At 38.5% G+C, this 60,948-nt stretch overlaps 1 protein-coding gene across 6 annotated transcripts; it reads left to right on the forward strand.

Annotated features, from left to right (window-relative positions):
• Positions 1-23,228: 23,228 nt before the first annotated feature.
• On the forward strand, positions 23,229-60,585 carry tmcc1a (transmembrane and coiled-coil domain family 1a). 6 transcript variants are annotated; one of them, XM_058784997.1, is made up of 7 exons: positions 23,229-23,316; positions 24,778-25,229; positions 26,511-26,677; positions 46,892-47,134; positions 49,975-50,591; positions 57,739-57,874; positions 58,843-60,585. In XM_058784997.1, the coding sequence occupies exons 3-7, from the start codon at positions 26,516-26,518 to the stop codon at positions 59,152-59,154; spliced, it is 1,470 nt and encodes a 489-aa protein (XP_058640980.1). In that variant the 5' UTR covers positions 23,229-23,316; positions 24,778-25,229; positions 26,511-26,515; the 3' UTR covers positions 59,155-60,585. The 6 variants fall into 6 exon arrangements, 5 of the variants coding, with proteins under 5 accessions (XP_058640980.1, XP_058640981.1, XP_058640985.1 ...); XR_009272505.1 differs by lacking the exon at positions 23,229-23,316 and having other exon boundaries at positions 24,779-25,229; positions 58,843-59,233; positions 59,522-60,585; XM_058784998.1 differs by lacking the exon at positions 23,229-23,316 and having other exon boundaries at positions 24,814-24,913; positions 25,187-25,229.
• The last annotated feature ends 363 nt before the right edge of the window (positions 60,586-60,948 follow it).

The raw sequence follows: 60,948 nt of genomic DNA on the forward strand, positions 1-60,948 counted from the left end.
GTGCTTTCTTCTCACAAATAGTGAAAGGAGTTTAGGAGTTCTTGGTACATACATAAAGACATATAAATAAACATACATATATGACACGAGACAATTATAGAAGTGCACAGAGCTGTCTTTTATGGTGTTTTACAATGAGTTTGCTATTTGTATTTTTTTTTAGATCAATTTGTTGCAAAATCGGCGCCACAGACCAACCATTTGGACTTTCAGCCGCACAAGTGAGTGGTGGGATGCGATTGTTCCAGGATTCGCACACACACACAGTGGGTGCACAACTTCAGGATGTCTGAAGAAACATTTCTCTGTCTTTGTGCCAAGCTGCGTCCTGCAATGGACGTCAGTGTTCCCCTGAAGAAAAGAGTTCCTATCGCACTATGGAAGCTGGCAACCAACAGCAGCTATAGAAGTATTGGTGATCTTTTCGGTGTCAGCAAAATAATTGTGTGTCGATGTGTGCAGGAGTTCTGCGAGGCCGCCTGCAAATTATTTGTTCCAGAACAGATTTGTTTCCCTGAACAGCAGAAGCTTAAAGAAATGGCGTCTTACTTTGAGAACCGATGGGGACTTCCACAGTGTGTTGGTGCCATTGATGGGTCACACATACCCATTATAGCCCCAAAGGAGTACCACTGTGATTACTTCAACAGAAAAGGCTGGCATTCCATCATCCTGCAAGGAGTTGTTGATGGAAAAGGACTGTTTTGGAGTGTATATGCGGGAATGGCTGGGAGTATGCATGATGCTCGTGTTCTGAGACTGTCCACATTGTGGGAGTTAGTTGAGCGTGGAAGCCTTTACCCAGCTTACACCAGGAACATCAGTGGTATTAATGCTGGCTATTACAGGTGCATCTCAATAAATTAGAATGTCGTGAAAAAGTTCATTTCATTTTTTTCTTGTAACTTATTTCAAAAAGTAAAAATTTCATATATTTTAGATTCATTACATGTAAAGTAAAACTTAATTTTGAGGTTTAGAGCTTACAGCTCATGAAAAAGTCAAAAATCAGTATCTCAAAATATTAGAATATTTACATTTGAGTTTCAATTAATGACCATCCCTACAGTATAAATTCCGGGTAACTCTTGTTCTTTGAAACCACAATAATGGAGAAGACTGCTGACTTGGCAATGGTCCATAAAGAGGGTAAGTCACAGAGGGTCATTAGTGAAAGGTGTGGCTGTTTACAGAGTGCTGTATCAAAACATATTAAATGCAAAGTTGACTGGAAGGAAGATATTGGTTGGGAAAAGGTGCACAAGCAACAGGGATGACCGCAAGCTTGAGAATACAGTCAAGCAAAGCTGATTCAAACACTTGGGAGAGCTTCACAAAGAGTGGACTGAAGATGGAGTCAGTGCATCAAGAGTCACCACGCTCAGACATCTTCAGGAAAAGGGCTACCAAGCCACTTCTGAACCAGAGACAACGTCAGAAGCATCTTACCTGGGCTGTGGAGAAAAAGAACTGGACTGTTGCTCAGTGGTCCAAAGTCCTCTTTTCAGATGAAAGTAAATTTTACATTTCATTTGGAAATCAAGGTCCCAGAGTCTGGAGGAAGAGTGGAGAGGCACAGAATCCATGTTGCTTGAAGTCCAGTCTGAAGTTTCCACAGTCAGTGATGATTTGGGCTGCCATGTCATCTGCTGGTGTTGGTCCACTGTGTTTTCTGAAGTGCACAGTCAACGCAGCCATCTACCAGGAAATTTTAGAGCACTTCATGCTTTCTTCTGCTGACAAGCTTTATGGAGATGCTGATTTCATTTTCTAGCAGGACTTGGCACCTGCCCACACTGCCAAAGATACCAAAAAGTTGGTTCAATGACCATGGTGTTACTGTGCTTGATTGGCCAGCAAACTCGCCTGACCTGAACCCATAGAGAATCTATGGGGTATTGTCAAGAGGAAGATGAGACACCAGACCCAACAATGCAGATGACCTGAAGGCCACTGTCAAAGAAACCTGGGCTTCCATACCACCTCAACAGTGCCACAAACTGATCACCTCTATGCCACGCCGAATTGAGTCAGTAATTAAAGCAAAAGGAGCCCCTACCAAGTATTGAGGACATATACCGTAAATGAACATACTTTCCAGAAGGCCAACAATTCACTAAAATTGATTTTTATTGGTCTTATGAAGTATTCTAATTAGTTGAGATTGGTGGGTGGGTTCCATTAGCATGGAATTGGTGGGTTTTTGTTAAATGTGAGCCTAAATCACAATTAAAAGAACCAAAGACTTAAATTCAATGCACACAGACTGAAGTAGTTTATTTAATACACGAGTTTCACAATTTGAGTTGAATTACATGAACTTTTCCACGACATTCTAATTTATTGAGATGCACCTGTATGTGCTGGGAGACTCTGCCTATCCTTTGCCGAATTGACTCCTAAAACCATTCCCTGACAATGGCCGGCTGTCAGTTGAACAACAGATGTATAACGAGAAAGTGTGCAGGGCACGGCTGGTGGTAGAAAATGCTTTTGGAAGACTCAAAGGGAGGTGGCGGTGCCTTATGAAGAGGAATGACAGCGACATTGAACAGGTGAAATCCATGGTGTTGACTTGTGCTCTGCACAATCTTTGTGAAAGTCATGTAGATGATTACCAGCACGAACGGAATACACCTGTTTCAGCAGAGCCAGTGGTGTAGGAGAGGAAGAATTGTATAAACTTGTTAAATCATCTAAACCAACAACATGTATGTTAGACCTGATTCCATCTAAACTACTAAAAGAGCTGCTTCCAGAAGTCATAGATCCTCTTTTGGCTATTATTAATTCATCATTGTCATTAGGATATGTCCACAAAACCTTCAAATTGGCTGTTATTAAGCCTTTCGTTAAAAAAACACAACTTGACCCCAAAGATCTAGTTAATTACAGACTGATCTCGAATCTCCCTTTTCTGTCAAAGATACTAGAAAAGGTAGTATCCTCACAATTATATTCCTTCTTAGAGAAAAATGATATCTGTGAGGATTTCCAGTCAGGATTTAGACCGTTTCATAGTACTGAGACTGCTCTCATTGGAGTTACAAATGGCCTGCTCTTATCATCTGATCGTGGTTGTATCTCTCTATTAGTGCTACTGGATCGTAGTGCTGCTTTCGACACTATCGACCACAACATTCTTTTGAATAGACTAGAAAACTTTGTTGGCATTAATGGAAGTACATTAGCATGGTTCAAATCATACTCCTCTGACCGCCATCAATTTGTAGCAGTGAATGAAGAGGTATCATATTAATCACAAGTGCAGTATGGAATACCTCAAGGCTCAGTACTAGGGCCGTTACTTTTCACGCTTTAAATGTTACCCTTGGGAGATATTATCAGGAGACATGGTGTTAGCTTTCACTATTATGCTGATGATACTCAGCTCTATATGTCTTTGCGGCCCGGCGAAACACACCAAATTGAGAATCTAACGGAATGCATAGTCGATATAAGAAACTGGATGACGAGTAATTTCTTACTGCTAAATTCTGAAAAAACAGAGGTGTTAATTATCGGACCTAAAACCCCCAAATGTAATAACTTAGAACACTGTCTAACACTTGATGGCTGCTCTGTAAATTCTACGTCATCAGTTAGGAACCTAGGTGTGCTATCTGATGGCAATCTTCCTTTGACAGCCACGTTTCTAGCATTTGTAAAACTGCATTTTTTTTATCTAAATTTAGACCCATGCTCTCAAAGTCAAATGCAGAAATGTTAATTCGTGCATTTATGACCTCAAGGTTAGACTATTGTAATGCTTTATTGGGTGGTTGTTCTGCACGCTTAATAAACAAACTCCAGTTGGTCCAAAATGCAGCAGCTAGAGTTCTTACTAGAACCAGGAAGTATGACCATATTAGCCCGGTTCTGTCAACACTGCATTGGCTCTCTGTTAAACATCGTATAGATTTTAAAATCATTCAGCTTAAAAGCCCTGAATGGTTTAGCTCCTCAGTATTTGAGCGAGCTCTTATTGCATTATAGTCCTCCACGTCCGCTGCGTTCTCAAAACTCTGGCAATTTGATAATACCTAGAATATCAAAATCAACTGTGGGTGGCAGATCCTTTTCCTATTTAGCACCCAAACTCTGGAACAATCTACCTAACACTGTTCAGGAGGCAGACACACTGTCAGTTTAAATCTAGATTAAAGACCCATCTCTTTAACCTGGCGTACACATAAAACACTAATACGCTTCTAATATTCAAATCAGTTAAAGGATTGTTAGGCTGCATTAATTAGGTCAACCACAACCAAGAACACTTCCCATAACATCCGATGTACTTGTTACATTGTAAGAAGAATGGCATCTATGCTAATATTAGTCTGTTTCTTTCTTATTCCGAGATCACAGTATCCATCCAGTCCAGTCCGTATCCAGATCAGATGGTTACTGCAGTCACCCGGATCCAGTCCGTATCCAGATCAAATGGTGGATCAGCACCTAGAAATGACCTCTGCAGCCCTGTACGTCAGTGGAGGTCAGGACACCTAGATCTCGTCACCTAGACGGCCATCGGCACAAGACCTCGGGAACCAGATGAGTCCTTTACACAATCTGAATTTGCAGCAGTTGTAATTGAACTGCGGGTTTCGTCTGGCCAGAGGAGAACTGGACCCCCGACTGAGCCTGGTTTCTTCCAAGGTTTTTTTCTCCATTCCGTCACCAATGGAGTTTTGGTTCCTCATGGTTTGGTTTACTCATACTAGAAATACTTGCTAAACAAATAAAGCTGAAGGTGATATTTCAGCCAGTTATATTATATACGTATTTATACAAAACCTTTTAGACAATCAAGACCCTAAATTTTACATACCTTTTGGTGCTCTCCACACCTGGTGCCACAATCTTCTTAGTGGCCCTGAATTGTCCGTTTTAGGGTGGTTTGGTGACGTGGTGGGTAAATGGTCTTCTTCTTGTCATACTAACCCAATGCCTACCAAAGGGTGATGATTTTGATGCACTCTTTTCCAGTCAAGGCCAGACGGTGGTCTCTTGAGGCTAACCAAAAACTCTGCCAAGTCCTGCACGGCTCCATACCCCTCAATATTATCAAGTCCAACAGAATCCTAAAATGAAAGATAATTTAGGAACTTTTGATAGCAGCAATGAATACAAATATTCACATGAAAGCACAGCCAACGTAACCCAGATTTTGTTTATACACATGTAAATGTACATTAAAAAAGTAACTCGGCCCTTACCTCATGCAAAGTGTTCTCTTCAGATGTTGGAAGATCAGTTTCTGTTTCTGCAGATAATTGGTCTACTGGGACTACATGAAAAAGGTAAATATTTAGTTTAAATTTGTATTGATGTCTTTCAATATGACAACAAATACAGACATCTCTATGAATACTTTTGGTAAAACTCACAGCTATGTGCTCCAGGAGAGAGTTCTGGCTTTGATTGAGTGTGCGGTAAACAAGAGCTGTAAACAAGAGATGTCACCGATGATGGAGAGATCACAGACAGTGGTGACAAGGGGCTGGTTGCTAGAGGGGTTGGAGATGATGCTGCAGACACTGATTCAATTCAATTCAATTCAAGTTTATTTGTATAGCACTTTTTACGATACAATCGTTGCAAAGCAGCTTTACAGGAAATTAAGTTTCTACTATACATATACACACACATATATACACATACATATGTGAAGAACAAACCCAATATATTTAAGTTATGACAGACTTAACTTGGTAATTGTGAAGAGGCAGCAGGTGTCCGTTCTGTGTCAAAGGTGGGGACAGTGATGTCCTGAAACTCCTCAAGTCCAGCATAACCTTCATTCACCTCTATACCAACATCAGTGGTCTCTGACTCTTCAATGGCCAACTTGTAGTCCTGCAGAGCTTTATCAGTTTGCTGGTAAAGATATTCCACTCCAATAAGCTCACCTTTAAAATATTAAAACTACTGACAATTAGATAATATACCAAGATATTATATTATAACTCAGTGGTTAAATGGGGTGCATACATTTGAATGAAATTGTCACCAAAAACAACAAACTGTTATCTACCAGTGTACTTTCTTGGCCCAACATAAGGGATGATTTTCTTACCCAAAACTGCCTCTGCAAGAGTATTGACATCATGAGGCAGAAGATGATTGTAGGAATGTGGCTGCTGCTTATCAGTTGTTGCTGCCCAGCCTGGTCCTCATTCCACCTTGCAAGTTCATCCAAAAGATACGCCTGGAAGAAGGTGTCACTTGCCAGCGTACCACACAAAAATTTCATAGAAATACACAAATAGCTACTCTTGCAATTATCATAATTATTTCAATATATAATTAAATCAAATCCTATTTTAATAATTCAGTTAAATCACTTATTTACCTGGGATGAATCTATTAAGGTTCAGGTGAAATGACTCAAGCGAAGTGGAACCTCGGTAGGTTGGCAGACGGTGCCCTCTCTACACTACAGTGCCCATCTGCATGTAGAGCTGCACACCTAGAGGATCCTGGATGCAGGCCATATGCTTCTGCTGGGACTTCAAGATCTTTCTCATCCAGGCTGAGTTTATTACTGGGACTCCAAGAGTGTCACGACCAGCATCTCCATCAAAGGCCTGAATATGGCTCTCAATCATCGCCAGCATCTCCTTGGTCCTGTGAGTGGTTCTCCTGCAATGTAGGGCTAGCTTGCTACGATACTGGACTGTCTTTTGCAACCAGACATCAGCATGACACTCCTGCAGCTTGCGCTGGATTTGGCTGCTGCTGTTTCCCAGCCCTCACAGATGCAACAAACTTACTACTTCAAAGTCACATGCAAGTTTTGACGTAAAAATGCAAGGGAACTGCACCCTGTGGCCAATGTCGAGCTGGGAGACGATATCATGGCTCCAGCTGATGACCTTCCTCTTACATCTTCAGCAGGCCAGGTCCTCAGATGCCACAAAGTACATCTTACCCAAGGCAACCACCTGCCTGATCTTTTGATGCAAGCCAGCTGAGGTCAGAAGGTCTTTCTGACAGTCTGGATGCGGACAGATCAGCTTCAGGGGATGGCCAAAGTAGTTCTCCAAGGAAGGGGTCTTGTGTACAGCTTTCCTTTGTTGACTTCCTTCACCTTTGCTACTTCCACTGTATCTGTCAGATTCAGGCTGCCATCAGCCCATCTCCTGAAGCGAGGCTCCATCTAAATAAAAAAATGAAGATATAAAGACTATAGAGAAACAGACAAACACATTTTGTATCACATTAGTTAATGCAGCTGTGTATATTACATTACTATATGAACTCACGATCACCTTGTAATGCTGATTTTATATTATGCTTTTGGCTAACATATCAGAATTATCCCAGGGTAAGAGGTACTTTTTTCAATATTTATTATACCATTAAATACATATTTTGTCCCACCTGAGATAGAGGATTTTTTAAAGTAAGTAATGGGTAGTGGATAAGGGAAAGTTTAGTCTATTCAATGTGATCTCCTTTTGAAGACAATTTTTTTTTTTATTCTATGTGATCTCCTTTTGAAGACTAATTTTTCACTTCCATTCACTGAACCTCCCCTGAAACCATTTCCCCCACTTTGAAACCCTCTGCTCTATTACAAGTAAAGGTCATGCATTCAAAATTGTACTTAGCTAAAACAAGTAAGTTGAGAATCAAAATATGCTTAAAGTATTAAAAGTAGAAGCACAATGTACACTGTATTATCGGATTATAATTAGTGAACGTATAATTAGTTAGAAGTGGTGAACGCCTCACTTCTTTCTGGGACTTTTCCAAACTCCCTGACCACTGCAGTTGTTAAGCCCCTCCTGAATAAGAGCAATCTTGATAATGTCACACCCATGGATGTTCTGTTGCATTTTCATCCCCCATGTGCTCTGTGTGACCTAGTTTTCCATCTATGTCTGATGATTGTCATTTGGTTCAGGTGTGTCTAGTAAATTATCTTAATTTCCCTATGTCTCAGTTCACGTTTCTCCGTCCGGTCTACTTGGTCCCTACGTGTGCATCCTGCCTGTCCGTCCTGTGTTTGCCCTATTGTGGATTATTAAAGATTATTTGCATCTATCTTTGCCTTCTTCATGCGTTGATCTCACCATAGCATGACAGAAGACCAGACCTAGAAGAGAAATTATCTCCAAATGACTACAGCCCCATTGACTCCCTCTGCCAATGCATTGATGAAATTAACAATTTCTGGCACATCCAACTTCTTCAGTTAAACATGGAGAAAACTGAAGTCATTGTATTTGGAAACAAAGATGAAGTTCTCAAGGTGAATGCATACCTTGACTCTAGGGGTCAAACAACTAAAAATCAAGTCAAGAATCTTGGTGTAATTCTGGAGACAGACCTTAGTTTTAGTAGTCATGTCAAAGCAGTAACTAAATCAGCATGCTATCATCTCAAAATATTGCAAGAATTAGACACTTTGTTTCCAGTCAAGACTTGGAGAAACTTGTTCATGCCTTTATCACCAGCAGGGTGGATTATTGTAATGGTCTCCTTCCAAAGAAGAGCATTAGACAGCTGCAGCTCATCCAGAACGCTGCTGCCAGGATTCTGACTAGAACCAGAAAATCTGAGCATATCACACCAGTCCTCAGGTCCTTACACTGGCTTCCAGTTACATTTAGGATTGATTTTAAAGTACTTTTACTCGTTTATAAATCTCTAAATGGCCTAGGACCTAAATACATTGCAGATATGCTCACTAAATATAAACCTAACAGACCACTCAGATCATTAGGATCGAGTCAGTTAGAAATACCAAGGGTTCACACAAAACAAGGGGAGTCTGCTTTTAGCTATTATGCCGCCCGCAGTTGGAACCAGCTTCCAGAAGAGATCAGATGTGCTAAAACATTAGCCACATTTAAATCCAGACTCAAAACTCATCTGTTTAGCTGTGCACTTACTGAATGAGCACTGTGCTACGTCCCAACTGATTGCACTGTATTTTATGTATAATCTTTTTTTTTTTATATATATATATATATTTTAACTGTTTTAAATTCATTTTAAATCCATTTTTAAATCATTTTAAAAGTTTTTAAATTAATTGTTTTATTGTTGTGATAATTTTTTTAATGATTATTTTACTTCCTTTTATGTAAAGCACTTTGAATTATCATTGTGTATGAATTGCACTATATAAATAAACTTGCCTTGCTTGCCTGCCTAATGTTCCAGCTGGTAAAGCAATAGTAAACTGTAACCAGAGCTGGGTAGATTACTTACAAATTGTAATCCATTACTAATTCCGAATTACATCAGTAACATACTCCATTACATTACACATTTTTTGTAATATAATCAGATTACTTTTGACCTAACTCGTTTATCACATTGATTTAAACAGGATAATCTCATACCATAATGATGTAAAAATACAAAGAGTGAGAAAATAGGTAACACTTTAGAATACTGTTCCATCATTAATGAATAACTACACAAGAGTAATGCAATATTAGCACTCTAGTAACTACTAGTAACTAACAAGAAACTCTGATTATTGAATTATTAAGTAATAATGCTTAGTTGAATATGGTAGTTCACTATTAGCTAATCAGTAACTATTATTTTTTTCATACCTCCCCAAGAACTACTAAGAACTATTGTATACAGGTTGATAATTAATATGAATAATACATAATGTTCATTCTAAAGTAAAGGTCATGGTAACCCACTAGTTATGACGCAAATATTACCAAATTCTTCAGAAGGAATTACTAATTATTTGGATCAGTATTCTAAAGTGAAGATCGTGATAACTCCCTAATTACTGAAGTCATTGTAAACTTTTGAGGTTTTTGTAAGGTCCTGGTTAGTAATTCATTTAGCTAGATTTGGTAACACTTAAATCATTACTAGTGGGTTACAGTAGTCTTCACTTTAGAATACTGATCCAAATAATTAGTAGTTTCTTCAGAAGGATGTAGTAACACATGAGTCATTACTGTCCAAAACCTTACATATATCTCAAAAGCTCACAATGATGTCAGTCAATATTAGGAAGTTATGATGATTTTCACTTTAGAATACTGATCCAAGTAATTAGTAGTTCATTTAGAATGATTTGGTAATACTTGAGTCATTACTGGTGGGTTACCATGATCTTCATTTGAGAAATAATTATTCATTATGCGTAATTCACATTAATTATGAACCCGTATAAAGTAGTTCTTAGGAGTTCTCAGGATATATGAAAAAAATAGTAGTTATTGGTTAGCTAATAGTGAACTACCAGTTTCAACTTAGCGCTATTACTTAATAAATTGTTAATCAGAGTTTCTTGTTAGTTAATAGTAGTTACTACAATGTTAACAGTGCATTAGCCATTTGTTCCTGTGTAGTTATTCATTAACGACGGAACAGTACTCTAAAGTGTTACCAGAAAATATATTCCTTTCATTGTAATTAACAACATGAAGTGCATTAAACATATTACATCAAGGTTTCCCCAAACTGGGGTTCGTAAAGGAACTACAGGTGGTTTGTGAGATTAATGAAAGGCAAAAATGTAATTAAATCATGAAAATGTAAAATTAAAATAAATCATTTTAAAATAACAATCAAAATAATTCACTTACTAAAAAAGAAGAAATATTTTATGTTTACCTGCACGCCATATGGCCATTAACCAATGTCAGAGAACCGTGAACACGCAAATGTGAGACTTAATTATTAAAATATTTATTTTAATATCTCAGGGGTACTGATAGGGGTCATTGATTATGATTTCACTTTTTTAACTTTAGTTAGTGTGTAATGTTGCTGTTTGAGCATAAACAACATCTGCAAAGTTATGATGCTCAAAGTTCAATGCAAAGGGAGATATTGTCTTTTACAGAATTGCTGATTGACCACCCCTTTACAGTAAATATATTAGGTGAATGAGGTTCAGATGACTAAAAGTTTGAGAATGTCTGCAAATAAGAAATAATGAGAATTTGTGCATTTGAATGAGTTTGAAAGACAAAAGCCTTTCAATAATACATATTAATACATGGTTAAATAGCCTACTGAGTGATAATTCAAATAAAAATGATTGTGTTCACCAGTAGTTGATGCAATGTTGAAACACTTCTTAAACCTGAAATGATTTTGTAAATCCAGTGGTCAAATGCTGTGTCGCCTCCTGAATAATGACTAGTCTACGTGTGAATGTCCACAAAACTGGACTTTCTGAGTGTAAATAATCGGAAGGCTATTTTAGAAAGGAAAATTTAAAAGATAAAAAACAGGAATTAGAGAGAATCAATAAATGATGAAAAATGTATCGCTATTGTGTGAATAATGTGTAATCATGTAATCAATAAAAAAGTAACTGTAGTCTGATTACGATTACGTAATCCAGATTACATGTAATCAGTTACTACCCAGCTCTGACTGTAACATTATATACTTTATATTCTGATTGGTTGGCTAATCTATAAAAATATAACAATTTATTTTTAAATAATGTTTTGTATTAATTACCTGAATTATCAGCTAGTCTGAGATACAGGTTATTCATTTAAAACAACTATATATATTTCTCATTTTATTGACAAAAGACTGAGTTACTTTGCCTATGTTGGTCAGAAGTTAATCAATGAATGCTATCATCTTCTCCAGCCCGCAAGTCTCCGGGGGCTCTTGACGATTATTGATCAATTCTTTGTTGTTACTAGGGAGAATCAAGAAAGGGATACGAGCACTGATTGGCCATAGCATACAATTCTTGGTTGCAGCCGGGAATGTGATTGGCTGTCATAACGAAAGAATAACAACGATCTACAGGTGGCATGGAGAGCGCTCTATAACACACTCTGGGTTTGATATTTGATATTGCTAGAAAATAACAAACATAACACAATACAAGACACACTTTTTGTTAACAGAAAAAACAATAAACCTCAAATAATTGTTAATTATGTTTATGTAAAAATATAAATAATATATTAAATAAATCAGCTTAAATCTTAATCTTCTGTCACATCATCAATAAACAGTGCTACTGAAGCCATGCAGCTCATGCATCACACTGCTCCATGTTTCACAGATGATGTTGTGTGCTTTGATCATGAGCTGCTCCAAGCCTTCTCCAGACTTTTTTCTTCCCGTCATTCTGGTACAGGTTGATCTTAATTTCAGCTGTCCAAAGAATGCATTTCCAGAAGTGGTCTGTCTTTTTTTTTTTTTTTTAACTTCTTTTGGAAACAGTAGTAAAAAACAAAAAGCAACTGTGCAAATTTAGATCCCACCCCCTGTTATACTTAAAAAAAATGAATGAATGAATAAATAAATAAATATATAAATAAATAAATTATCATAAAATTATTTTTACAAAGATTTTAGAAAGGATGACACAACATTAAAAGCTGAATGCCATAAATTTACAGTTTCCACATTAGATCCATGTATACGAGAAGTTGAGAGTTCCAACGAGATGATGTCCAACAAATACACAGTCCAGGTTTGTCTGTCCATTGTGTGAGGAGCATTCCAACTGTTTTTTTCCCAAAGTCCCAAAAGTCATTCATGAAAAAATGGCGCAGAGTCAAACATATCTCAGTACCCAACAAATATGATAGGTCCTGTCCTGTGAGAGCTGAGTCCAAAAAAAATGCAAAAACGTGTCTAAAGATTCTCGCGAACAGAGATTACACTTAGGAGAAGATTCATATAAAAACTTTTCATTGGAGTCAAGTAAATCTTATGCAGCAATTTCCAATGAATCACTAGGTGATTAGGGTTTTTAGAAGACAATTTACACATACCCCATACCTGATCCGAAGATAAAGCATGCGCATCCTCATTAAGATCCTTAGCCCAAACAGTTGTAATAGGTTTGTATGAATGCTCAAGAAGAAAGAGATAGATGACTGAAGCAGAGGAGGGAGATTCCTCGGAAAGAAGGTTTAGTTTGTGCAAAGGGTGAACAGGCAGTTGAGGGTTCCAAGGCACCCCATACGCCCGTAGGGCCGATCTAATGCGCAAATACGTAAAGAAGGAGGTACTTGGCAGATTATATTGAGTTTTCAGATTCTGAAAGGATTTTAAACCACTATCATCGTAGATATCTCCCAGAGTGTTTACTTTATTATGAGTCCATTGCAGACAATGAAATGGAGTACTGCCTGACAAGAGATTATTATTGTGGAAGATAGGTGAATGCCTATGCCATATTGTAACTAGTTGTGAACGTCTTTCAACATCCCTCCATGTGGAGAGGAGGTGGGTTACAATAGGACCAAACCGAGATTTACACTGCCTGAGCGGAACCTCCGAAAAAACTAGATGCTTCAATTTACACGGATAAACAATAGATTCCTCGATTGCTCTCCAAGACACAGAAGCGTCAGGATCAAACCAAACTGATAAAGGGCGGAGGGAAAAGGCTTGAGCATGCAGTCTAAAATTAGGGAAAGAAAGACCTCAATGTAATCTAAATCATTGTAAGGTAATACGAGGACGTTTCCTATCCCGTATATACCGTGAAACACATGCATCTAGTTTGTTCCAGTAGCCAACCGGTGGAGCGAGAGGAATCATGGAAGAAAATAAATTAATATGTGGGAGAACATTCATTTTAATCACCGATATACGAGCCTGAAAAGAAGTAGGAAGATGAGACCAATTTTCCAAATCTGAGGATACTTTGGCTAGAATACTATTATAGGTTTCTGAGAGGATTTCCTGCAGGGAAGGAAAAACATCTATTCCCAAGTACTTAACGTTTTGAACCAATGGAATAGATATAGAAAGGGACATGGAATCAATTTTAGAATTGAGGGGAAGTAAACATGACTTACTCCAATTAATTTTAAACCCAGAGAGAGATCCAAAATGGTCAAATAAATTCAACACATCTCTTGCCTTTATTTATTTAACCAGGAGAGAACCTCACTGAGATTAAAAATCTCTTTTCCAGGAGTGTCCTGGCCAAGATAGGCGGCCCAGTTATACAAATCCATGTACGACAAAGAACAATACATCACAACAATAAAATATTACAGCATTAGAAGCATTTGCAAATCATTAAATCATTTTCATGAGGAATAGAATGTGACGGCTTCTCCAAGAACAATAAGATATCGTCAGCAAACAAAGAAATATGATGATGAGTATTCCGTATATTTATGGGAGAAACAGTTTCAGATTGTCAGACCGCTTGAGCTAAGGGTTCCAAGGATAGGGCAAATAACAGAGGAGATAGCGGGCAACCCTGACGAGAATGGGTTAGAGCGAACAGCACCTGTGAGAACAGTGGCTGCTGGATTGGCGTACAGAACTTTTATCAGACCCAGATGCTGAAGAACCGCCCATAAATAGTTCCATTCTAGCTGGTCAAAAGCTTTCATAGCATCTAGAGATAATACTGCGCAAGGGGAGGACGAACTATTCGTTGAATTAATAATATGATATATCCTGCGTAAGTTATCTGAAGCTGAGCAAGATTGAATAAATCCTGTTTGGTCATAATGAACTAGCCTATTCATGAATTTCTCTAGATGACGAGATAGTACTTTAGCATATAATTTAACATCAGTCCATATCAAAGAAAGTGACTAGAACAGGAAGTCAGATCTTTATCTTGTTTTAACAAGAGAAAAATAACAGCTATATTAATAGATGGGTGAAATGAGCCTTGAGTAACTGAAAAATGTATCATATCTAACATGAGGGGGCCTAAATCAGACCAAAAAGTAGTATACAATTCGATTGGAATACCATCTATGCCTGGGGATAGATCGGATTGCTGACTCCAGCTCCTGAAGATTGATCGGTTCAGCCCGAATCTGAATCTGACAGCCTAGGTAAATCAAGGTTGGACAGGAAAGATGAAAAAGAGTCAGGGTCACCATCAGCAGAAGAAGTATAGAGGTTAGAGTAAAAAGAGTGGAAGGTGATATTAATGTCCCTTGGGTCTGTCACAGTGAGCCCAGACTGAGATTCCACTGCTGAAATATTAGAAAACTTTTCACTGTTGCGTAATCTTAGAGCTAAAAGGTGGCTTGGTCTACTCCCTTGAAAATAATAATTCTGCCTGGATCTTTGAATCAGGAATTTTGCCCTGAATCTCAGTAATGAACTGAGTTCGGACCTAACCGCCATGATTTTACTGAGTGTATTGTCTGAGAAACAACGTTGATTATCTCTAGTCAGATTCTGGAGCTGTGATTCCAGTTCATTCCATTCAATTTGATTATTCTTGAGTCATTACTTGTGGGTTACCATGATCTTAATTTTAGAATTAATTACACATTATGCATAATTCACATTAATTTTTTTAAGTATATGATTATTGAGTATTAAGTATATGCTGACTGTTTTTTGATATTTATTTTCCATCAATTTGAAACTCTCTTATGTAATCTTTCTGTAAAAAAGTGTTTCTACGTTTCCATTCTTTCCTTTTGAAAATGAACAACAATAGTCAATCAATAGTCATGCCATGCTTAACTTTCCGTAATAAATATTTTCTAGCATAAGACTCAAGCCTAAAACCTAACATATTTTCTCATTGCCTAAGCAATCTTTAATGCAGCGCTAATGTGCAGCAGCTAAAAAAGAGATGAGCAGACAATCCTAGAACCTGGATTTTAAAACCTCAGAAATGTTGGAAAATTTCTTGAACAAATATATAAACATGAGCAAACAATTTAGAAACATCAGTCTGTGTGTGTGTGTGGGCTTGTGAGTCACTTTCACAGAGTGTCAGATGTCTTATAAACTGTTCCATTATGAGGCAATCACAGATTTGGATGTCGACTGTTAATTGCAGATTTTAGAGAGGAAGAGCTGAAATAAGACGTAGAATTGTCTAGGGTAAGCATCGACTCTCTTTGTGTGTGCTACAATTAGACTGTGAAGTGACAGACATTGTATAAGCTTCTGAGAGGCACTCAATTACGTTTCAAAAGCATGTGTGGATGCTTGACTGGGATTTCAGCCTGGTATGAAGACACTGAAGGGCTGAGTTACATAAACACAGCGCAACGGCTGGATACATGTGAGTCCTGATATGTGTGTGTGTGTGTGTGTGTGTGGTGAAGAGTGGACGAGGTGAGGAGAGTGTGCGGCAGAAGGCTTGGTTCTCCAGTGATGTGCGGTGTACGCGGCCTGCTGCTCCCTGGGTCCCCAGGCTTGCCTGAGCAGGCGGCCCAATCAAAGCCTCCCATGTGTGGGGATCGATGGCGTTCCACACCCCTCATCCTCACCCCCACCAGCCTCTCCTCCATTAAAGCCAAGTAGGCGGCAAGGAAACTGTAATTGGAGAGAGCCACAGGGAGCATGTGTGTGTGTGTGTGTGTGTGTGTGTGTAGACTCAATAAGATAGAGAGCCATCCGTAAACACTAATGTTTTCCATTATGTGTTTGCTGTTGCAGAGAAAGACAGCCTGTTGTATCCATGTGTTTGCGTTTAGATGCTCATGGATATGTGTATAATAAATTCTTGAGACAGGCTACAGAAGTGAAAAATGGAATGGAAGTTTGTGTAACAAGGAATTATTTGAGATTACATAAGTGGGCACTGCACAGAAATACAGGTGAACATCTACATTGCTTCTTTTTGTTCACAAAATTCATGTTGCTTATCATTTGAATTGGTTTAACACAGATATAAAAATAATGTTTACTCTTATGGATAAATGAATGGAGAACACAAGATAATTTTGTATCATATTTCTAACAACTAATAGGATGTACTTAAATGAAATGAGTTATCTAAAATCTATGTGTGATGCTCTTTGTATAATGTGTTTGCTCGTGTTTGTAAATGTATTTGTTTGTCCAAGCAGTAGTAGCCAGCCAGTTTTTGTTGATCTCTCTCTCTCTCTCTCTTTCTTTCTATCCCTCCGTGTTTGCAGTGACATCTGTTTGAGTGTTTCTTTTCAGGCTTTTTAGGTTCAATAGTGGAGAGTGACGCAGTTGTTTACTTGCTTTTAATGGACAGGTATGATACGTTCAGCTAAATTTTAACACAAACTAAGTGAAAGAACGAAAAACATGAGCCTGTTTACAGCTGAGCGAAAAAAGAAAAAAGAACACACGCAAAAATACAAATGTAGCACAGTTCTATTGAAGCATAGAGGTATAAAAGAGAAGAAAAAGATGGAGCAAAAAGGAAACTTAACTGTTTACAGGAGGTAGGCAATTAAGGTCACGGTTATAATAACTCAGGACAGTAAAGAGACCTTTCTCCTGACTCAGAAGAAAGATGCCCAGGGTTCCTTATCACCTGCATGAACATGCCACAAACCTGCATCCAGGGGCAAGAGGACTGCATTTGTGGCCAGGGTAATAAACGGCAATGTCTATAATGTAAGACACATAAGACAAGACAAGACAAGAAGGACAGTTGATCATTCTCGCAAAGGCAAACCATGTGTAACAACGCCTTCACGAGTTCACTGAGAGCGAGAGGATCAGGAAAATAATCTGGGTAATATTTTCAGCGATTAACAACATAAATTCTGCTCTGCACCTCACACAAACCTACTGTATTCCGCCAGAGAGGACTGCGGCTGCAACGCATCGTCATTTGGATTACTTTTGGTAGTGCTTTTGACATTTTTGCAATAAATAAATGATTGTAATTGTATTTACCTGTCTGTCATGTTTTTCTTATACTGTACAGAAATATCTATGTTTAGGTTTAGATGTAGGAGTGGGATTAGCGACTATAAAAACATTTTTAATGCTATATTGTTACTAAAATGGTTATTTTCCTGCATGTTTCGGTCAATTGCGTTTGATATCCTTTTATATTCGCTTTAAAATGGGTAGGTTTAGGTTGGGGGTAGGGTAAGGGGTCTAAAATCTAAATTGCTTATTATAAAATGATAAAAATGCATATTCGCTGTAAAATGGGTAGGTTAAGGGGTCTAAAATCTAAATTGCTTATTAATAAAATTATAAAAATGCATATTCGCTGTGTAGGTTTAGGTTTGGGGGTAGGTTAAGGGGTCTAAAAGTCTAAATCGCTTATAGATAAAATGATAAAAATGCATTGATTCCAATATCTTAATGATATAAAAGATACGTAAATATTTGTCATTTATGCATTTAGCAGACGCTTTTATCCAAAGCGACTTACATTGCATTCAAGTTACAGTTTTTACATTTTATCAGCTCTTGCTTTCCTGGGAATCGAACCCATGATCTTGGCGTTGCTAGCGCCATGCTCTACTATTTGAGCTACAGGAAAGTTTGTATGTTTTTTACATCTAGGAGGGAGACCCCTGACAATAAAGCTTTCGAAGTGGCCATACTCCTAGTAGAATGGGCTCTTATCAAGAGAGGGGAGGGCTTATTGTGCACTTTATAGGCTACAGAAATCACTTCCATGACCCATTTACTAAAGGTCTACTTAGAAGCTGGAGAGCCCTTCTTGGGAGACCCAAAGCATATCAATAACTGGTCTGACTTCTGCCATCTAGAGGTTCACTGAACATAAATCTCAAGGTCCCTCAATGGGCATGGTAAGTCCAGTGTCTCTTGGTCCACCAATGCATAAAGAGTATGATGGAAGGCCTATAGAATCATAGAACGATTCTGTGGTATTCTGAAGGTACCTTATGAGCATAGCCCGGTCTAGGGTTTAGAAATGCTTTGACGCTAACCGGGGTAAACCTTACGCAGGAGGAGGCAACAGACAGGCCCTGCAAATGTCCTACTCTTTTTAAAGAAGTGATAGCCAGCAAGAATGCCATCTTGAAGGGAAAAAAATTCTCTGAAAAAGAGTGTAGAAGTTCGAAGGGTGCCAGGGAGAGACCCTCTAAAACTACAGCAAGATCCCAGGCCGAGACTCCAGTATGAGCAATAGGCCTTATCCTTTGAGTACCACAAAGGAAACAGGTTTACGAAACAGGTGCCATCTTCTGGCGAGACGCGGGAATTCATTCGGCGCGTGACTCTCATCGGTTGTACACTCGTTTTTGCAGTGCATTGTGAGATTGTATGAGTGCACTCGAGAATGTCCACTATGGTTTCGGACACCACTAAAAATGACTGTCCCCTCAAATAGTGCCCTATCTGAGGGTATAAGGGGCGATTTTGGATACAGCCCTAGTTTGTCAGTCGTTGTTAGATGTACCCCATGTGTGTGTTTCCTGGTTCCTGCTCCTTGTGTTTTTCCCTATCTTGGATTATCTTTATCATTAAAACCTGCTGCATGTGGATCCTCTGCCTTCTGTGCCTCCTTTGCTACAGAACAACTGACCACACATGGATCCAGCAGAAGAGACTCCGGTGGCTACGGAGCTTGGCTCACCAATGTCTCCATCATGTCCAGTGATAATGCTTGCCACTCCTGTGCTCTCAGTACTTTCCTGTTCTGTGGTTCCTGCATATGAGCTAGTTCACAACATGGCCGCCATTCCTGAGTCTCGTCACAAGATTTCTGCCACACCAGAGCCTCTCCACGTAATGGCTGCCATTCCAGAGTCTCATGTGGCGGACAGACCTCTCATATCTGTGTGAGCTGCCGGCATCCCAAGAGCCTCAGCACTGGTCGCCATTCTGTGTGTTTGGTCCACTAATCAAACGGTCTGCGTCATTGGCTGTACTGTGGCTGCTATGGTTGTTTCCAGCAAGGACCTAGCTCTCACTGTGAGGATCAGAAGGCTATTATGGTGGCTAAGCCCCCCCTTATTTTTGGCTCCATTCTGGCCAGCTTGAGTGTGGTTCTCAGATCTAGTGTTTCTCCTGGAGGAGAGGAGTGCAGGGGTTGACCTATCACCCTCGCCCAGAGAACTGTAAACTTTGGGCCTGGCCAAATATTAGCTCACAGATTCTGGTCTCTCAATTCAGGTTGTTGACATGATTTTGAATTCCTGAGTTCCCTCCACAAAGAAACTGTATGCTCTTTGATTTGTGGTGTGAACAACAGCACTTGAACCCAGTTAATTTGCTGGAATATGTGGTTGTTATTTTCACTAACTGTGTACCTATTGATGGAGCTTCTATGGAGAGGCACCTGGTGTCTCAAATTTACATGTTGCCAGCTGGCTTAGGCCTATCTGCAGGCCACAAGTTCCTTCTTAGGACGTTTCTGTGGTCCTGAAAGGTTTATCAGAGGCTTCAGCCTCAGAGAAGTTACTGATTCTTAAAGTGGCACTTCAATTAGCATTGACTTTGCTTGAAAGAGTAGGAGATCTTCGGGCCTTGTCTGTAGCTTCATCCTGCTTAGATTTTGCTCCTGGGATGATCAAAGCTAAAGATCAGACTACATTCTGTAGTTGTCTTCTGTAAACAGCCAGCTGGTCATCCTGCAAACCTCCTGTCTTTCCTCAGTGTGGCAGCATTGGTACTGATGTGCCTATAGCATCAACACCATAATGCAGTGTCAAATTCTATTCAAAAGGGTAACCCCCCCACCAAGAAGGCATGTCTTTGCACCTAAATAACATCAATTAAAAGTCCAACTGAGGAGGGCGGGTGGGAGCTTAGGTTGGGAGGTGGAACAGGGGATAACCATTTGGACTAGGGAGGAAAAGAAGGTGGTAGTAACCAGGGCGGAGCAGGTGGAAGAAGCCATGGCAGAACCCCCAAAAAGAAGGGCTAGGATGTAGGCCCACAGCAGAATCGAGGGAGGGAGGAGCAATGAGGAACTCTTGGCAGGATGATGAACTAGGGAGCCGACAGACCGAAATGGAGACTCAGGGACTGGAGGGACCACCGAAGGTCCTGGAGAGCAGGACACTCCACACTTAGAATACCAATTACACAATGAAAAGAGGTAGTAGATCTCAAAAAGGTGGAAGACTATTCAAATCAAAAGGTGGACAAGAAAGGAAAAAAGGAAATTGCATATGTTTAGTGAATATAAGGATCCACATGGGATCAGAAACTGTTTTAAATATGAAGGACAATTAAAATAAACACATTTAAAAAGAAACAGAAACCAGTGATATTGCCTTCTAGGTTTAGGTTGCAAACCAATAAATCAATCTATATAACAATGGTGAGTTCAATATGGACACCTTAAGACAAATGTACATGAACTATAAACAACATTGAGAGGCTTAAGATAATTTTAAATTTACTTTTATAAACAATGTCATCATAATAAACAAGGCAAGGCAAGTTTATATATATATATATATAGCATATTTAATTCACAATGGGCGGCATAATAGCTTAAAGTTCCCCTTGTTTTGTGTGAACCCTTGGTATTTCTAACTGATAACAATCCTAAATGTAACTGGAAGCCAGTGTAAGGACCTGAGGACTGGTGTGATATGCTCAGATTTTCTGGTTCTAGTCAGAATCCTGGCTGCAGTGTTCTGGATGAGCTGCAGCTGTCTAATGGTCTTCTTTGGAAGGCCGGTGAGGAGACCATTACAATAATCCACCCTACTGATGATAAAGGCATGAACAAGTTTCTCCAAGTCTTGACTGGAAAAAAAAAACGTCTAATTCTTGCAGTGTTTTTGAGATGATAGTATGCTGATTTAGTTACTGCTTTGATATGAAGACTGAAACTAAGGTCTGTCTCCAGAATCACACCAAGATTTTTGACTTGGTTTTTAGTTGATTGACCCCTAGAGTCAAGGTATGCATTCACCTTAAGAATTTCATCTTTGTTTCCAAATGCAATGAATTTCATCAATGCATTGGCAGAGGGAGTCAATGGGGCTGTAGTCATTTGGAGATAAGGCTAGGTAAATCTAGGGTATCATCAGCATAGCTGTGATAGGCAACTTGTTTCTTTCTCATTATTTGACTTAGTGGGAGAATATACAGGCCAAACAAGAGTGGTGTAAGAATTGAGCCTTGTGGGACTCCGCATTAGGTAATATTAACTGAGAAATAATTATTTTTGGTAATTGAAATGTAAAGCAATTAATAGAACAGTAGAGTGAACTCAGACAAACATATGCTCTTTTAACAATATAATCAAAATTAAGCTTAAAGGAAAGTTCAGGGTTAATCCATAGTCTGAGATATTTAAATGAATCAACTTTATCAAGAAGTGAACCATCATCAAAGGTAATATGCAAATCAAAAGGATATAAGCGACAATGCAACAAGAATTTGTATGAAACCAGTTTTGAACTAGCTTAAAGTAGTCTGTAAAGAATTCTGGATTTGTAACGTATCAAAGTTAGTAGTGTCACAGTAAGATTTACAGCACAATTTGAACATATTACAGGTAAATCAGTAATAAATATAGAAAAATAATATAGGCCCCAGGGTAGAACCTTGTGGAACACCCTTTTCAGCAATTAAATAGTCGGACTGATAGCCCTGAAAACAACACACTGACATCTATAATGAACAAAAGCATTAAACGAAAGAGGAGAATTTTTAGTTAAACCCACAGAATAAAGTGTATAGACAAAGACGCAGTGATCAACCATATCAAAAGCCTCAGAACGAACAATGAAAATTGCACCTGTGGCTTGGCCTTTTTCATAGCATGAAGACACATCTTTAGTGAATTTTAGAAGAGCAGTGGTAATAGAAAAGTTAGGTCTGAAAGCAGGCTGGAATGGGGATATTGAATGAATTAATATACTGTGATAATACTGTATGATAAAAATAAGTTTAAAAATTACAATAGAACTGATAATAGAAATTGGGAAATAGCTATTCACATCAGATGATTCACCACGGTTGAAAAGAGGTGTAACTCTTACACATTTCCATATAAGGGGAATTGAACAGGTAGAAAGAGATAGGTTAAATAAATCTGCAAGGGAATGCATTAAAACACGTGCAGGAGATTTAACAAATTTAGCTTCCAGACCGTCTGGAGAGATAGATATACTATATATAGATATGATCTACTTAGGCTAACAATGCTTTTGGGAAACAGCCCAAAATTAAAATCAAAACTTACAAGGTGAAAATCATCTTGGCAACTGAACTAGAGCTGGGCAAACTAAAAACTAAAATCATGTGCACATAGTGCCATCTAGTGTCCAGAAGCGTCAGTTCAGGCTGGAGTCGTATTACAGGTAGGTTGCAACAAAAGCACTCTTTGTACTTGAAACTAATTTACACAGTTTAGGGACTTTGCTTTTCACAAAGGTCAAAACTATAATCCTAAGAAGAAATAGCAATGGACTGAACTGAAAGAAAGCATATTCATGTAGATTATACATTTGTAGTATCTCTCTCTCTCTCTCTCTTTCTCTCTCTCTCTCTCACACACACACACATACAGACACACACACAAATGTATTATTGTCACTGGCCCACAGTCTCAGTGGGTTGACTATTGGTTAGTGTCAGTCAGATCACCAGTGTGACGCGTCTCCACCCTCAGTTTACTTCAAATGTTCACGCAGCCGTCATTGCACAAGAGAGAGGGAATGGCATTATTTACTGTATGTGAGTAACTTCTTGTGTCTTTCTTCTTCAGTATAATTGCTTTTATGGAAAATTAACAATGAATAATCATCATTACCTATTAGATTTTATTTTGGGCACTGCATTAGAAGTGTCACAATTTAAGTTTGGAATTGAATATGTAGGAATAATTGATGATGGGCTCTTGAATTACTCGAAAATAGTGCACAAATAATGAGTTGGTAATGCAGGTGTGCATTATTTTCGAATAATTCAAGGGAGTCAATTATTCTGTCTGACTTTATATTAGGTGGCCTTAACTACTATGTCATTTGATACGATATATTGTGTACATACATGTTTTCACATTGCACTTATATTTAAAAATAAAACCTGCATGTAATTACATCTGTAATTAATTTCTGTAATTACATTTATAATTATCCTGTTGACACATCCCTTACACCTTAACCCACCCTTAAACCTACCCAGACCACCAAACCTAAACCCCATACCCCAACTAGCAACAACAGTGTTTTGCAATACAATATCAACATAATAAGTACAGTTACAGTAATCTTAATATAAAGTGGGACCAATTATTCTGCTTATACTATGGTTACAACACCTCAAATATTGTGAGAGAGAGAGCAGGAGAAAGAGAGTATGTGCTTTCCGTACATAATAAAATGTAATTTTGTGGCAGAAAATGTAATGTTATCCGATTGTTTACTATATTTATTTGCTTGGTTGCTGTCATTGTTGGTTTTGGTTCTTTTGCTGTTTTAGGCTGCAAGGACTTTTGAAATAACTGAAACTGATTGGCAAAGTGATATGGACATGTAACGCAGTTTAGACCTGCCTGGAAATACTTTAACCATGCGTTTCCCTGAAAATAATTGCATGCCTCAGCCAATCAGATTCAAGCATTCAACAGACCCGTAGTATTAAAGCTAATACCATGCAAGTAGAGTGGTCTGGCAGAAATATGTTTTGTGTTAAGTATCAATATTTTATTATTATTATTTTTTTTTTTTCATTTTAAACCACCTTTATTTGTTTTACCTGAAGTAGCTTCAGCTGTTACATCAAATCAATTAAACTTTAAAAAATCCGTTAGAATAATTTATCTGTATATTTTTTATACTTATCCATCAGTTACCTATTTGTCAATACAGAAATAACAATGCAATGTTATCATCAAATAGTTTATAAGTGATTATAAGATTATTCTATTTTTTTTAACCAAATCTACATTATCTATAGATAGACCTTCTGCACATTTGTAGAGCGTTTATTTATTTAATGTGGTCACACCCAGTCATTCTTTATCAGTATTTTTATAACATCAAATGTCGCTAAACCTATTAAACATCACAAAATTATACAGGGGCCAAAAATCAAACAAATAATAATAACAAAAAAACAAAAAAAAACTTAAAAATCTCAATAAAAGGATGCAATTGGTAGTTGTTTACAAAATGAATTTCTATCATTATACAGGCCACTCAGTGTGTAGATAGATGCACAGCCACATGGAAAGACAGTCTTACAGAAGAAGAGCACGTGTAGGACAATCCATAACTGCAGTACCACCCTCCTCTCCTCTCCAGAATGCACTGGATCTCTGCCCACAGAGGTGCTGTCACACTGCGCCCATTGATGTGATTCAGCTCCACACAATGCCACTCTCACACAGCAGTGAATGGCTGATGCAATGCTCTGTGTGTGGGTTAACTTTGGCCTACACTGACGGGACCGAGGGTTTCAGGAGATAGAAAATATCATTAGCTTAGTATAAAAAACGTACTCTAAAATAACAAACAAACAGAAATTGTGCATTGCAAGATCTACTGTGTAAGTCTGAATGTGTTCTGAAGTTTTCTGCTTCACTTCTGTCTCTTTCTCAAAGTTTACCAGCACCTTAAAATGACCTCTTCTATGTCGGACTGATGGTAAGTTCATTTTTCTCTCCTGCTCCATTTACTGTGAAATATAATCCCAATATATTGATTTTTTTTATCATATGTTTTATGTTGCATTGTACCACATCAGTTAAGAAACATATTTTAAGGAGTTTGTCTTTTGTCTGACACATATATAAGACAAGAGATCCCTCACTAATTTAAAACATTTACTACTACTAAACTAAACTAATCTACTTGTACATCTGCTTCTACGCTCAACTTAGTACGGCTCAGACGTATCCGGTAACAGCACTCAGGCCTGCAAACCTAATGAAAATGCAGATTATTTCTACTTTTAAGGGCCTAATTCAAACAGGGTACTTTTCAGCATTAACATGAATTATCTAAAATAAACAACTGATATATATATATATATATATATATATATAAGTATATAAATAATAATTATTATTATTATTTTTTTTTTATAAATGTGAATATCAACTAAAAACAACATAAAATGTGATTGTTCTGGTCTTCTCATTAACATTGCTCTTAATTTACTGATCATAAACAACCAGGGTTGTGTTTTTTCAAAAGCATCATTAGCTAACTATGGTCGTTAGCTCCACTGAACTCTATTGGTAACGACGGAACTTGCGACCATCATTGCTTTTGGGAAACGCACCCCAGACTGATACAGTGCAAATGCTGATGTGTCAGTGATAATGGCATTAAATTAATGTTAAAGTCAAACTGTTTCAATATCACCCACCCCTTTTAATGTTGAAACTATGCTGATCTCATTAATCCGAGAGATGTTGAAATCAATGGCAATGATAATGATAATCTCGGTTGTGTTTGACACTGCTTTGTAACATTAATCGAGTTACCTTACTACTGATTTATTGATTTCTATTTTGATCTATTGCTCTCTGTTACATTTTCATGCAGACACTCATTTTAAGTGGTGTTTAGGGAACCAGAGCAAACTGAAAACATACATCACCAGAAACTATGTGCCACACTTTTTAAAAATGGAAATACATTAAAAAAATCTCAGTGCATGCAGTTCATTCATTGTACATTCCCTTAGTAGACTAAACTGAGAACAAACCGCAAACTTTCTTTAATGATCAGTTCTCTTTTACTTGTCTATATTTTGACCCACGCGTCTAGTAACTGAATGCCAGACATCTTGTAGTGTCTGTGGTTCAGTCTCAATGGTTTATAACTCCTGATAAGAGCAGTGCATCACAACGCTTACACTGAATTAAAAAGTCACCCAGAATGCAGCAGCGGGCATGAATGTGTGTGTGACCCCTGCAGCTATCATGAGGAGAGGAGGCGGTCTGCAGGAGCGCCAGCTGACAGCAGAAGGGCCAGAAGTGCTTTCTAAAGGAAAACCACACAGTATCGGCACACACACACCTGTGGTGGCAGAGACGCTGCTCATCATCTCGTCAGTCCTGCAGACCACCGAGCACACACAACGCGTGAGTAACCTCTGTGTGTGTGTGTGTCCCTTATGATTTAACCTGATACTATAACTTTAAGACTGCATCTAAAAGACATCTTCTATGATTTGGCATTCTCTATGGTGTGTTTTGACATCTGCATATCTGTATAGTTCACATTGTCATAAGAAAGGGCAAACTGAATATTGATTAGGTGTTTATCAAAGTCTGTTAAGTCATGATGGCTCACCTGTCCATACATATTATATTATTACGTACATATTATTGCATATTAAATCTTGGCAAAACTCTAAGCAACTATTTTCTATCCAGGCCATAAACAGCAACAGCAGGAATGCTGAAGATCACATTAATGTTCTCAATAGAGACATTTCTTTTTAACAATAAACCAACCTGCAATGTGCTTAGAAAATATTAAGTGATAGTGATTTAGTTTTCTTTCTTATAAAGCATCCCATTACATTTACAATTTTACTTTTTAGTGCATGAGTGAACTGTCCAAAACAAACAATTTCAGACCGTTTTACCAGTGAGATCAATAGATTCCCCGCGCTCAGGCGCCAAGACCTATGCTCAAAAATGACAAAGATTGGTCTACATTAAAAATATTTGTATTTAAATTAAAGCAGGAGATAAAAATCAACAGATGTTTCAGCTATCTGCCTCCTTCAGTAACAATTCTTTGTTTTTCAATGATTATATAGAAAACGACAAACATCGGGTGATCATAATCAATCCACATACTCCAGTTAAACATCTGAAACAAATTACTGGAACAATAAACATCAGGCAAACATGTTTATGATCTAGAAATAAACGTAAAGAGATTTACAAAAATGAAATACATTTTCAAATAGTTGGAATGAACTAATGGAGTTTAATAAAAATTTTGTAAATAAATAAATACATACATACATACATTTACAATGTCACAAAAACAGTTTGTGACTCTCTTCCTGTACATTTGTGGATATTGATCTATAAGCTATGCACACAAAAAATAGGTAGACTCCACCCACTGTCTACACAAGCCAATCAGACAACAGCTGTGATGAGATGACCAATCGCAGCAGTCACGTTTTGTTTTAGGACAGACTCATTTTGCACCCCTGGCCTTGAAAAGAACTGCATTCTGTGGGAACTCATTCGTTCAGCTTGATCTGATCTGATCTGATCTGAAGTGCTGTTTGTGTGGTTCAAGCAGCCTGTTTAAGGCTTCTTTATGTTTTCATAAAGATCAGCGAATCATTTATTTGTGTATCATAATCTATTCATTTTGAATTAGGAAAGAATTCTAAGCCCATATAGGTTTCAGTTTAGTTTAGTTTATTTGCCATTCTGTAAGTGTTGGCACATGAGAACATATGCTTCCCAGAATTCCTGTTTAATAGCTGAATTCCCGGTGAAGAACTAGACCATAATCCTGGAGAGAGACAGAGAATCAGGAATCCTGATCATTGTGTCTGAGCACCTCTTTCTGAGGAAAATCAAATCTGGGCTCTTATTAAAGCAAGTATAAAGAGTTCTGTGTTCTGTTTTTTAGACAAGTTGCTGCTACATTAGCACACGGTGGTCTGGATCATTACGTGATGAAACTCAAATGATTCTGGCAGATGTAGTCTTAATTTGCTACATTCTTAGGAACTTGTATTTAATTAATATGAGCCGTATCATTTATTAGAAGATCAAACTCAATGTTTTTTTGTGAGCTGAGATCTGGTAACTGATACCAACTGGATGTTAAAGGGTCACTTTACTGTGTGAGTCCTGCACAGGTGTTTTCTCTCCTGAAGTGCATGAGGCAGATCTCTAGTCGACAGTCAGTGTGGCGCACTGTAAACACAGTGGATTCAGAGGAGAACTGCATGGGTTTATAGGGCCTTTAGTTTATGTTTGGACAGTATGTGTTTTTGATTAACTGTGCTGTGGGTATATGATTTGTCTATATGTTTTCATCCATGAGGCGACCTGCTCCGAGATAAATCAGCTTTTACTGGGCTACCGACGTGTCTTTATCTTATGTTAGTGCATGTGATTTTAAACATACTTTTACAAAAACAGGAACGTTTGAAGCAGAATAGATTGTGTTTAGGAGTGTGAATGTATATACTTAGCTATACTTTGGGGACAAATTTGTCCCCAGATGTAAATCTGACAAACCCTGTTTATATATTAAACCTTATAGTGTATATATATAAATAATAATAGAAAGAAAGAAAATAACGGTGTATATTTACACTGTGCACACAGCCCATCTACCCACCATCATCTGATTCAACTTAACAAAATAACAAAAGAAATGAATCTGCTCACCGGTAGAGTAACATGGAGAATGAGGATAGTGGACTTGGTTTTGATGCAACTGAAGTGAATTTGAATATGCATTTTTCTCATCCCATTCCCATCTTAAATCAGCTCAGGGAGACATTTATTTTAAATTAAAATGAAGAAAATATTCAATAAGTGGGAATAAATTCTTGATGGGTATATAATAGTACTATTGAAATATTTAACAGGTATTTAATAAGCCAATAATTGAAATTGGATGAGTTGTGCTTGCGTTGATCAGACCGGCTGCTACATCGATCGTGTTGTTCCTGCACTCAATACCGTCCCTCCCTTCCTGTATCTCAGGTTTTGACTATAGTAGCTATAAAAACAAAAGATGTCTGTGGTAAGCATGTGTGTGTGTGTGTGTGAGAGAGAGAGAGAGATGGGGGCGGGTGAGAGTGTTTTCTGCTGCTGGTTGTTCAGTGTGTGTTAGTCAGGATGGTCCAGCGATTCAATCTCCGCAGACAATACTCACAGGTAACACTTTCACTGTGTGTGTGTGTGTGTGTGTGTGTGTGTGTTCAGAAGCAGAAAATCAGTAAACCTTTTCAAGTTTTCTTTTATTGAGGAGTGCACTGATCTGAGACAGAGAGAGGGCAGTCTGTAGGTGTAGAGCTGTGTGTTATCGGGTTATTTTTGTGAATATAGAATCTGCAGGACTATAAAAAGCAGTCTTTTCAGAAAGAGTAATTTTGTATATTGTTAAAAGTTTTATTTAGTTTGAAACCTATTTTCTTTGTAAATGTACTGGAGGAACATTATATTTCTTGAAGATTAACGCTACAGAGAACGCAGGGACGATCAGTTATGTTTCATTCAAATGATTGTCTATGTAGGTGTAGAGTCAATTACAAAATCAATTTTGAATAAAAGAGGTTAAATGGAAACAGGGCTGGGCAATAAACTTACAGTTTGAAAAATATAGCCACAAGCCTTCACCACGTTACTTGGTACCATATATAGTACCATTACTTTGGTATCTTGGCGCATCTGAGTACAGTTTGTGACTAGAGGAGACGTACGTGAGATTATTGAGGATGGAGGAACATCAGAAAAGCAAAGGTTTCCATTTGCACTCTATGCAATCTTATTACTGCAGAAACAGTTTCTTTTGTGGGCTATGTGGCTTTGAAATGTGGACATCTGTCTGAGAATATTTAGTGCTTGATCAAGTGATACCTAAGTGTTAAGGCCGAGTTAAATATTTACTCGCTTTAACTCACTGACTGTATGTCAACAATCCCACGTGATTTGACTCAAAGTAGCCTTTACACCTGCATGCTCAGTTTCTGAGTTTCTCTACTGTAATTCTTCAATTCTTCTGGTGCATATCATCACTTTGTTGGGGGGTTCTTAGATGTGTTTTAATCAGGGATCATCAGCTCCTTCTCACCAGACGCTGTGCTGAGCGCTGAAAGCGTGTTGGTCTGACCTCTCAGGTTCTTGTGACCTGTCAGCACACAAACAGGTTGTTCTTGACATGAATAATCCATCGCCAATGTTCAAATCCAGGAAGTCCGTCCATCTGGGGTGTTCTCCTCCCTCTCAGCACCCGGGGCGTCGCTCAGAAGGGCATCCATAGCTGTAGATGGGTGCTCCCTCACTGCTGTCCACTGTTTCAAGTCATGTGTAAACACTACTAAAGACAAAGGTGGCTTTATTTAATCCGTACTGTCAATTATCATAACAGTAAAAACTCTATTAATGTAATTGTAATGTTATATCGTGTCTTATGTCAAAATAAAAATATGTATAGATCCCACTTTATTGGTATTTTAATAATCTCGATTTATGTTAAACTTTATTCTTGTAAATGCAGGCATTGTGTTAAGCAGTATACATAATATACTGAATGAAAAGTGTTTCTGTAGCTACATGAAAATGTCTGAAATGTCTGTGTATTTGACAAAAATTGTGTCAGACATTCTCATCAGTTAAATCCAGCCACATATATTCACTTGCATCAGAAGCAATGACTGAAGTGCTGTTAGTAACAGTGATTTTTACATGTTTAACTGGAAGGAAATGATGGCATTTTGTACTAGATAATGGCTTTTTAGAGGAAAACATTTCTAGCACAACCTAACTGCTTGGCAGATGTTTTTAGATATCCCCAGCTTGTAGGAAAAGTAATATCTGGTTATTTTGAGATGTGGCAGTGACCCACATCATGAGTCCTTCCTGTGGTTTTTTCTGTCATTCCTGTCATTCTTCATTAAAATCCCAGTACACACACAAATCCAAGTCTGTTTTATGAGCACACATATACACCCATGGAACACAATAGAGCAGACCTCCTGTCCAGACCTGATGTACTTTATTTGCATGTGTATCAGTTAGTGTGAGTCAAAATCGTTCCTTGTCATGATTAAACACAACATAACAGAGTCTTCAGCTCACATTTAACTTTTTTTTTTTTCTTCATTTCTTCTCTCTTTTCATATTTATTTTGCCCTTCTGTCAGCGTCTCTGTCTGATGCCGGTCTCTGTGTAAACGGAGCGATGTGTGTTCAGAGGACGCTCTAAATGGACACAGGTGTCCGAGTCTGAACGAGTCTACAACATCCACAGTGTTTGTTACGTTCAGAAGCTGTACTGTGGCATTGCTCGTATTGACTTTACTTTGCAAAAGAAAGCTTCTAAAGGTGATGTTAGACCTGAATGCGCCCTGCTGCATGCTGTTTTCACCATGCTTCATAAAATGCAACTATAACATTGATCATTGAAAGCGTGAGACAAATTCAGTTACAGGACCGCAGAGCGTTTCCTGTTTCCTGTGTGAGATGCCACTAGCAGCTATTGTTGGAGCTGCTCTCATCTGTGTGTCTTATAACGAGCCAGTAAATCATTAATTGGTTTTGCTGTATGCATGAGTTTGTGCACATGTGTAAACTTTGATCTGCACGTTTAATGAATATTCATGACTAATTATTTATGTAGGCCATCGCTCTTATCCAGGTCACATCATCTCTGTATATCTGACCCGAAAGCAGAGAGAGATTGTACTCTGTGTTCTTTCTTTGCTTTGAGGGCATCAAAGAAGGGTCATTCTGTGGCACTTCCAACAACAAAGAGCTTGAAACAAAAGAAAGAAGCCGAAGAAAGAGGTCAACATTTGTTTTAGCAATATTGAGCATCAAACTCTCTCTGTGTGTGTGTGTGTGTGTGTGTGTGTGTGTGTGAGACAAGTGTGCATAGATGTGTCTGACTGACTTGTTTCCTGTTTTTACTCCTCTTATTCTCTCAGGATGATCTTATTCTGGGATGTGAGGATGTTTTACACACACACACACACACACACACACACATTGTGTTTCCGTGTTTTATGGGTTCATTCCATAAGCGTAATGGTTTTTCAGTAACACTTTAGAATACTGTTCCATCATTAATGAATAGCTACACAAGAACACATGAGTAACACAATATTAGCACTCTAGTAACTACTATTAACTAACAAGAAACTCTGATTAATGAATTAGTAAGTAATAGTGCTTAGTTGAATATGGTAGTTCACTATGAGCTAATCAATAAATACTATTTTTTCATAACTCCCCAAGAACTACTGAACTACTGTATACAGGTTCATAATCAATATGAATAATACATAATGTATAATTAATTCTAAAGTGAAGGACATGATAACCCACTAATAATGACTCAAGTATTACCAGATTTTTCACAAGGAATTATTAATTGTTCTCTAGTAATAACTGAAATCATTGTAAACTTTTGAGGGTTTTGTAAAGTATTGGAAAGTAATTATTCAGGTGGTTCTACATCTGGTAACACTTTATTTTAAGGTGTCCATAATACAGAGTAATTACCTAATTAAGTACTTAGTAGTAATTGTTGTACTTACATGAAACAAAATGTACTTACCTTGTAACTAAGTTCTGGAACAGCCTGTACTTACAGTTTGTAATTATGTAGATGTAATAGGCAGCTACTGTTACACATATGTAACGGACCGAGTCTGTTACACAGCTACTTATGCAACCAAAAGATTGTTAAATATGTGTTGCAGACTTTATACAATGTAATTATAAATGCAAGTACATGGCATAAGCTACTTAAAATAAAGTCTATCAAGATTGTACTTAAGTGTAGAAGTAGCTGTGTAACAGACTCGGTCCGTTACATATGTGTAACAGTAGCTGCCTATTACATCTACATAATTACAAACTGTAAGTACAGGCTGTTCCAGAACTTAGTTACATGGTAAGTACATTTTGTTTCATGCAAGTACAACAGCTACTACTAAATACTTAATTAGGTAATTACTCTGTATTATGACACCTTAAAATAAAGTGTTACCCAACATCCTTCTGAAGGAATTGCTAATTTTTTGGATCAGTATTCTAAAGTGAAGATCATAACTCCCTAGTAATTACTGAAGTCATTGTAAGCTTTTGGGGGGTTTTGTAAGGTTCTGGTTAATAATTTATTTTGCTAGATTTGGTAACACTTAAATCATTACTAGTGGGTTACCGTTATCTTCACTTTAGAATACTGATCCAAATAATTCAAATTAAGTTATTTCAGATGGATGTAAAACACTTGAGTCATTACTATGCAAAGCCTTACATACAGTGGGTGAAATAAGTATTGAACACGTCACCATTTTTCTCAGTAAATATGGTTCTAAAGGTGCTGTTATGACATTTTCACCAGATGCCGGCAACAACTCAAGTAATCCATACATACAAAGAGAACAAAACAATGAAGTTCTGTGTAATAAAATGGACCGACACAGGGGGGAAAGTATTGAGCTACTGAAATGTGTTTAATACTTAGTACAAAAGGCTCTGTTGGTAACGAGAGCTTCAAGACGCTCCTGCAGGAGAAACTAGCGGCATGCGTTGCTCATCTTGAAGGATCTGTGGGTCTCTTCTATGAACTCTGACCTTTAGTTCTTATTTTCTATTGGATTGAAGTCAGGTGATTGTCTGGCCGTTCTAGCAGCTTTACTTTCTTTCTCTGAAACCCGTCCAGAGTTTGCTTGGCTGCGTTTGGGATCATTGTCAGCCTCGTTTCATCTTCATCATCCTGGTTCTGTAGCTGTTGGGACTGAAGCAGCTAATATCCATCTCCACTGACGAGGGGCAGGATTGCTTTCTAATTACTGAGAGATTTCAGCTGGTGTCTATGCTTTCCATGCCTTTTTGAACCTCCCTTTCTTCACGTGTTCAGTACTTTTAAGTTTAAGTTTATTATTATCGGACAATCTTTTTGTATCTGTGGCAGCTCCTCAGTGGTCAACAACAATAATTAACAAATACAAACAAAACATCAACAGATTACAAATAAATACAAATGAATAGAACCAGCATCAAACCACATCCCTTTCACAACAACAGAGTCACTGCCATAGATGTAAAATAACAACTGTAATATCACAAAAATGTATTTAACAGAGCTACACTGGAGGATATAAAGGATCTTTGAGCACGGGCAGTCTGTAATGATGTTACCCTGTACCTTCGACCAGATGCTAATAACTCATATTCACCATAAAGAGGATGTGCTGCATCCCAAAGAATTGCATGGCTTTTCCTCACAGCTCGACATTCACATAGTTTGTTTCCCCTTGTGCCATTCCACTTCATTAAACATAACTTAATTTCTGAACTTATTTGTTTTGTTTTCTTTGTATGTATGGGTTATTTGGGTTGTTACCGTCAAGTCAACAGCACCTTTAGAAATATATTTACTGAGAAAAATGGTGACGTGTTCGATATTTATTTTACCCGCTGTATACCTCAAAAGCTTACAATGACCTCATCCAGTATTAGAGTTGTCATGCTTTTCTCTTTAGAATACTGGTCCAAGTCATTAGTTCCTTTAGAAGGATTTGGTCATATTTGAGTCATTGCTAGTGGGTTACCATGATCTTCACTTTAGAAATAATTATGCATAATTCACATTAATTATAAACCTGTATACAGTAGCATAGAGTTCTGTAGTTATTGGTTAGCTAATAGTGAACTACTGGTTTCAATTGAGCGCTATTACTTACTAAATCGTTAATCAGAGTTTCTTGTTAGTTAATAGTAGTTACTACAATGTTAACAGTGCATTAGTCATTTGTTCCTGTGTAGTTATTCATTAACGACGGAACAGTACTCTAAAGTGTTACTGGTTTTTCTGCTGTACAAACTGCATTTTCTATCCTCTTACTCTCTCTCTACACCTAAACCTCCCCTCACACACAACTACAGGCATGTGTTAAATGTAGTATGTTTTCTTTTAAGTTATTTGGTTTACGAGGATGCAGGAAGTGCAAACCTCATAAGCCATGTTCATGTTGCAATACTCATTATGTCATTGTACACACAATCCTGATAAAGCATGTATTCAAGCACACACGCAGATCACAGACACAATGGTTTTCCACAGAAGTGATCCCACACCTTTCCTCACTCTGCACTAAACATTCTCATCTGATATCAGTTGATATAAAAGGGTGATTTTATGAGCCGTTCAGATAGTGAGGAGTCAGCAGTTGAACGGTGTCTGTAAGGAGTGTGTAGATCATGAGCATCTGTATCTGATGCTGCTGTGAGGAACTCATCTCCCTCTCGTGGCTGTTTGGTGTCCTTCACAGCTCACAGTGTGCCAGTGTCCTGCTGAAGACGTCTGTGTATGATAGAGTGTGATGTCTGATCTATCCGTGAGGATGTGAAGGCATGTTTAAGGATTCAGTGACAGTATTGAGAGCATTATATCCCTGCTGTGTCCATGTGTCCAGTCTAGATCTTTAGGTTAGTAGTATTTTCACATAATATCAGTGAAACCAAAACAGAAAGTGTTGACTGAAGTGTTTATGAAAGGTAGCCTACCTGACCTGTGCATATATTCAAATATATATTGTGGGTAACACTTATTCACTATTAACTACGACTTTCCCCTCAATAAAGTCCTAATTTGCTGCTTATTAATAGTTAGTAAGGTAGTTGTTAAGTTTAGGTAATGGGTAGGATTAGGGATGTAGAATAAGGCATTAATATGTGCTTAATTACTACTAATAAATGGCTAATATTCTAGTAATATGCATGCTAATAAGCAACTAGTTAAGAGACCCTAAAATAAAGTGTTACCATATTGTGTATATTCATGTGGTCAGTAGGAGATCTGTATGAATCATTTTTAACTCTTTCATCCTTTATATAGTATGTTAGATTATTTTAGACATCTGTGTGAACTTAAAAAACCTGAATGCATCAGAAAAGTAAAGTTAGTTCTGAGAAAAGCTTGTGCAGCATTTGTTTGCACATGACATTTTGATATTTCTCAATGTAATGCAATGACATTCAGACATTTTTAAGTGTGACTTCATTGTCTAAATACTAGCAGCCATTGTATTTCTTTAAAGGAATCATTGTTTCATCAGAAGATGTTTTATATATATTTATTTCCTAACCACCGGGGTTGCAGTGCTGTTTCTGTCAGTTTTGTTTTTAACTGCTCAAACCAGTTTGCCTCTTTCTTTCTTTTTTTTCTCTGATCTTGTATGACTGCGGGCTAATTTTAGCTCAGGATGTTCTGTTTTCTGCTGAGAACATGCTTAAAATACTCAAGTCTCTGAGATGAGACAGCCGAATATTCCATAACAAACTCTAGATCCAGAAGCACGAGATATTGTTTTGGTTTAATGATTAGGAAATGTGCTGTTTTCAGCTGTCTAGATTAAGATAACAGTAGAGCATGTCCAAAAACAAAACAAAAAACAAGCCTATTTTCAGGGCCACTGATTGTCAGTATGACGCTATACCATGTCTGAGCCGGAGCTGTGGCACCAGAAGCGACTGGAGTTTATAATCATGTTTGTTTGTGTTGTGAATGTGCATATTTGAGTCATTAATTAGTCCAATTTAGGGTGAAGACACTAACAAAGAGTGATGTTATGCAAGATGCACTCTGATAACCTTCTGTACAGAGAGAACTGACACATTCTGGATCTTTCTGGCCTGTCTTCAGTCTGCCTGGCAGCTCCGCTGTGTGTGTGTGTGTGTGTGTGTGTGTCCTAGAGGCATTCAGAATGAACTGGTGCTGCCAGTGAGCAGAAACTCCAGGTGAATCCCAGCAGCTGGGTGACATCATCTCTTATGGGAATAATGCATCTCTTTGTTATGTGAGGAATGTGGTTTGTGCGCGCGCAGGTGTGCACGCTTACTCTCAGTCAGCTGTCACTGTGAATCTGCATGTTTATAGAGAGAGGAACGTGTCTCTAATAATGTTGATTTAAACTGAAGCCAAGCGTCACTGTTGGTGCTGCTCATATTTAACCAGTGTTGTGAAGTTACATGTAACGGAATTACATCATTTAATTACAAAATAAGGTTAGACTTTAATTTAAGGTGTCCTTGTTACAGTGTAATTATACATTTAAGTACTGAGTAATATTAATTACATGTACTACTATATAGTTAGGGTTAGGATTAGGGTTAGTTGCACATAATTATGCATAACATGTTGTTATTATAATAGTAAATACATGTAACTTGTAACAAGGACACCTTAAAATAAAGTGTTACTGAAAATAAATGTAACTGTAATCAGTTACAGTTACTGAGGAAAAATGTGTAGTTAGATTACAGCTACTTATGAAAATGTTAACGATTACAAAGGGGTTACATCTGAATATTTTCACACACATACAGATTTGATTGATTTCTTTCCCAAATTACAGTGACTGCTCTAAAATATGAGACACCAATGTTTCAGGAGTTTAGGACACATGCTTCTTAGATAACTGTTTTATTTCCTATTTGGGTTTGTGTATATGCTTTATTTTTAAATTTAAAAAAACAAAGGCATTGTTTGCTGTCATAGCTGTGCAAAGATTTGATTTCAAAAACAGTATCATATCTATTAAACTATGTCTTGTTATGATTTTAAATCAGCATTTAACCTCAGAATGACCTCAAAGTAAAAAGAGGTGCTAAAGTCTGATTTTGAGGTGGCTGTGCTTTAAAATGAAATTATTAATTTAATTTAAGTGATGAAGGATTCTGAAAGTCTGACAGTAATCAGTGTTGAGTGTAACAGTAAGATTAACCCTGCTTTACATGTTTCAAAATGATTAACAGTTTGGAAAATAATTTAGAAATTTAAATTTAGAAAAGGAATCAAATGTAATCAGGGTTACACTTTATTTCGATAGTCCACTTTAGACATTCTACTAACTATAAGTAATTTTGTAACTACATGTCAGCTAATTATCATTCATTTGTAACTACATGTGTACTAACTCTCAGTAGGGCAGGTTTAGGGTTAGTAGAGTAAGTTGACATATACTTGCAAAGTTTATTATAGTCAGTATGTTGTATGTTGTGGACCCATCAGAATAAAGTGTTAGCAGATATTAATCAGAGAGTCTACTAATACTCTAATGACTGCTAGTTGACATGTAGCTGCAAACTTACTGTTAGTAGAATGTCTGAAGTGGACTATCAAAATAAAGTGTTACCGTAATCAGTTACATTACTTTATTAGGTCCCACTTTATATTAGGTGGCCTTAACTACTATGTACTTACATTTAAATTAATCATTTGGTACAATGCACTTATTGTGTACATACATGTTTTTACATTGTACTTACAGTATATTTTTTAAAATACCTATATGTACTTACATCTGTAATTAATTCCTGTAATTACATTTATAATTACATTGTCAACCCATCCCTCACACCTTCACCCACCCTTAAACCCACCCAGACCACCAAACCTGTCCCTAACCTCCCCGTATCCCCCTCAATAGCAGCAGAAGTGTTTTGCAATACAATATGAACACAATTAGTACATTGTACTTATTTTTTGATGCAAGTACATAGTAGTTAAGGCCACCTAATATAAAGTGTGACCAGATCACCAAATGAGGAGCCCAGATATGGAGGTTCAAAGCTAGTTGGAAGCATGTGCTATGCTTCATTCACTGAAGACTGTACTTACTGCCTGAATGAGGCCTGCTGTTATATAAGCCAGCTCTCGCCTAAAGCACAGCTTCATCACGCTCCCTCTCTTCCATTGAGAGGAGTTTTGGCAGTTTCTCGTCTGCCCCTCTTATGCACCCCATTTCACTTCTGCACACACGCACACGCACACACACACACACACACACACACACACACAGTAGTGTCACGCAGCAGTTGTGTGGATCTGCAGTGTTCATGTTCGTGATGTCTGTATGCACTGAAGGCACAGCCAGTCATTAGTCTGGATACAGTGGATGGTTATGATTGGTTATAGGGTCTCTGACTGTGATTGGTTGAGGTTGGTAGGTCACCATAACTCATTGGCTAAGCTCTTAAAGCCCTTTAAACCCGTGAATGAACTTCCTCATTAGTTGTCCAACAGTGTTTTTCTGTCCAAAAGAGTCCCACCGAGACAAAACCCTTCTCATGGGCTCTGGCTCGCTCTGCCTCTTTCTCACACACACTAACCGTTCACGCTGAGCTTTTGGGTTTTTCATTGCCTGTGTGAACTCCCAACACTTGCTTTCTCAACTCAGATGTTTCCACTGCAGCTCGACGGTGAGTTTTTCAGAGCGCTGTAAGAGCCCAGGCCCACACGAGCTGAATTACTCCTTCGCTTTGCTTTAAGAACATGGACACTTTATTTTCTCTGTTGTTCATCATATTGTAATGGAACAGCACAGACAATCTGGACGCTCAAATCAAAACTCAACACACCTGAGTGAATGAACGCCTTGTGAACGTCTGCTGGCTCAATGATTTCTCCAATGGACATCATTCTCAACCTGATAACTCCAGACTCCTCACCGTCCACTTCCCCAACCAACACCGTGAGTTCAGTGCGTGTGTGTGTGTGTGTGTGTGTGTGTGTGTGTGTGTGTGTGTGTGGTCACAAAGCTCCTACATTTTACTGAATTACATTTATATTACACTTAAAGGTCCCACTTTATATTAAGTGGCCTTAACTACTATGTACTTACATTTAAATTAATCATTTGATGCAATGCTCTTATTGTGTACATACATGTTTTTACATTGTCCTTTAAATTTTTAAAAATACCTATATGTAATTACATCTGTAATTAATTTCTGTAATTACATTTATAATAACACTGTTGACCCATGCCTTACACCTTAACCCACCCTTAAACCCACCCAGACCACCAAACCTGTGCCTAACCTCCCCGTATCCCCCTCAATACCAGCAGAAGTGTTTTGCAATACAATATGAACATAATTAGTACATTGCACTTATTTTTTGATGTAAGTTCATAGTAGTTAAGGCCACCTAATATAAAGTATGACCCACTTAAATATAAGTGAAATATTACACTTGAAATGTGCATCAGTACTCTTATAGGCTTTTTGATATGTACATATTATAAGAAAACTGTATTTGACCTATTTTATGGATTGTATGTTGGCTTGTTTTTTCTCAAAAGCCATGATTTGCAGTGCGTTTCAAACCTTTATGTAGACTGTTTACGCTGCTTTTTTTCCATGAAAATGAATAGGGACTGAGCCTGTCAAGATCCAAAGACAAAAAAAAGTCCTCTTCTTAAGACATTTGACAACTTTGGGGGAAACCAGAACATACTAAAATAACAGACCAGTGTGTAATGTGTTGTTCACCTGAAACTCTGGCCCATAATCTCATTCATGTTCTTAGATTTGATAGATAGTCATATAGAAGTCATATACAGGTTTGGAATGACATACCAGTGTAAGTAAATAATGACCAAAATTGCATTTCTTGGTAAGAAGAGTTTCAGACACATTGGTGTGAATCTGGTCAAAAGCTTATAAGAGACTTTCACAAATGCTGTTTTGACATAATTACTCATGAAAGGCCCTCTTGTAGTTCTTGACCCAAGATAACCAGGGATTTGTTGAGTTTCACAAGAGTAACACTACTGACAAAACTAACACTTGTGTGCACTCAAGAGTAAGAGCATACAGTACAGTTAGATGAGTTCAGTTTGAAAGTTAGGGGCTGTACAGTTTTAGCATGTGTTGTTCTTGTTTCTTGTGTGTGTGTGTGTGTGTGTGTGTGTGTGCGCGCACTTTTGTGACATATGAGGACACAAATTTGTATAATGACAAAGGTATGACAGGTATTACAAGGTGAAGGTGGCATCTCAGGACATTGACCCATGTCCCCACTTTTCAAAACGCTTATAAATCACTCAGAATGAGGTTTTTTTGGGGAAAGTTGAAATGCACAGTCTCCTGTAAGGGGTAGGTTTAGGTGAAGGGTTGGTGTAGGACAATAGCACATACAGTAAGTACAGTATAAAAACCATTACACCTATGAAGAGTTCCCACAATTCACAAAAACAAATGTGTGTGTGTGTGTGTGTGTGAGCTCAGGCTAATATGTTCAGTTATGTAATTGTCCACTGCTGATGAATAAGGCATTGTTAGTGGCTCCAGTCTCCCTTAAAGCAACAGTAAAGAGGATTTCCACCTTTCTGAAACTGGCCTTTGTGTAAATATGAAGGGCTTTTACTGCCATAATCAACTAAAGTAAAGCGCAGAAAGAGAAATGTAATACATATATATATATATATATATAATGGTTTATGATATGTTTATTGTGTAATTCAGTGTATTGCAAGTTTCCACACCTTTTACAATCGACTTTTCCATGACATTTTCTGTCTTTAAAGATTAATTTCCTGTTATCACTGATTAAGAATTAATAAAAATCATTTTGTTGATATTGCATTTTAAAGGAGCAATTTCTAGCCAAAGAAGTCATTTACAGTAGATATCAAATTCATTCTTTTCCATGACTAACTTTTATTAGATTTCAGATTTTTTTAGACTAGATCTCAGCCAATGCCAGTCCTGGAAATCACAGTTTTAAATCAGATATTCTATGTCGATAGGAGCACCAGTATTCAGACTTATTACTAAAATACATAGGCCTAATATATTTATTGATCAGAAGGCAAGTGTAAATGCCCTGACTGGCAGTGCCTTACAGGACCTGAGTGAGAGCTGCTGATATGAGTCGTATATTAATATCTAATGATTTAGTGGGATTAAGGGTTCTAATGCCAGTCCGTCGTTAAACAAACTGAAGCAGCATGAGTTTGACCTTTAGCTGTATTTACAGAATACAGGACAATTCAGTCAAGGTTTACTCGACATGTGCCACACTGTTTCACACACATCCATTATAACCCAGCCAACAGGGAACGCTCTCACAACTTTTTAAATGTTTACTGTTAGGACACAATGTTATTAAAGTAAAGTTCATGGAATTTTCTTATAACATTATTAATGTTTGATATACGTTGTTATACTGTTGAAAGATAAGGTTCTTAGAACAACATTCTCAGAACGTCCTTATGATGTCATTTGTACTTGAATGTTCTAGCAAATGTTTTTGTAACGTTTCTAACATTCTGATCGCAGCAAGAAAACTGGACATTTTAACTCTTTCCCCGCCAGCGTTTTTGCTGATTTCCACTAAAATTTCACGGCCCCCGGAATATTTTGTTGTGTGAATATCTGAACATGCAATACATCAAAATAAAGATCAGACCCTCTACTTTCAAACAAAAATATCCGTTTTATTCTAGCTTCAAGTTTTTTTTTTTTTTTTTTTTTTACTTGAATGTAGGTAGATTTCATAAAAAAAAAAAAAAAAAAACATTTTGAGCTAAAAGCTGAGAAAATCACATTTTTATTATATACTACATCTGGATTATATTCAGTAATATTATCAAAGCAAAGATGCATTAGATGGCTTCCATCAGTATCTCAAAGCTTCACAGGCCTTCAACACTTTCTGGATCCACATTTCACTCGGTAACATTAGGCAGCTTTCATTTATGTGCGGTTAGTGTTGATGATCGCATTATTTTTCACATGCATATGCTCACATATGAGATCGCTGGTTTCTGCGTCTTCCTGGTCTGTGTTTTTGATCGAGTGATTCCAGACTCATTCAGGAGATTCGTAACAGCGCCCCCTAGCGTATAACAGCGAGAACACGCAAACCAGGAAAATTCTGTGTTTGGCGGGGAAAGAGTTAATGTTCTTACAATAATACAAATAAACATTCAAATAACGTAATATTTTAGGTGAAAATAAAGTTTGAAGAAAATTGTATGTAACTTTTAAATAACATTATAATCAGGGAAATTTTCAACATTTTATAAACATTTCAAAACAATGTTATTTGTAAGGCAGCAGACATTAGAATGAGGAAGACTTTTGATTTATTGACACGAGTGATCAGATCACAAGCGAACAGGGAAATACACGCGATGGGGATTTTTTTGCATTTTTTGTGCAGATACCAACCTGTCAATCAGTCACGTCACACCTCACTGTTTCCAGATGCCAAAAAACAGTATGTTCTATCAGCTCGTTTTTGATCAAGAACCACCCACTTAGACCGAAAGAGAGCGTCTGATTGGCGTGAGAAGCGACCTGATGTGAAGTTTGAGGGCAGGTTGTGTCAGAATCGCGTGTCATGCCTACTTCTGTCCAGAGCTTGAATTCTTCAACTCTTTGAAGTTTTTCTGCCATGACCCTCACAAACTAAGTTCTTCCTCTGAAGCACTCACTGTGTCCGTCTCTGAACCTGTGAACATGGCTTTGACTGGTAAAGACCTGTCCATGTATGCGGTCAGTCAGCTGCGGGCATGACATCCTTCAGATGTGGGTTTTTCTCACGCCAACCCCGACAGTCAGTTCCTGAATCCACACCAGCAGGCCTTTAAGGCTGGTGCAGAACTCGTTTTTCTGGGCCTTTTCTGTGGTTTTGGAAAGTTTCAGGAACCAGCACAGGCCAACCAATTCTGCAGAAACTGAAGAAGTGTGAATCAGCAGAATCGAAACCCTCATGACTGTTCAAATCACAAATCACCGCTCCTGCGTCTTCACTGGCTCCTAGCAGTGCTTAGTTCTGTTTGACACATCTCAGAATTCTGCAGACTTGACCAAAGCCAGTCTTACAATCAGTGAATAACTGAACTCCTGTTCTTTTAGTTTCACTTTAGACTGAAACAACATGTGGCTATAAATGTTTGAGTAGTAAACACTCTGGCAGACGGCGTGTTGTTTTGGATGGTTAGCTGTGTTGCTGGTGTTGTATACGAAGCGTGTTGCTGATGTGTCTTACATGCGGACTGTTACATACACTGGCGCTCTATTAATAAATGTGACTTGACTTAAATAGAGCACATTTAAGAGTGTGTAAAAAGCTTCATTATGACTATAAAATCTAACCCTTTCCCGGCAGACCATCATCTCTGAGGGGTTTGGCGTTTGATTCTCTAGCTTCGTAAAAAGTAATCCCCTACGGCCCTAACAGACAGTAACCGGTCCATCACTAGCTCTAGTGTCCTCTCGCATTCGAGTAACAAACACCGTTGAATCAAAACTCAAGTAAACACTTATTTGATAAGGAGTGATATATTCAGTGTAATAATGTTTAGTCAGCGAGACGTTATTGTAAAATCTTCTTCAGGGTTACTCAAGACTTGTTTATTTTCTCATAATGACCGGCTGACTGTACAGTATTCCTTATATAATACAGTCTGTTTACAGCTGTATGACTGTAATGCATATGAGCAACTGAATTGCTAAATGTTTACTGTTTGTGTGCCTGTGATGGGCTTTGTGGCTCCAAACTGGCAGAACCGGTCAGTCGCTCTCTGTTCGTGGGTTTGTCCCTAATCACCCTTGAGACGCCGCCCGTCCTGACCCTTCCAGACGGGCTACTTTATCTCTGCCGATTACAGACCGCATAAACACTGTGAGCTGGATTTGTGCTGGACTGTAAACAGATAGTGTTGCCACAGACCAAGAAATCCGTCGCTGTCTGGTTACACAAGTGCATTAAATCGTGGACTTGCAATGCAACTTCATAATGTTGTTTTTAGGAAATACATTGTATAAGTATAGCTTTATTAAAACTTTGTTAGGCCTATATGTTTGTTATACTGTGGTGGGCTAATTCATATTTAATAAAAAAAATAAAAATAAATTGGCAAAATAACAGATACATAAATGCTCTTTTTTTCCCATTAATGCCTTTTCATTTTTAAAGTGTATTTGTATATTTGGCCTGGTGTTCACGTGTTTCTACTTTAATTTAATGACATCCGAAAAGCTTTTTATTATTAATGGACATTAATAGAAATACACTGAGCTTAATTGGATTGACTAGGCTATTGCTTGCAAAAAAAAAATAAAAAATAAATAAAAGGTGAACTTTTTGGTTTACTTCCATGTTGAACATGAACAAAAGTGATGTTGCTCATTTCTAGAGTCGCATACATTTGATTTAAACCGACTGATTGTTGAAATATCAGTGAATTTTAAATTTATAATTTTCCTGTAGCTATATTTCTGTTCACACTGTACACTTATTCAATATCGCAACTGTGATATTAACCACAGAGACCCCAGAACAAATGATTCGAACACCTTCACGGTTCAGTTCAAGCATCAGTTCGAGTTCGATCGATTCACTAAAGAGAGCCGACCGAGATCGAGCCTCGCGCGCTTTCGGGATGACGTCATGTTTAAAGCTCCACGCGGCGGTGGGAGGAGCTTGAGAGCGAGTTCAGCTTTTCAAAACAAGTCTGGGAAGTTCAGCGAGAGAGAAACCGGCAGAAACTCTAAATGAAGAGGCGCTTGGAGGCGAGAGCTCCGTCTAATAATGCACTGGGAGCAGCTGCTGCGAGCGAGGGACGGGAAGGTGAGTGAGTGAGGAGCACAGACTCTTATTACAGATATTATAAGCGGTTCCCGCGGTCGGTGACTCATGTGTGATCATTGTGTCACTGATGTGTCATTCTGCCTCATTGCACCTGTGTTCTGTAACATGTTTCCCTTCACGTCCGCTTGACTCGCATTGTTCCGCTGTGCTTGAGTAACGATGTCATTGTAGCGCATGCTTCCGATTTCTTCTGCGCCTTTAATATAAAATGTAACTTTTTTCGGTATAAAAAAAACACAATATTTCATTGTCTTGTGGTGTGATACTTATCAACCCATTAATTAATATTTCTTCGAAAAGTTAGAAATGTGGTTAAGATGGTTTCACGGACCCTTGTTGAAAACCCTGGATTTATGTTGTTTAATGGGAGTTATTATTGCTCATATATGGGTCAGATTAAACAGACCTAGACTATATGATCAGACAGGCGCTTTATCGCCGAATCTGACTGTACTGACCTCAATATTCAGCTCATTCTGTCTGAACGGATTGTTTAACTATGAGGTCGACACATACTGTACTGTAATATTCCGGTGTGAGGTATGAGGATCTTTGTCTTGATTTTCCCTGTAAGAAGTGTTGAGACGACCACTGAACAAGTTCAGTTTGCCTGAAACACCAAGTTGTGATGAGATACTAAGACCAGTTTTCAGCAAATGCACTTTGAATGTGTATGTATTAACAAAAACAAGGCACTGCAGTCTCTTAAGATGAAAGCATGTGTGTGCACTTGTTTATGCTACATTGTGGGGAACAAATGTACACACAAGGATAGTAAAACCTGAAATTTTTGACATTGTGGGGACTGGCTTCCGGTCTAAAAAAATATGAAAAATAGTAAATGATGTTTATCTGAAAGTGTAATGATTCAAACGGGTTTTCTGTAAGGGGTAGGTTTAGGGTTAGGGGATAGAAAATATTGTTTGGTCAGTATAAAAGTAACAGAAGTTTATGGAAAGTCCCCACAATTCACAGAAACCAATATGTGTGTGTGTGTGTGTGTGTGTGATTGAGATGTTGACCTTTAATTGCCTCTGTCTAAATGCATGCCGATTGCAGAAGCAGGCGATTGCTTCATTGTGTCAGCAAAAAGACACGGAAAGACCTATTTTCCAAGAAGTGACATGAGTTATGTTTTGTTTGTCCCTCCCTCGGCCCGCTCCTGGCCTGTTTCTCCAGATCGAGAGGCTGGAGGGCGGTCTGGCCCAGGCGTGCGGGGCTGATGGTTCGCTGCTGGGCTCGGAGGACGCCGGTCTCGACCCCCAGCGCACACGGCAGGCCATAGCACAGCTGCAGCAGAAGATCCTGAAGCTCACGGAGCAGCTGCGCATCGAGCAGGCGGCCCGCGACGAGAATGTGGCCGAATACCTCAAACTGGCCAGCAACGCCAGCGACAAACAGCAGAGCTCCCGCATCAAACAGGTACGACACCTGCTTACTGTCATCATCACTATGTCCACATGTGACCTGAAATCAAAAGAAGGCAACTACAAATGATTTTGAACATGAAAATGAAGCTTATTTTTGTACCATTAATACATATACATTGGAGGCCAAAATGATGAGAACACTAGTATCTTCAGCAGCTAAAAATGGTTTTAAGTCAGTTATTTCTATCTTCTGCTGGAGTGTGTCCGGAGGAAATATCAGTTTACATTTACAAACATTCATTTTGCCATTAATTGTAATAATCCAGTGATATCTTTGAGATCTGATCATCTTCAGTCTGTCTGAGTGACATGAAGAAACAGAACAAACTGAGACTAAATCCAGAAGAACTGTGTCTCTGCTTCAAGAAAGCTCCTGCGAAGCTCCTGAGAAACTCTGCTCGAGTGCAGCGAGGACAAAACCTGCTTTAAACACAAAGCATGCTCACAACAAATGCTGATTTCATTTAGTTCATAGAAGTTAAGAAAATCTATTTTTGACAGCATCCTCATTTTACAGCATTTTTACACAAGTGCCTAAAACTGTTAACAGCGCTGTAGCTCTGCAGGAGGTTTCTTGAAGCGTCTTGAGACACAGTTCTTTAGTGTATTTGAGAAAAACATTTATTTCATAATGATATTTCCCCCCATTTTAGATTCTTATTATCCAATAAAGGGTTAGATTTATTTATTTATTTTATTTTATTTTTTTTTTAAATAAAAGATCAAAAGGATTAACAATGCAGATTAATTTTCACAGCCGCCTTTGATCATATTTACCAAGGGTGCCGATATTTTTGGCCATGACTGTATATCTAGTCAATAGGCTTGTTCAACTTTATTCGGTGCCGCAAATATCGGCTGCCGACTGACAAAAGCAATGCATTCTGGTTAGAAAATTTGTCCAACTTTGATTGGCACTGCAGCCGCCTTACAATCACATGTGCCACAAAAGCAAAACGAGATCAGCCACCGAGGTCAAGCGCTGCAGTTGCTCAAAATCGGCTGTGAAAGCCTTGATGACGACACACTTTACCTGACGGCCGTCTCTTTACTCCTTTGCAACCGGTAGATCTCGCCAGCGGGTGGCAGGCTAGTGTAGTTCATCTGAGTGCCACACCCACATCTTAACATCCAATCAACAGCTAATGCACAGAACCAATCCCCGCCCTAAATTATTTTTATTATTGCATTCAGATGCGTGTCACGAAAAATATCTGTGGCTACTTTGTGACTTTAAGCAACTGTGAAACAACAGCCTTGGAACCAGTGTTGCCACATTGTGACCAAACTAATCAGTGCAAAAAAAAATTCAAAGCATGTGTATGTGTGGTTAGAAAAATCAGGCTGCGCACACACTGTGCTGATGACTAAACTCATGTCATGCACACTGTACGCATAAAAAACCAAAGTACACTGAGGGCTTTACTCTTAAGGAGTGTTCAGACTGACAGCTGCAGGGAGAGTTGGCTCTTTCCTGATACAGTGGTTGACTAGAAATGTGCCTCACACTCCTCATCTTTTAGGCTACATTTACACTAGTGCGTTTTCGTTTTAAAGCACATAACTTCTACGGCTACGGTTCCGCAGTACTGTGGTTTTCACTACTCCGGTATTTTCGACCCTAAAAAGCGGAGACTTTTGTAAACGCTGCAGACCCCGTTTTAGTTTGAAAACTCTGGGGTTGTGTTTCAGTGTAAATGGACCAAAACAGAGACTTTTGAAAACAATGGTGTGGCTGCCCACATTCACCCTGCGTGTCCTTGAAGACCGTGTAAACAGCATCATGCTCATTGCTGTACCCATAGATATGAATAGGTAGAGTCCCCATTCGACCGCTACAAACACGTAGACGCATCCGCCGTCTAAATAATAGGTCATCTATCTATTAGAGCTGCATGATTCTGGATAAATTGAGAATCATGATTTTTTTTGTCTCAAATACAGATCCCGATTCTCCCACGATTCTGAAACAAAATATTATTGCTGCAGTCTATTTAAAAGTGTTTTATTAATTTGAATGAATTATTAAACATTTTATTATATATTTGTATTTAAAATATAATATTTTAATACACCAATTATTAATATAAGAATTATGAAAAAGTGGTTTGAATGAATGATTCAATGACTCACTCATAAATACTTAACTTGTTTCATTACTGGATGATCAGTGTTTTTGAACGAATCTCTTGAATGAATGATTCAATGACAAATACATTTTTAACAGTCCCTTGTCGCAAAACAGGGTAATAGACACAAATGTTATTTGAAGCACCAATTACTTTCAAAGGGGGATTTGCTCTAATGCTTATATATGAGTTGTAAGCTTTCATCCCGGTATTTCTGTGTTAATATGATTGACTGTAAGACAGAAATAATACTGTGTAGTTGAAAAGACCGTTTCTGAAGCTGTTTACTCAAACATGGTAACTCTCCGCTCTCTCTGTGTCAGCGGCAGCGCAAACGCAGATTTGAATGTTGCAGTATGATTTTTTTCATAGGTTTAATAGACACGATCGTTGTCATTTAAAATGGGATCGCACTGGTGTTTGAATCGAGAACGCAATTTTTTATTTAAATTTTTTTAACTATTAATCGTGCAGCTATGTGACCTATACATATCTATGGTTGTACCTGTCCTGTATGAATGGTCATGTGATGTGTTTTCGGTTGTGTAGTGTGGACTGAGATTGTTTCTGAACAGCAGCGAAAACACCAGTATAGACGAGAACGCACTAGTGTAAACAGGGCCTTAATCCCCTTCCTCGCTCATGTCTTGATCTCCTCCCTCCCTCGCTCTTCCACACACCTCTACATTGCATCCATCCTCAGGTGTTTGAGAAGAAGAACCAGAAGTCTGCGGCGAGCATCGCCCAGCTGCAGCGCAAGCTGGAGCATTACCACCGGCGTCTGCGAGAGGCGGAGCACAGCGGCGTGCAGCGGCAGCCCAAAGACGTGCTGCGCGACATGCAGCAGGGCCTGAGGGACGTGGGGGCCCGGGTCATCACGGGCCTCAGCGAGGGCGTGGTGGACAGCCTACACTCAGCCGCCGGGGCCGTGGCCTCCAAACCGCGTGAGATCGCCTCGCTGATCCGCCACCGCTTCGGCAGCGCAGACAACATCAGTGTGCTGAGAGACGGGCCGGAGGAGGCCGAGGACGGAGCCGCTGCCGCACACCTGCAGTCCAGCCCCAAGTTCGGTAGCGATGAGGACTGTTCTAGCGCCACCTCGGGATCCAACAGCGTGACGGGGGCCCCCGGGGGCCCGCCCAGCTCCAGAGGGAACACGCTGGAGCGGGGACACAGCGGCAGCCTGGACATGCTGATGCAGGAGCTGCAGGAGCTGCGAGAGGCACAGACACGTCTGGAGGAGACGCTGGAGAGTGTGAGGAGCGGATATATGAAGGAGTGCAGTCTAGTGATGCAGGCACTACAGGAGGAGAGGTTCAGGTACACACACACACACACACACACACACAGAGATCACAGTACATACAGTCTAGAGCAGAGCTTCTCTTCTGGGTTTGCTTCAGGATCTAGATCATACTGGACATGCAGTAGCAATCCAGCACTGCACCACAAAAACCAACCATAATGTCCTTATAATCAAACAGACAAATGTATGCAGACTGTAAATATGGCTGGCCAGCAAGATGTTATATATTGTGATGGTCTAAAGCAGGGACCACGAGATCCACTTTCCTGCAGAGTTTAGCTGTAACCCTAATCAAACACACCTGAGCATGCTAATCAATGTCTTCAGGATCATTAGAAAATCACAGACAGGTGAGTTTGATCAGGGTTGGAGCTAAACTCTGCAGTGGACTGGACCTCCAGGGTAAGATTTGAGGAACCCTGGTCTAAAGTGTCACTGGTTTTTATTGAGCTTTTGCTCTTTCATTTATGTCTGCTTGTAGTCATTAACACACTTTAGATTGATAAAGAAACATATGAATGAGAAAATAAAAAGTGTGATGTGCTTGATTTTGAAAAGGAGTTAGGCTATTGAAAGCATATGAAAGAATTCAGTTTGGCACTCGCTGTCTGACAGATGGCTTTCTGTGTGCTTTTAGTATAGTAGTACAGTAGTTTACTGAATTACTGACATTATGTTTGGACTGTAGAGTGAGAAGAGAACTGATGCTTTATTTATATAATGCAGATTGTCTAAGCAGCTTTACAGTATTAAACAAGGAAATAGTGTGTCGTTCTGCTCTGGCCAGACAAAACCAGCAGTTTAATTCTAGGCTGCAACAAAGTCAGATTGTGCGAAGGACTCATCTGGCCCCCGTGGACTATAATGCAATAAAAGCTCGCTCAAATACTGAGGCGCTAAACCATTCAGGGCTTTATAGGTAATTAGCAAGATTTTAAAATGTACACAGTATTTAATAGGGAGCCAGTGCAGTGTTGACAGAACCGGGCTAATATGGTCATATTTCCTGGTTCTAGTAAGAATTCTAGCTGCTGCATTTTGAACCATCTGGAGTTTGTTTATTATGTGCGCAGAGCATGAATACATGAATGAACTTTTCTGTATTTGACATTGAGAGCATAGGTCGTAATTTAGATATATTTTTGAGATGGAAAAATGCAGTTTTACAAATAGTAGAAATGTGGCTTTCGAAGGAAAGATTGCTATCAAACAGCACACCTCGGTTCCTGACTGATGACCAGTGTTAGGACGGTTACTTTGGAAATGTAATGGGTTACAGATTACTAGTTACCCCATTTAAAATGTAATAGTAGTGTAACTTTTTCAATTACTTTACTAAAGTAATTTAACTAATTACTTTTGATTACTTTTCTAAATTTCTAATGAATGTTTTCAACTGTTAATCATTTTCAAACATTTACACCGTGCAGGTTAACAGTAGTATTCAACACTGATTACTGTCAGACTTTCAAAATCCTTAATTCATCACTTGAATCTGGATGATAATATTTGAACCACCTTTTACTTTGAGATTGATCTGAAGTTCAATGCAGATTTAAAATAATAAGAATTATTTTATTGTTACTGTTTTTGAAACCAAATATTTGCATCACTACAGGAAACACTGGCATCTAACAATGCTTTGGAAAAACCCAAACACGGTTATCTAATAATCATGTGTCCTTTTGTTTACTAAATTCCTGAAACATTGGTGTCTGTTTGTATATGATATGACGATAGTTTTTGTAAAAAGAAACCGTAAAAAGCTCATAAACATAATCTCTAGAAATTCTCTGAGTCACTTCGTGTTCATATACTCATATATTGAGGCGGCAGAGGCTGAAAACACCACGAGCGATACACACGCTTCAGTAGTTGCGCATCTGCGCCATTCATTTACACAGAACGTGCAGGATTCATATATTGTCTTTTTGCGGCTTAATATTCACAGACACTAGTCCATATCGCGTTTTGATCCAAGTGTACTGACCTACTTTTGATTTATTCATCCAAAATGTGGCATATTCCGTGACATTCCGCGTTATAGAAATTCCATTTTTATGACTGGATTCTACGAACCAATCCGTGTTTTCTGCATCGCGGAAATCATTGGGTCGTAGGTCTATGTCTCATATTTTAGAGTAGTCCGTGCAATTTGGGAAAGAAATCAACTAAATCTGTATGTGGATGTGTGTAAATATATAAATGTAACCCCCTTTGTAATCATTAACATTTTCATAAGTAACTGTAATTTAATTACACATTTTTTCTTAGTAACTGTAACTGATTACAGTTAAATTGACTTAGTAATTAAATTACATAATTCCGTTACATGTAACTAGTTACTCCCCAACACTGCTCATGAAGAAGCATTGACAGAGCAGCCATCAAGTGTTAGACAGTGTTCTAGGTTATTGCATGCAGAGGTTTTTGGTCCTATTATTAATATCTCAGTTTATTTTTAGAATTTAACAGTAAGAAATTACTAGTGCTCCAGTTTTGTATATCAACTATGCATTCTGTTAGTTTTGCAAATTGGTATGTTTCGTTGGGCCGCAAAGAAATAGAGATCCTTGAGGTACTCCATACTGCACTTGTGATCGATATGATACCTCTTCATTTACTGCCACGGATTGTACAATTTGAACCATGCCGATGCACTTCCACTAATGCCAACAAAGTTTTGTAGTCTATTCAAAAGAATGTTGTGGTCGATAGTGTCGACCGCAGCGCTAAGATCCAGTAGAACTAATAAAGAGATACAACCACGATCAGATGATAGAAGCAGGTCGTTTGTAACTCTAATGAGAGCAGTCTCAGTACTATGATACGGTCTAAGTCCTGATCTATATGAAGTATACACAAGACTAGATAATGATCTGAGATATCATCACTCTGCTGCAGAATTTCAGCGCTATTAACATAAATTCCATGTGACAGTATTAAATCTAGAGTATGATTTTCAACGAGTAGGTCCTGACTCATGTTGCCTAACCCCGATAGAGTTCAGAATGTCTATAAATGCTGATCCCAATGCATCTTTTTCATTATCAACATGGATATTAAAATCACCAACGATTAGGACTTTATCTGCAGTCAGCACTAACTCCGATAGAAGATCAGCAAATTCTTTAATAAAGTCTGTATGGTGCCCTGGTGGCCTGTATACAGTAGCCAGTACAAACATCACAGAGGATTTATCATTAATACTAGATAATGTTATATGAAGCACTATTACTTCAAACAAATTATACTTGAAACCCAACCTCTGAGAGATACTAAAGATATTGCTATAAACTGTAGCAACACCTCCCCCTTTACCTTTTAGACACGGCTCATAACATGCTTTATATCTTGGGTAGACTTAAAATAATGTAATCATCTGGTTTTAGCCAGGTTTCTGTCAAACAGAGCACATCTAGTTTATGATAAGTGAACATATCATTTACAAAATGCGCTTGCTTAGAAAGGTATCTAATATTCAATAAGCCAAGCTTTATCATGTGTTTATCTGTATTACATAGGTTGTTTTATTTGTTGAACATCAGTTAAACTGTTACTCTTAAATTGGTTTGGATGTTTTCTGTATTTTCTAGTTCGGGGAACAGACACAGTCTCTATAGAGTGATATCTAGGTGAAGGAGTCTCTATGTGCTGAGAGTTAACTGACTTCTGTGACGTGAGGCGGCTAGCAGACGATCGGTTTAGCCAGTCTGTCTGCTTCCTGACCTGGGCCCCAGTTAGTCAAGTACAAACTCTAAGACTATGTGCCATATTTCTAGAGAGAAGAGCGGCACCACCCCAGGAGGGATGAACACCATCTCTTTTCAACAGGTCAGGTCTGCCCCAAAAATTCTTCCAATTGTCTATAAAGCCTATGTTATTTTGCGGGCACCACTTAGACATCCAGCCATTAAGTGACGACAGTCTGCTATGAATCTCATCACCACGGTAAGCAGGGAGCGGACCAGAGCATATTACAGTGTCTGACATCGTACTTGCAAGTTCACACACCTCTTTAACATTATTTTTGGTGATCTCTGACTGGCGAAGTCGAACATCGTTAGCGCCGACGTGGATAACAATCTTACTGAATTTACGTTTAGCATTAGTCAGCACTTTTAAATTTGCCAAGATGTCAGGCGCTCTGGCTCCTGGTAAACAATGGACTATGGTGGCTGGTGTCTCTATCTTCACGTTCTGTACAATAGAATCGCCAATAACTAGAGCACTTTCATCAGGTTTCTCAGTGGGTGCTTCACCGAGTGGGGAGAACCTGTTTGATGTTCTGACCCGCGACTAGCCGCCTCACTGTCACCCAGTCGCCCTGCTGCACGGGCTCTGTAACTGGAACCGAACAATGTACAGGACTCCCTGAGCTAGTCACCTCTAGAAATCTTCTGTCAGAGAGAGATAAACTGTACATGTGGCATGCGGTGCAGGTGACAATGCAAGGAAAAGACATTATTCACCGTGATAGTAGAATAATTCCGACTCAACACAGTTGTTTGATGGACTCTGAAACAATTGAGCGAGAGAGAAAAGAAATACAATGAGACAGAGAGAAAAAAGAAGCGGTATGAAACGCAAATGGGTATGCGATTGACTAGCTAACAGGCTAACGGAATGGGTTTGGGGGTGGGAGATACAATTGAAATTTTTAACCCTGTCATATATATAAATCATTCAGCCATGTCAGCGATACACATCAACAAATAGTTTTTTTTGTTTTACCTTTATTTAACCAGGATGAGACTCATTGAGATTAAACATCTCTTTTTCAAGAGTGTCCTGGCCAAGACTTGTATATACATACAATAATAACATAAAACAACTGAAATGGCAAACCCTTTAAAGCCAACCACAATCCTTAACACATCAGGCAAAACATCTCCAGCCAGATGTGGCTGCCTCCAAGTCAGTTAACATCCTTTTAAAAACGACCAATGAGACCAACTTATTGAGTTTCATGGATTTCTGTAACTTGTTCCATGTAGAGGGAGCAGAATACTTAAACGCTTTTTTTCCAAGCTCAGTTCTAACCTTTGGAACAGACAAAAGGGAAAAAATCCTGGGAACGAAGATTGTAAGTCCCAATATTATTTACACTGATGTAGGTCAGAAGATAGGATGGAAGTAGACCTAAGATAGCCTTATATATGAAGATATACCAGTGTTGAAGTCTCTGCGTTGCTAGAGAAGGCCATCCAACACGTTCATACAGTTCACAGTGGTCACCATAGTCCATTGTTTACCAGGAGCCAGAGCGCCTGACATCTTGGCAAATTTGATTCTGTGCTTATTTGATCTAATATTTTATAGGTGTTTTTTTTAAATGTTGTAGATTTAAGTAGCAAATGAGAATCGCTAAAATTAATGCACAAAGAAGACATTTGTCTCAAAAATTATGATTTTCAGTTTTGTTTAAGATAATTAAAGCAACAGTTTTTAAATAACGAAAGAATATGTAAAAGTATGGTATTTGGGGTAAAAAGTGCCCCTGCTGTTGGGGCGAAAGGCACACAGTAATTAACATGATAATTAATAGATGGCTGACTTTTCCATTTGTTGACATGACATGGTTAGATTCAGATGGTAAATATCATATATTATGTTGGGTGTCCATATTAGAGATAATCACCATGTTAAAATTAAACCATCATATTTAAAAACATGATATTAATCACATCATATAATAAAATATCATTTGTTGTTACTACTGTAAATATATATTCAATTATTATTGGATCTCCTTCAATACTTTCAGAATCTTTACTTATTAAAATGATTTTGTTTCATTCATGATTTTGTCTGTATTTTAAAATATATTTTTTATATTAACATATTTTAATGACAGTATATTTACTGAACAAAAAGTTAATAATTTTATTTTTCAAAACAAGCAGAAAATAGTACAAACTTTGCTAAAGTGATTGTTTTGAACAAGTATTATTTTAGCTGAAGTATTGTATCAATACTGTGTGCCCCGTGTGTGGGGTAAAAGCCAACCCCCCCCCCCTTATTTTCACACAAAATCTGTTGCTCCATTAATGTTCAACACAGCGTATATATTTTTTCTGCAATTATACATTTTAGGTGCAGTGAACAGCACATTTCTTCTTAAGGGGGCCTTTAGCCCCATTGTACCCTACTATATAGCAAATGTGATCTGTGTGATTATACAGCTCTAATCTGCTAAATGCAACTAAAAGCAATTACTATATCAAGATATTAGAAACATTAATATCATTATTTCATGTAAAGCTGGTCTGAAACAATGTGTATTGTGAAAAGCGCTACACAAATAGCTTTGACCTGAGTAAATCACGCACGGTCCATGTTAGTTATTCATCTAATATTTTGATGTAGCATTTTCCCTGCTCTTCGTGACTGTATCAGAAACAGATTTTTCGGTCGTGACCCTCCAGATTTGTGGGCTTAAAATAAGACTCCGACTAGGCTTTTTCCTCTTAAATGGTAAACGTTCGAGAAGGAGAGAGAGAATGTAAGTTCACAGAGAGAGAAATGAATGGACAAACATATTTCTGCCCTAAATGTCCAGACTGCGGTCAAGCATTTTTTCTGTTGGCTTGTAATAACGGAAGCCCAAAAATAGCTGAAAACCATGCTGTCAAACTAATGAATCAGTGAAGTTTTGCAGTAGTTAAAGGAATAGATCAAACTAAATGCATATATATATATTTTATACATCAGCTCTTTTAAGATTACATGTCAAATCTGGCCATTCTTGAATCTGAATATGGGATTTCAGAGCCTGTATCATATTTTTGTTGAGCATTACAGCTGTAATCACTAAGAATGGTTATTGTATGGAAAAGAGATTTTGTGACTGTTCTCAAGCTTTGTGCCTTTGGAATGGTGTGAGGAGGGGAAAAATGGCAGAACTCTTGTTTTCTTCCATTTAAGTGCATTTAAATTGAGTGTTAAAGCTGTTTAAAACTGATCCATTAGTCAACAGTTTGTGGTTTTGTCTCTGGACTCTTCTGACCAGTGAGGATGACATGTACATGAGTAAACACCAAAACATGCACAAGGTCTTGTTCGCTCACATAAACACACTCTCCTGCAGAATCACGCTTGTGTTTGTCTTTGACGCAGAGCACAGGAAGTGACTGTGTTTCCTTTGCTGTGTTTCTGTAGGTGTGAGCGCTTGGAGGAACAAGTCAACGATCTGACAGAGCTCCACCAGAACGAGATCCTGATCCTGAAACAAGAGCTGGCCAGCATGGAGGAGAAGATCGCGTACCAGTCCAACGAGAGGGCCCGAGACCTGCAGGTGTGTGTGTTTAATGTATGACCCACCACGATGGCCCCAGAAGTCAAATGGATACTAGCTAGACACTGCTTGACTTACACTAGCTAGTGGGTGTGAACTGCCACATAAATGTTTCTTCATCAGATTTAGAGAAATGTAGCATTGCATCAGTGTCTCAGCAATGGATGCTCTGCAGTGAATGGGTGCCGTCAGAATGAGAGTCTGATAAAAACATCACAATAATACACACCACTCCAGTCCATCAGTTAACATCTGGAGAAGACAAAAGCTGAAACACATCCAGCATTCAGATGCTTTTAACTAAAATACGATCCATAATCCATAATAACTCTTCCTCGAGTGAAAAAGTGTTCTGGTGTGAATCAGGAGAGAAATCTGCAGATCAAGCAGCGTTTACAAGACAAAACAGCTCTAAACACACATGTGGCTGGGGTTTGATGTGAGACACAACAGCAGATGCACTTTTTCACTGAAGGAAGAGTTATTATGGATTATGGACTTGGACTTGAATGCTGGATGTGTTCCAGCTTTTGTCTTCTCCAGATGTTAACTGATGGACTGGAGTGCTGTGTGTTATTGTGATGTTTTTATCAGCTGTTTGGACTCTCATTCTGACGGCACCCATTCACTGCAGAGCATCCATTGCTGAGACACATTTCTACAAACCTGATGAAGAAACACACTCATCCTGATCTGAGGTGGCTTGAGGATGAGGACATTTACAGCACATCTTAATTTTTTGGGGTAAACCATTCTTTCCTACTTTTGTCAGCAAGTCCAAAGCTTATTCAGTTTTTCTCCAAAATGAATAAATGTTATTGTCATCACACACAGTGTGAAGGTAAACAAAATGCCATATTAGAGTAATGCTACACTATTTTAGTGAATGAAATCATGAGATGTTGCACACATGCGGTCAGTGTGTGTGTTAGTGTGAGACTGACCTGCGGTGTGTGTGTGTGTGTCAGGAGGCCCTGGAGGCGTGTCAGACGCGCGTCTCTAAGATGGAGCTGCAGCAGCAGCAGCAGCAGGTGGTTCAGCTGGAGGGCCTGGAGAACGCCACGGCTCGCACCCTCATCGGCAAACTCATCAACGTGCTGCTGGCCCTCATGGCCGTGCTGCTGGTCTTCGTCTCCACCGTCGCCAACTGCGTGGTCCCGCTGATGAAGACGCGCAGCCGCTCCGTCTCCTCGCTGCTGGTCTTCCTGCTGCTGGCCGTGCTCTGGAGGAACTGGGACGCTTTCTCAGGACACACCTCTCGCCTCCTGCACGTGCCCTGATGAGCCATGGGAGAACTGCTGCTTTCAGACCATTTTGCACAGTGTTTCGAATGCCTTGGGTGCATTGCTCTTGAATGAGGTTAATATTAATATCATTTGTATTTCTAATATGATTTTAGTTGAATGTAGCGTTCTGCATTAGCTCACACAAAAATGAAAATTTTGTCATTTCCTCAGTGTTGTGAGTAAACACTCGTATGCTGGTGTCTCTTCTGTTGTACACAAAGGGAGACATTTCCAGCTCTTTTCATGCGGCTCTTTGTGTGCAATGATAGTGACTCAAAATGATGACGAACATTTGAATGAACAGAAACTGTGAACTGTGAACTGAAAAGAGCTGTTCTGTAACTACTCCTTCTGTGTCCAGTGAAAGAACAGCATCGTACGTGTAACAGATAATGAACGTGAATGTTTGGATGAAGCATTCGCTCTGAAGGAGGGTTTTACGTCTGAAGGAGGACTCAAGTCTCCTGCGTGGAACGGAGCGATGGACACAGCAGAGAACATCCTTCCTCTGCTTTCGTTACTCTTATTATTTTTAAGAAGTCAAAGGATGTTGGCTGTTTACTAGCATTATCTGATGTAAAACACTGTTTTAAATGAAGTATTAATTTATTGAATATTGCACCGCCTTACTGGACCTGTGACAGACAGCAGAGAAAGACACTGCTACTGCTTATTCATAATGTCTATAATATCAAAATACAGTATTTCTGATGTTGTGTTTGATATTATGATGGAGAGGGGTTTTTGGTGATAGTCTACTGTAGTGGTGGATCGGGACTGTTCTTATGAATTGAGACCGCTGTGTGTGTTTGATCATGAGCTCGACTCAAGCTGACCAAATCTACTCACCCCTCGACTCATGCGTCGTTCAGATTATTATGAATTATCACTCATCTAACTGTACAGTAATGTTTACTAGTTCTCAGTTGTGTAATGATCCTCAGGGGAAAGTCCTCTGCTGAAGCCGTATTACGCTGCCTGTGTGTGTGTGCGTGTGCGTGTGCGTGTGCGTGCCTGTTTTTCTATTCAGGTGGGGACTTAAACCTGAATACACACAGACTCATGGCGACTCGTGTGTCAAGCTAATAAATCACACAGAGTGAAGTTTTTTGAAAATCTGAAAATGCCTGTAGTCTCCTGTAAGGGGTAGGTTTAGGTGTAGGGTTGGTGTAGGACAATAGAATATACGGTCTGTACAGTAGAAGAAGCATTACGCCTATGGAGAGTCCCCACAAGGATAGCAAACCGTGTGTGTGTGTGTGTGTGTGTGTGAGTGTGTGTGAGTGTGTGTGTGTGTGTGTGAGAGTGTGTGTGTGTGAGTGTGTGAGTGTGTGAGTGTGTGAGTGTGTGAGTGAGAGATTTAAATCACTCTAGTGCCTTCACATCTCTTGATAACTTTTGTAATAAAGATCATTTCTGACTAGAGCTTTAGTGTGAAGGAGCTTCATTCTAATATACACAGAAATGTAACTTTAATTGCAATTTAACATGTTGTGTCAGTCTTCATTTCAGCAAACTGAAGAAAGTTTCAGAAAACATTAAATTATGAGAACACAAAACAGACATAGGGTTTTCCTTTTATTTTAACAGACATCTAGTTTATAAATGCATAGAATAAAAGTAGAACTCAATAGCTGAGAATAACTGTCAGGAAAAAAAAAGAAAAAATTATAAGTTTGTTGTATGATTATTTTGGCTTGTTAAAGACAAGAGGGACAAATGATCAATGCTTTTTAAAATGTAATTGTTTTATCTGATTATCTGTTGTCACATTTTTAAAACAATATA

The sequence above is a fragment of the Onychostoma macrolepis genome, chromosome 08 (genome assembly GCF_012432095.1).
Source record: "Onychostoma macrolepis isolate SWU-2019 chromosome 08, ASM1243209v1, whole genome shotgun sequence".
Taxonomy (NCBI): Eukaryota; Metazoa; Chordata; class Actinopteri; order Cypriniformes; family Cyprinidae; genus Onychostoma; species Onychostoma macrolepis.

What these genes read in the sequence shown, in the direction of transcription:
- tmcc1a (XM_058784997.1), top strand. Translation starts at nt 26,516, where the DNA reads ATGAGGAGAGGAGGCGGTCTGCAGGAGCGCCAGCTGACAGCAGAAGGG. An exon ending in CCACCGAGCACACACAACGC is followed by an intron (nt 26,678 to 46,891) that starts GTGAGTAACCTC and finishes CTGTTTCTCCAG; the next exon opens with ATCGAGAGGCTGGAGGGCGG. An exon ending in AGAGCTCCCGCATCAAACAG is followed by an intron (nt 47,135 to 49,974) that starts GTACGACACCTG and finishes ATCCATCCTCAG; the next exon opens with GTGTTTGAGAAGAAGAACCA.